A 67,483-nucleotide genomic window follows, 5' to 3' on the forward strand; every position below is an offset into this window, starting at 1 on the left:
ATATTTTTCTAAGATTTTAATTTCTGGTTTTTAGTGTATTTTCAAGTCGGTCATTTTCAAATTTGTTTAATTTTTTTACATTTTCGTTAATCCAGCAGTTAGATACCAAATTAATGGTAGGTCATTAACTTTCTATAACCTACGAAAAATATATGTAGACAGAGAGAGAGAGAGAGAGAGAGAGATCGAGATCGGTCTACTCATTACAGAATTATACGTGAACATAAATACCATATCGAAGCTATCATCTACTGAGGAGTTTCATGATCTAACTTCAAAGACTGTAACGAGATTCTGAACCTGAAACCAGGGAAGAAAGTATACTTTTTGAAACTGAAAATGAATAATCAAAATCGATACATCTACATTGAAGTTATGCGTAAACATGCACACAATAGAGTCGGTTAGTTATGATATTAACATTGTAACCATTAAGAATTTCATAGGCTCGCTCTGAAGATTATCAAGATCCGTATGAAGATTACATAGGACCACAAGGAAAGAATACTCTTTCAAACAAAAGGAAAGAATCTTCAATCAGAAAGAATCAGTGCACCTTTTGTCAAATTTATGCGCGATGAGAAACACGTTTATGGTATGAACACTGTCAGTCATTGACGAACTTCATGGTCTAGCTGCGAAGACTATCGTTAGATCCTTATGAAGCTTGCATGCGAGCAAGGATAGAATATTCTTTCAAACATTAAAAAGTCATTGAAATCAGTGAACTTTTGTCGAAATTGTGAGTAATCATATCCAAAATATTGACGATGAACACTCTCAGCCATTGAGGAGTTTTACAATCAATATCCAAAGACTATTGTTCGAACCTTATAAAGTTCATTGTGACTATAAGAAACAAAATGTTCTTACAAGCAAGAGACGATAATCAAAATCTTTGTAACTATGTTGAAGATATGTATAAACACAAACATATTAAAATCGGTTAATTGAGCACATACTGAACAGGCGGCTGGAAAGTAAGATAGAAGAGATGTTGAAGGAAGATCAATTTGGATTCCGGAAAAGAAAAAGCAGCAGAGATGCTATTGGGTTGATGAGAATTATATCGGAAAGAATTATTAATGTAAAGGAAGAGTTGTGTTTGGGCCCCATCGACTGGCGAAAAGCTTTCGACCGGGTTAATTGGACGAAACTTCTGAAAATACTTAAAGAAATCGGAACCAACTGGAAAGATCGACGACTTATTCAAAACCTGTACATAGGACAACGAGTGAAGTTGCGCTTGAATGAAGAAATAACCAATAGTGCGGAGATCGGAAGATTTATCAAACAAGGATGTAGTATGTCGCCCCAATTATTCAACACTTACAGTGAATGTTTAATGAAGGAAGCATTAATGGGTATTGGATATTTCAAATTTGAAAGGCAGATCATTAACAAGATCAGGTATGCAGATGATACGGTTATAATACCTAAAACCGAAGGAGGACTACAGAAGATGATTGACAAAATAGTTGATACTGGAAAACTATATGGAATGGAAATCAACATCGAAAAGTCGAAAGTCATGAGAATATCCCGTAGAAACACGCCATTACGGATAAGAGTAGAACAAAGAGAACTTGAAGAGGTCGATAATTTCAAATATATGGGAACTATTTTGAGGAGAGATTCTTACTGCACCAAAGAGATCAGGTCAAGAATTGCCATAGCTAACGAAGCATTCAACAAGAAAAGATCATTCTTAACTAGCAGGCTCAATATTGGACTTAAGAAGAAGTTGGTCATGTGCTATATATGGAGCATTGAATTGTATGGTTCAGAGACTTGGACATTACGGAAGTTAGAGAAGAAACATTTGGAGAGCTTCGAAATGTGGTGTTGGAGGAAACTGGAGAAGATAAAATGTACAGAGAAAACAACAAACGAAGATGTTTTGAAACGGATAAGAGAGAAGAGAACACTTGTAGCTAGCATCTTTCGTAAGAAGACCAATTGGATTAAACAAATCTTGCGAAGAAATTGTCTTATTCACACCATCATAGAAGGAAGGATGGAAGGGAAGGGAGGAATAGGAAGAATAAAAACATAGCTGATCAATAATTTGAGAAATTGAAGAAAATATTGGGAGTTATAAGAGGAAGCTGAAGATCGAGAAACGTGGAAGAAACATTTGCAGGCCCAAATCTAAAATTGAAAAAGAAATCCTCAAAGTCCAGGACATGCCGAAAGGCAGAATACTTAATAATACAGGGTGTCCGAGAAGTCCTTCCCTGATTACAGAAATTGATAACTCAGGCTAGAAATAAGATAGAAATATGAAACTGGTGTTGAATTGTTTACAAACTATAAAAGTTTTTGTCTGTGTTAGGTCTACCGAACACGTGTACCAGATCTTGAAACCCTGCAGCAACGAATAACCACAGTCGTTGAATCGATTCCTCCAGTGATGTTGGCTAATGTGTGGATGGAAATTGAATATCGCCTAGATGTGCTACGTGCTACCAAGGGTGCTCATGTGGAAGTGTACTGATGTGACCAAAACTTTTATAGTTTGTAAACAATTCAACACCAATTTCATATTTCTATCTTATTTCTAGCCTGAGTTATCAATTTCTGTAATCAGGTAAGGACTTCTCGGACACCCTGTAATAATAATAATAATAATAATAATAATAATAATAATAATAATAATAATAATAATAATAATAATAATAATAATAATAATAATAATAATAATAATAGAGGTTTACACATATTGAGGTGTTTCGAGGTCTAGCTCCAAAGACTATAATTACATCACATCCTGATGTAATTTATATGGGATCAGCAGGAAGATATGCTGTGTCAAACATAGCATGAATCAAAATCATCGCTCCTATTTTGAGGTTGTGCGTGAAGATACGTATATATATAAACGGGACGAACTGAGAACCTCCCGTTTTTGAAGTCTATTATCGGTTAATAAAAATAAAATCAAGTTAGGCTAGTGGCCAAAGTAAAAGGTAGATAAGATAATAAGTTTCATTTTTCTTCTCTTTTAAACTCTACTTTTCATCCAATATCTTATTAGAAACTCAATTGAGTTTGCTTTTAATTGGTTCTATTGCAATCAAATGATGTGCTGAGGACTACTTAGTTGAATGAGTTCAAGCGTGAGTTTTTGTTCTACCTTACATCTGGAATCTTGGGATTATGATGAGGATTTATGTGAGTATTATTTACTGGTTCTCTTTACAAAGTATAACAACTCTCATGTCAGCCTTATGGTTAGTGCTGACAGTAGAATTATAGGTCTTAAATAGAATGAAATACAGAAATCGAGAGAAGAAATGTCAGAAAAAAGTAGTGAAGTTCAAGTACCAATAGATTACGGTTGAAGCCAACGTGTGGAGTGTTACTGGAAAACTGAGTTGAGGAGAAAATGCATGTATCTATTATATCAACACGGAAGAAAGGCACAAAATTTCAATAGCAGGTTAATTAGGTTATGTTAGATTACGATAACACATTTATAAAATCCTGTATAAAGTTAAGATAATTCTATATAACACAAGCTTTTTTTTTTTAACTTGAGACAATCCTGTAACTTCTAAACTAATAGACAAATAATGCTAAAATTTTGTACAAAGCAAACATTATTTGAAAAAATACTTTGGCCTACTCTGGAATGAAAACAAATGAACTGTGTAGAAAACCAAACATAAAGTCATATTTTTCAAACAATACTACGTCAGATTACTTAGGTATTACATATATTTAAATGTACCTATTAAAAGAAAAGTTACAATATCACGTTTATTATTCATTTTTGTTAACTAAGGATGCTAAAGTATCACAAACCAGGCACGTAGCCAAGGGGGGGGTCCGGGGGGTCCGGACCCCCCCCCTTCGAGACCAGAAATGAAAAAAATAAGGAAGGATAAAATAAAATGAAATGACAAAAAGAAGGATCAGCGTTAAAAATTAAAAAGAAAACTACAGGAAGCTTTTGCTTACTCTTTCTTATGAGGAGATTTTGTATTACTTGCAATATGATGGCGAGGTAAGCGAGATATTCTGGAAGAGTCGCGGAATGTGAAACTTCAAGAAAAGTTATGGAATTCTCAGAATTTCCGCTACTAGTCAGGGAGATTTCAAGCTTTCGAAATCATAGTGCCGTTGTGTAACAGCGTGAACATTTTAAATCATAGTTTTTCGTCATCGCATCCTTGCAGTATCAAACATGCTGTTTCAAGGACAATTTTCTATTGCTTTTTCAACCTGTCATTTGGAACCGACAATAGTTGACGGAATAATAAAAACAAAAATTTATGTTGAAAGAAAGTTCTGTTAGCATTTGATTCAACAGAGAAAGGAACGCATATATTGTAAAACTAGTTGAACATACACATGCTTCACACAGGGGCTGTATTTGGAAGTCAACGCCTGTGGGAGTATCACCGTGGATTTCAGCGACGGCGAAAACTATGGATTTGATACTAATATCGGTCATTTTGGGCTATTTTTTATATGTCTCGGTATGCAACCTCCGCTGACTCCCGGCCCGCATACAATTGTAACTAAATTTGCAAGTCATCGCTAATGGAAGTGTCACCATTGATTTCAGCGACCGCGAAAACTATGGATTTGACACTAATATCCGTCATTTTGGATTACTTTTATATGTCTTGGTATCTCACCCCCCTTCGGTGACCCCCCGACCCGGAGCCGAATAGCGTGAATTTGGAAGTTAATGCAATCCGAGTTTCACCATTGATTTCAGCGACCGCGTAAATATGAATTCGACAAAATAGCTCAAGTGGTAGAGCGTTGGCTTCGTATTCGGGAGGTCGTGGCTTCGTATCCCGCTGCCTACCATCCTGACTGAGGTTTTCCAGGGTTTCTCTCAGTCCTACCAGGCAAATGCCGGCATGGCACCTACTAAACAGGCCCTGGCCGATACCTTCCCAAATCCTTTCCATTGTTAATGTTGTTGGATATCCAGTGTAAAATGACCTCTGAGCTGCATCTGGTGATGTTAAATAAATAAATAAATATCGGTCAGTTTCAACTACTTTTACATGTCCCGGTAAACGCCCCCCTGAGACCCCCCTGATTCGAATTTCGACAAAAACGATTAACTCTGGTCTGGAGCCTGGATCAAGGTATTCGTGACTAAAATTTGGTAACTCTCGGTCAATTTTTCTGGTTCCCAAGCCGGTTCCGGTAAACGCCCCCCTGAGACCCCCCTGTTTCGAAATTAAAAAAAAACACTTCGTCTTGACCTGGGGCCTAGGCCAAGGTACCCCTGACCAAAATTTGGTAACTCTCGGTCCACTCGTCTGGTCTCCAGGCCGCATACAGACAGACAAACACACAAACAAACTTTTTATTTTATTTATATTAGAAGATAGTTTACAAGACAGTATTGAGTATGTACTTTTTATAATAATTGAGGTCATAACGAAAGGAAAATTGTTATATTTGAATGAACAGGAGAAGGACGTAAATATTGTAAAATCTTTTTCAATACTATTTTTTATTATTTTGCTCGAAATTTCTTCATAGTTTATTAAAATACTTGCCAACATATCTTCATTTTATTGTCCTAACAAACCAATATATGTTGATAGTAAAGTAGTTTAGATTGATCGAGCTCCTGGGCCTTCATTATTTCATGTTACCCCCCCCCCCCGTTACGAAATCCTGGCTAAACGAACCAATATATGTTCCAGTAAAATAGTTTAGAATGATCGAGCCCCTTTTGTGATGACCACAGTATTTCATGTCACGGACCCCCCCCTTCACGAAATCCTCGCTACGTGCCTGTCACAAACATCGAAATTTTCGAAACACTACTGAGATGAATGGGGTAATGCACATCCAAAGTCCCCCAGCTCCCGCCAAGTGAACTTTGTGGTGGACAAACACCGTGTGCGTAGGTTTTCTCGGGGTTCTCCCGTTTCCTCCCACTTTCTTCATTCCACCATTTCATTCATTTCTCATTATCACCGTCTCCTTTAGCCTAACCGGCATAACCGTGGGACGTAAAACTCAAAGATTTCATTTTTTCACATCCAAAGTGTCTAAGTGTTGGATACAATTATCACGATAAAACGTATTTCGAATAAATTGAACGAAGTTGGAAAGGGTTAAAATTTGGACTTTCCTCGAAAGGCTTCTTTTCGAAAACTTTTTAAAGAGTTAAGATCGTCTGTAATGTAATGTCAATAGATGAATTTCTCCTTGCCGTTTACTGGTGGTTGATATCTCAACCCATTCCATAGATATGATACACATCGGCAAGGTATATAACACTGTTCAAAATGACATATTTGTAGAAAATGTTCAATATGATTGTTAAAGTTAAGAAAAGCACAATTAATTTAAATTAAATGATAATCTTATCCAATCCACACAGATTCTGGAAAGAAGAAAATTTATAATCGTTGATATTATTACTGACATTGTAACAAATACTGATTCAAATAATCGAACTTAAGTTATCCGTCATAAATATTTACATACTGAAGGAGTGTGTATGTTGGCGCAAGTCTAATTCTCTTGTAAGACGCAGGTTTCTTCGGCTAGCTGGAACATCTGAAATTCCATTTTATCTTGCCCAAATAATACTTAAGGTTAGAATGTGTATACTCTTAAATTCAGAAACTGTTCCAGTAGTACGATAATACTAACAAATAAGCAACTGAAAAAAATATACCTTAAGCTGGAAGCAAACATTTAAAAGAAAAGTAGCAGGATGATCTGCTGTACGAAGCTTCTTTGTATATATGTAAACAAAGTGTGTTGAAGAAATAGCAAGAATATGCTAGAATCCATATTTTGTATCCATACAGTTTATATTCCAAAACTTCAAAACAAGTTATCAGTTGCAAGTGTTATTTAGGTATGTAGGGTCTCATTTCGTTCATTTACTATTCCTTTTGGCAATACGTTCATTTTGGTATCTCGTTATCTTATATTTTCCGTGTACTTCGAATTTCAGGTCCAATACCACTGGCTAAGAACGTTAAGCCAGACAATAAACACTATAACTTAAAATTCAACTACAGAGGAAAAGCATTCATATTCTATTATACAGAATACAAAATACCAGTGCCTGGAACCTATCAATCGGATGAGGATACAGCAAACAAGCTTCAATCAATGTTGAGAGATCAATTGTATTTTGATGTAGAGAAATGTGAAAACTCTGAAAAGAAGAGCATATTATCACAGCTCAGTGCAGGTAAGTAACACTTCTATTTCATGTGACTCAGATCTATTGTTAAAAAATCAAATAGGCAAAGGTGGAATGGAAATAGATCTATTTCTGGAAATATTATACGAAGAGAGGATGTTTGTGAATAATTAATAAGTAACCAATAATTCAGATGGAAGCAAATATCTAAAGATTGAAATATATGTTTCCAATTGTTCGATAGTTTATGCCTTTTAATTGAAGTATGATACTCGCACACTTTTCTTATATTTATCAGTATACAAATTGTAACTGTGACGGTTTCCCTAGCCCCAACAAACACACTCAATGGCACATTCGGCATTTATAGGAGATGATCAATGTTCACTTTCTCCAGGCAATAAGTTTCTGTGATACTTATTGCGACATGGAATTTGACTTCTGCTATACTCCTCTTGAAAGAAAGTGGGCTTATTCATTTCGCAAACCCTTCTAGATATCAAAAGATTATTACATACCTGCATAAGAAAATATAATGGGACTTACGAGGGAAGTACGTGATGTCACTCAGAGATAATTGCACCAAACTTGGTGCAGGAGTAGGTAATGGAAATAGAAAAGAACGTGTGGAAGCATTCGTTTCGCTGGCGTTCGGTATCAGAAACAATGGCCCTACAGTTCTGAAGAAGTATGCCCTGTCAATCAGATATTTATGGCACGAAGTCTTTGCTCGCTGTTGTAGCCAATGCAAAATGAGTTAAATAAAGTAGAATGAAAACAGGAAAGATGAGCTGAACAGAAAATACGCTAATATCCGCCCTCAGTCCCACCAGGCGAATGTCGGAATACTAAATCTATCAACTGCCCTGTCCCTGCCGTTACCAATTGGGTTTACATGACAAAATAGCTTAATAAAATTATATTAAAAATAAAGAAAATATATACAGAAATTAATCATGGGCATCGCCAGAAGCTTTCTAGGAAAGCGGTCGAAACGAAGTTGCTGTATTTCTTCACACAATAAGATGCTGCCAGTAAGCAAGTACTAAATGTTTGAACCCACCAAATTAACTGATTTGATTTGCACCGATGTTTGATATCTACGACGTGGCGCCCACCAAAATTAAAGTATTGTGTGTTTCTGAGGCGACTTTAAATGTATATTTCGGGATTAGTGATGTTTAAAATGGGAACGAATGTAGGCGGCCGTAACAAAAATAACCGTTTGTATACATATAAGACTGTTCATTAACACAACTATGTTAACGCAAAGGATAAAGGAAATATTTGAATTTGGTCTACTCACCACTAGAAAGCAACAAAATGTATTGGACAGAAACAGCCTCGTAATAACTACGTTCAAGATTCTAAATACAACTCACACATGTTTCACAAACGTTGCAGTTTAACAATATGAACACAAGATGAACACGAGCGTTTCATTTCTGTTGCTTAGCACAGATGAGACAGAAAGTCTTCACTAGCTACACACATGCCACGTTCGTAAAGTTAGCTTCCAAATTGGTCTCAAGAAGATTAGAAATACCGTAGTTAACCTTAATATACCGTACAGTGAGTTATATGCTGTTTTTTTTTTTTAACATAATGAAACAGTTGTTAACAGAAGCATTAAAAATATAACAAGCATACATACTACCAGGGACTGTATTCAAAAAATAAATATGCTAAAAAAAGAACAACATACATTCAGTCTGAAACAGATGAGACTACTTTTTAGTAAAAAAAAGAAAAAGAAAAAAATTCAATTACTCTTTATAGAGATAAGATGAGTAATGGCAAAGGCAGTTGATGATTTAGTATCCCAGCATTCGTCCGGTGGGACTAACTACGGACATTGGCGTATTTTCTGTTCAGCTCATGTTTCTGTTTTCATCAGGGACGTGTAGTGTGTATTACCGCTGTTACCGGCGGTAACGGTAAAAATATTACAATTTTTCGTTGTTTTCATATATCTTCAAATTTCATTATCGACATCGGAAGATGTTTACATTTTCCTTTTCCTTTTCCTTTTCTTTCTTTTCTTTTTTTCTTTTTTTTTAAAGTTTAGATGGCCTATGCTTCATTTACATTGTGAACGAATGCAACATGCCAACACCAAATAGGAGCATACTGTTGTTGATACCGTAGATTTCAGAGGTAACGCGAACCCTGATAGCGTTCGTTCACTCCAGAAGCACCTTTTAGCGTGCCAGCCAGAAGCATCCTGCGCGCTCGTATTTGGACTTTCGGAATAGCCCTTATGTTACCGTTCAGCTGAGTGGAACAGGAAAAAATAGGAACGTTCCCTGTCAAAACAAGGAGAATCTAGAGCAGCGTTTCCCAACCGGTGCGCCGCGGCACACTAGTGTGCCGTGAATGTAGCTCTGGTGTGCCGCGAGGAAATCAACACAAAATTATTAATTCTATAGCAATCAAACTGCAAAACATAAGGAAAAATGTATATTTGTATTTAATATTACTATGAACCTCTACTATGAATCTACAATTTTAAGTTTCGTATCCTGTTATACTTTTCTGTATATTTTTAATGTTGAAAAAAGTATTTGTTATCATTCTTATGACCATTAATGCTTCTTTATTGTTGCAGACTATTTCGTAACTTGAAATTTTAAAATATAATTCAATCCTTTCGACAAAGCAATGTATGCATACAAAATACCTACATTTGTTTTAAAAGTAAAAGAGATTTGTTTGTTTGTTCGTTATTTAGTGGTCTTCCTTCTTAGTGAAAGGTTGGAAAGAGTTTTCGAAAAAGAAAACACATTTAAAAAACCTGAGTCCAATATTGCATTGCAATTGTTTTCTATTTTTAAATTATAATGAGAAATTAGCATAATGATTTACCACGGTCGAAAACCAGTAATTGAGCTTTCTTCTCTGTGAGAAGATCAGTAATCAAAAAAAAAAGTATTTTATATTTACAAATGATAAAATCTATGAGTGTGCCGCGAGAATTCATATTACACCCGTAGTGTGCCGCAAGTTGAAAAAGGTTGGGAAACGCTGATCTAGAGTATCATCAGCATGTTTATTCTACTCGCTCTCCTCTCGCTGTAGAGAATCGAGCGGGCGGTAATTCTTGTATACTGTTTCGTTTGCTTGCCCATTCTAAGGAGAGAAACTTGGCTGTAATTTCAGTATTCATAAGGTTATTTCATTGTCTTAATAGCATACAATTTCGGACAAATATAAGTAGCAGGTTTTTCATACTAATAGCATTTAACACGTGCTACTGTGGGACTGATGTTCCAGTGCATTATTTATATGCTAACCTATCATTTTTACACGACTTTTGTATGTTAATAAGTTATCTTTAAATTTGAATAATACAGCAACAATGAACAAGAATATATTCCATAGGATATTCTAACAAAAATTTAATATAGGTTTACTTTGATTCAAAATAAAGTGACTCATTGAATGTCAATTTGAGCTTACGGGCATGATTTTTTTTTTTTAAGTTGAGATTTTATTTCTGTTTAAACGGTATATAAATTTAGATGGTTGTCTCATGCCTGAAGGAGTAAAGATATTGTCAGTCCCTGAAGTGTCATTAAATATATAGAAATGCCTATCAATGAAACAAATTGTGCTATATGGGAACTGTTTCAAGAGCAAGGGGGTATAGTAATGATAATTAGAGTGAAGCAGAGATGTTGCCCGCGCTGCTTCCAATTCGAGTAATTATTATTATTTAGGATTTATGCTAATTAAGTTGAAAATATTTTGTTTTTAATTTAGTATAGAAAACTTTCGATGCAACAAATTTCCAACTCTAGCCGCTAGCCTACTAGTTGAATTTGCACTTTGATGCAGTTTGATGTGTTGAAAAAGAACTGTGCAATCGTCTTCACTATACTGTAGTTTGACTGTCTGACTAATTTTCAATACGGAAAACTTGTTGCTCAAATTTACGATGAAACTCCAATCATGGTTGGTGAAGTTGAGAACTGCAGCCTCTTGTTAATTATATTTTCATTCTTATGCCCATAGACTTAATTTGGTTTTAGAAAAGTCCGTTGATTATACAAAAGGGCACAGGCGTAAATAGCACCCCCGCAACCCTCGTGGAGGAGGGGGGCGCACGAGCTCCAGGGTCGCAAAATATATCGAAACTAGGGACACATAACTAAAGGTTGCGGGGGCACTGAAGCTTCAAGTTACGCTACTGGAAAAGGGTATAAGTTTTTTTTTGTTTTTTTTTTAATTGTGTCGGGACTTGCTTCTTCTTCCTCGAAGTCCTCAAAAAGAACAAATGCTCTGGATTATTTAGTCAACAAAAGTATCCCAACAGTCTCAAACACAGGGTATGGAACTATAGAAGTAGGGTAAATGATGTGCTGTATGTCTTTAAAGATGAATTGTTAGGAGTCTTTAAATCCATGATGGATAAAACGGACGAATAGGATTCTGAAACCAGAGTTTGTGTAGCAAAATTCTATCAAACCTTTCAAAGTTTTGACTTCATTTTTTTTTACTTGAACTGTTTTCTGTTATAGCATCAAGATAAGAAATCTTGTTCAATATCTTACAAAAGAAAGTTCATGCTGTAGGTTACTGCAGAAAGAAAACAGTTGAGTTTGAAGAATGTCTAAGATCATTGAGAGACAGTTTCAATAATATTTAGTAAAAAAATGAAAGAACCTGAAGAGTCACATTGTTCAAAAAGGTCAAGAGTAAATGAAATGGAATTTGGCCTCTTTGCCAATGCCTATAGTTTGAAATGATTGATACTCTGAAAGAAAAAAATGAGTCCTAGATTTTCTGTTATTGAGAAACAAGAGTTACTTGTAGTATCAGCAACCGGTAACAATCGTCAAAGTGTCACGCCACGTCACTGGTTTTCATTCTACTTTATTTAACTTCATCTGCATTGGCCGCAACACTTGCGAAAAAAATGCTTCCACACGTTCTTTTCTATTTCCATTACCTACTCCTACATCAAATTTGGTGCAGTTACAGTGACATCGCGCCCTTCCTTCCTTACTGCAAACTTGGACTAATCTGTTATCTTTCTCTGTGTCTTGCGCAAATCGTGTGTTCACTGACCAAATTTTACAATACTCTGGCTAGTGTTGTCCATAACAATCGAGACGATAAATACATTTTCAAATTCGGGACGAGAGTAGAAATTTGTCGCGTCTCGTGGGCAACACTGGTTCACCCAAATGTTAGATCTCAAACAATATTATACGGTTATATGATTCATAATACAAAAATTAATCTTATATATAAAAGAGAACGTACAAATCCTTTGTTAGCTCATCACGCTAATACGGCTGAACCAATTTCTTTCATTTTTGGGGGGTTATTAGGATTTGGACCCTAGATGGTTTTTATCATATCACTTTAATTTTTAATTACCAGTGTCTTGAGATAATTGACCATTCAAGTGTCCATAACGTACAAATCCTTTGTTAGCTCATCATAGCTAAATCTAACCGTATTTATATGCAACCCACATGACCGTGTCACTCGGCGGGTTAACATAAATGACAGGCGATATAATGTTAACATTTACTCCAATCTTCTATGGTTTTTATCATATAACTTGAAAGCGAAAAAGTAAAAATTATCTAAGTAACAAAGTTTATTGCGTTCCGGGGTGACCCCAGCGAAGCGGGGTGAACGCTGCTAGTAATTGATAAAATCAATGTAGAACATAATGAAGAGCACTTATCAACGTTTAATGATACACAACTCGTTACACAATGCACTTAACTAATAAACATTGTCTCAGAAAGTTAAATAATGAATTACGAAGAGAAACAGACAAAGCGAGGGAAGAGTTTTACAAAAGAAAATGCGAGGATATAGAAGAATTAGAAAGAGTTGGGAAATATGAGGAAATGTACAAGGAGGTGAAATCTATGGAATTTCGGAGGAAACAAGGGAGTATCATGATGGCAGTAGAAAATAAGAATGGGAAGGTAGTCAGCGAGAGAAATGAGGTCATAGGAAGGTGGAAAGAATACGTTGAAGACTTATATGAGAGTAGGGATAGACCGTGTAGCCTAAATGTTGAAGTGGAAAATGAAGTAGGCGAGGATGATAAAGGATCTAGTATTCTTCGGGATGAGTTTGAAAAGGCTATATCTGAGATTAGGAATGGAAAGGCAACAGGAATAGATAACATACCAATTGAATTCATAAAAAATATAGGAGACAAGGGAAAGAAAGAATTGTGGCGACTATGCAATGAAATATATGAAACAGGAGAATGGCCAAGAGACTTTCTGAAAACGATCATGATACCGATGGCTAAGAAATCGAACCCAAAGAGATGTGAGGATTATAGAACTATTAGTCTCATATCTCATGCAGCTAAAATTCTGCTCCGAATACTGAACAGAAGGTTATATGGAAGAACAAATAAAGATGTTGAGGAAGAGCAGTTCGGGTTCAGAAGAGGCAAGGGCACAAGAGATGCTATTGGATTATTAAGGGTGATCGGTGAAAGATTTATAGAAAAAGGGAAAGAGGTGTATGTTGTATTTATTGATCTAGAAAAGGCTTTTGACAATTCCCAAAAAGAATTGGGAATTGTTGTTGGGAGTTCTAACAAAGATAGGGTTGGAATGGAAAGATAGAAGACTCATAAGAAACTTATACATGAACCAACAAGTAAGTGTTAGAATAGGGGAAGAACTGACGGAAGAGAGTACAATTGGAAGGGGCGTTCGACAAGGATGCTGCCTCTCGCCAACACTATTTAATGTCTATCTAGAAGAGATAGTAAAAAAGAGCCTACATGATGATGATGGCATTTCGGTAGGAGGTAGAATGATTAGATGCATAAGATTTGCAGACGATATGGCCCTTGTTGCAGAATCTGAAAAGAAAATCAATAAAATGTTAGAAAAAATGAGAAGGGGCTTTGAAGAATATGGGATGAAAATAAATGTTAGAAAGACAAAAGCCATGGTGATTGGAACGAAGGGGTCTGTGTCAAATATAAAAGTAGGAGGGGAGAAAATAGAACAAGTGAATAGTTTTCGATACCTGGGTAGTGTTCTTAGTAATGACATGAAATGCGAACGTGAAATAAAAGCAAGGATAGGAATGGCGAAAGAAGCCTTTAAAAGAAAGAAAAGTCTGTTTTGTGGGACCTTGAACAAAGAGTTGAGAAAAAGACTCATAAAATGCTTCGTGTGGAGTGTTGTGCTGTATGGGGCGGAAACGTGGACATTGCGTAAGGGTGACGAAAATCGACTGGAAGCCTTCGAAATGTGGGTGTGGAGAAGAATGGAAAGAGTTAGTTGGGTCGAGCGGAAAACGAATGAGAGAGTGTTAGAAATGGTGGGTGAGAAAAGAACACTTTTAGATATTATTAGGAAGAGGAAGAGAAACTGGTTAGGACATTGCCTAAGAAGAGATTGTATCATGAGGGACGTCCTAGAGGGTATGGTGGCGGGAAAGAGAGGGAGGGGGCGAAAGAGACTACAATTAATGGATGATATTAAAACAGAAAGATCATACGCGAAAACGAAAAGGTTAGCGGAGGATCGTGGAGCATGGAAGCTTCTCAGCTGCGGCAAGTGACCTGCCAATAAAGGCAGAATACCTATGATGATGACATTGTTATATCACACTATTCGTGGGCTTCTCGTGACGCGGAAGAATTCTAATAACTTTTAGATAAAATTAGGGGGAAAATCGACGCAGAAATTTTTTACATAAATTTTCAAATCTAGACTAGACTTGAAAAGGTGTTCAGTGAATCAATATGAAACGAGAAAGTGTGCTTCAAGAACCGAGATGTGACGAGATTTCGATTTAAAAATTAAAATTACTAGATGAGACGGAAAATCATTATTTCTCATCTCATTTTATCTCGTGGCCAACACTGACTGGCTCTGTACTGATTCTGTAATGACCCAAGTTGCCAGTTTGTCTTCGTTTAATTCGCAACCAACTTATGCATATAGTGTATTTCCCAAGGGTTTTTTTTTAATGATATAAAATCAAAGAAATTCAATTTGGAAATTCTACATAGAGTTAATTTAAATTATATTCTATAAAATGAATTCGGTAACATAAACTTTTCTAGGACAGAATAATACTAATCGATAAACAAGTACATTATAACAGGCCAAACATTACAGTAATAAACAAAGAGAAGAGAGAGAGAGGTACATCTAATATACATCAGAATACCAAACACAACAAACCTGTAGAAAGCACACAGAGAAAATGTACAAATATATACACAGCTAGCCCAAAATATAGAAGACCAAAACTGTGAAAATAATATCAGTAGTAATATCGGATACCGGAGTGGTCCACAAGAAGTTGAAAAATGCACTCAAAACATTTGGAAGTGAAGAAATAGTCATAAAGAAGTACAGAAGAGTATAATATTGGACACATGCAGCATTGTAAGAAACTTCCCTCAAACCCCAAAAAACAGAGAGAAAAAATAATATATTTTTATGACCCGTATATTACTATATCGCCTGCTCAGATGAGTGAAGAAAATCCATAATATCAATAAGAATAATTTTAAATGTTTACAACTGTTTATAGTTTATATTTCCACAACAAAAATATCCAGCAATGACATGTGTTATATTTGACAACATTACTTGCAGAAGAGATTTTATCCCCGAAACTCTGCCTGCATTTAAAAAAAAAAAAAATTGTAACGGGCTTTTAAATATCGTTACGAAATTCTTAAGTACAATATTACAACCTTCGCAATTTCTCCTCTACATTTACATACAAATGATATATTATGCCTTAGAATCTATGTTTCCAGGGGTATTACTTGAGAAGAGCAGGGCGCGATCGCCTCCTACCTTCGAAGTTCGAGACACTTATAATATTTCATCCATTGTATACCAATGTAAGTAGTAATAAAAATAGTGACACTGTTATATCGGTGAAGAATCTTGCCCCTCCCCTCCCCCAAACCCTAGTAAAATCTGTAATGACGCTACATATGCTGGTAAAATGTGGATCTACATTTAAGGTCCAAACACGTCAGAAAACTAACATACTCTTTATAGTTCATCTAGTTTCTAAGAAATGTTCCAGATGACAAACAAGGAAAACATTTCTACATAGAATGGAATGTAAGGATGAGAGCTACTTCCGCAATCCTTCACAAATTTGTAATATTACATTTAAAGAAGTACTGTCAAATTAAGGATACTGCGATTATAGGCATAAATGCGATACTTGATAATTTCTACTTCTTCCATTTAATTAGAGTATGCAGATAGAGATGGTATATTTTCTTAAGATGCACAATCGATTCAAAAAAAAGTTTTCATTCTACGGCTATTATCTACTACTTTTTTTTTCTATAGCAGTCAACTTTGAAACCGAAAGCATATTGAATTTTTACCACTCCGTGTTTTAGTAGAGTAATACAGGTGGAGATTGTATCTTTACTTGAGATTCTAAATCGGCAACTTAAAAACTGCTAATCGCTATCTATTACCGATTTTCTTTTATGGTTATCAACGTTCAAACTGGAAGCAATTGATATCTTCCAGTTTTAAAAGAGTGTTAGCGTAGAAGACGGAGGCTATTCTTATGATGCTGCATTGATTCCAAGTAAATGCTTGTTGTACTGTTTTCATTCTATGACTGTCAAATTTGAAACCGGAAGAACTAGTAAATATCTATCATTTCATTTTTAGTATAGTGTTATAGGTAGAAATCATGTATTTACTTGAGGCGGTGAATTGACTGCAAAAATCCGTTTGTCGCTATCTATTACCATTTTTTTTCTATGGTGATCAACGTTGAGATCGGGAAAAGTTGATTTCTACCATTCACGATTTGAATTGAGGTCTAAAGGAGAAGATGAAACCTATTAACATTGAATCAATTCTAAAATAACATTTCTCAATATTTCTCACCGTTTTTCCTCTCATATCTGTCGAGAGACGGATGACACACATACCCGTATTATAAGAGCTTCCGATACTTAAGCATAGTATAGTTTGGAAGTCTAAAAATGTTTAAAACGATAGCAAAATCGTGTTATTTGATAGACGTTGTAGTTCCGGTTCCGATAAAGGCTTTCAGGCTATATTCCTAAGCTCCAAATTTAATCTGCTTACAATTGTATTGGGTACTCGTGTTTCACAGTAGGCAAAATTACATGTGGGAATGTAAATACAAAATGACACATGGGCGTGCTAGTAAAAACCGATCCACGGGCGCGCAAATAATAATTACACCTGGACATATACCTAGATAGATAAAAATTCACGAATGGATATGTAAATAAAATGAAATGAAATTTTTAAGTTTTACGTCCTACGTTTATGCCGGCTAGGCTAAAGGGGACGGTGATGATGAGAAATAAATGAAATGGTGGAATGAAGAAAGTGGGAGAAAACGGGAGAACCCCAAGGAAACCCACGCACTCGGTGTTTGTCCGCCACAAAGTTCACTTGGCGGGAGCTGGAATCGAACCCGAAATCCCAAGCACCAGAGGTGTGTTATGACATTATGTAAAATGTCACATGGAGTGTAAATAAAATATGGTACATAAACCTGTGAATAAAATTAAAACATTGACGTGTAAGTATAAACGGCAAATGGAAGTATACATAAAACTGACATATGAACGTATAAATAAAAATGATTGGGCGAGTAAACAAAAATGGCACATGGACGTGTAAATAAAAATGACATATGGATGTGTAAACTAAACCGGAAAATGAACGTGTAAATAAAATGACCCATGAATGTGTAAATAAAAATGACACATTGACGTGTAAATAAAACTGGCACATGGACATGTAAAAAGATGACACATGAACGTGTAAGTGAAAGTGACATATGAACGTGTATATAAAGAATGACAGACATGTTGAGCTTTCCGTTACCAAATTCCGGATCCGTGCTCAACTGTATATAACTATATTTATTATAAATCTCAAGATAAAAATATCTTCGATTCATTATCTTTTAGAATTGTATAATAGAAAAAATCGTTATGTACCTCAAGTTGTAAAACGAATATTTACGTAATATGTGCAGAAACGTGATCTCAACGCTCAATTGCATCATTATATACGGAGGTACGATAATACATCAATAAGCTTAGGCATGTGATAATAGACATAAAATTAAGCAAAGAAATATGTAATGAACATTGGTCGAAAGTGATACTTTTTTTTTTCTTTAGCCGTGAGAGGCGTTCATAAGCTGGTGATGGAGCTGATGTAATGCCAAATATCTCGCGAACACGGAAAGTTATACTTAACAGATCAAACAATCACACAAAAAGTCGATCCTGACAAATGCAATGAGGTACCTATGATAACTAAGCAGTCGTTGAGCAATGGGAATAAATGGGAATACTTACAGATAAGGAATATGCATGCGAATTCTCCATCTGTCTGTAGGGATTCTTGTAACGCGATGATTACTTTGCTACCAACGGTCGTATTTACGTTTGGCTGAGTCGATTTTCTGTGTAATATTTTGATCTGACAGCAATATATGTTCCCGTTCATGAGATATTCGGCATTGCATCAGCGCCTTCGCCGGTTTCTGAATGTCTTTTACTGTATAACGGTGCCGCTTTCGATCTATGTTCATTAGGTATCTTTTCTTTCATTTTATGTCTAGTATACGCCAATTCTTCCTTGATCCCTTCGCATGTGGTTTCCCTCATCTTCCCATTTATTAAAACACGGGACCACTGTCACACTAAAATGCCCCACATGCCTCGATAAGGCACGATTCGACCAACCGACTATATGTTGACCTACAATAACCCTTTCAAAATCTGAAACGTACTGATAACGTTGTCTCACTCAAGCGTGCTGCATTCTCCGTTGTCCTTCACAGTGTTCACTAAGCATCTGACGCTTCACACACCCCTTATGTTCACTGTCAGGCCTAAAAGCGCAATCTTATGGTGACAGCACAAATGCAGTCTGTTCTAGTGGGCGTTCTAGCCGTTATAGATCATTGCAACTGTAACTACACTTATATACTCACTGATGGTATACATGTGTACGAGATTATGTTCACATCGAATCATTCCTTCCAGATGCTTAACTTCTTTTTGTCAGTCAGTAATGAAGATCTATGAATCGAAAGCTACATCTGAAATTGCAAAAGGATTCAGACAAAAAACATGCATAACCAACGAGCAGAAAGGATGGGGTGTGAAGTATGGAAGGTTTACGAAGGGGGATGCCAGGTAAACAAGATTGGGAACCACTGACATAGGTATATATGTAGACAGTCAGTTCTGTTATCATTCATTATGTATAATCATGATGTGCTAATCAGTGCAGCATGTGTCAAAAACATTAGGTTGTGGAATTTCCCAGTACATTTTAAACATTACACTATTAGAACACATTTTCTGTAATGTGCTGAAAATCTCACTGAAATTGATAATATATTCCGATGTTGGGGAGACGCAAGAAATAAGATCGTAAGCAACTACTTGATAGCCGAAAGAACATATAGTTGAAAGAGAACAGTTTTGTTTTGGAGAATTTCAAGCTAAAACACGATTGAAAATATTCATGACGTATTTCAGTTACGATTAAAAGAAAAAAAAACTTTACACTGTAGTACAAATAAGATGACGTCAAATGTTATAAAAAGGTATCATAATTACTGAATTTATTTGTTTTTGATGCTATTGCACATTTACTTCTTTTTCTCTTTCCTCAATTTACATTATCTTTTTTTTTCAGTTAACTTGGACAATCATGCTTGTTTATTAGTATGTATAATAACTCATGGTTATGAGAAAGGTAAACTATGTGCTTACGATTGTTACTACAACGTTCAAGAATTGTGGAATTGTGTGGATAATAATAAATCACTCGTTGGAAAACCGAAGATCTTCTGTATTGAAGTAAGCATTAACGAAATATATATATATATATATATATATATATATATATATATATATATATATATATATATATATATATATATATATATATATATATATATATATATATATATATATATTTGTAATAAGTATTTAAAGAAACGTTTCTTGTTAAATTACACATTTGTCGTGCACAAACATAAGTTATGATTTCTGCTTTATGATATTTCTCTATAAGCTATCCTATAAAATGACTTGCACAGTTGGACATTTTAAGGCGTTAGGCTAAGAATCATTAAATGTCTTACGCTGTTGAAGTACTAAATGCATGGATGTTGTAAAGGGTATTGTGCTTCCACCATTAGTTTCATTATTAGACTCTACCAGCGATGATATTGTTATTGTCATTGGTGGCGGGTAGACCTCGACCAAATGTTACCTTGAAACGAGAGGGTACCATGTAAGCTTATCCCAGTAACTTGAATATTTAGTGCACACTGTATATATGAACATGCGAAGCAACTAAGATCAACTAAATTACTGATATCTTATAAGTATGTGATACTGTTAAAATTATTACTACAATATACATACATTTATATATACAACACAACGTATTACAACACAATACAGTACGATATTGTACAAGATACAGAAACCCAAATATGTCAACGCGAAAAGACAGTGTGGGAGTTATGTTATTCTTACTGCGGGAAACATAAGGGATTATAGGTAGTCCAAACTGGAGCACAGCGCCTAATGCACATACACACTAGGGTGGATCGAAAAAACACTTTTCTCGAAATTGATTTTGTGATAGGGCTATTTTTATCCATCTTTACCTCAATATCACGTAAATAAAATTTTAAGTCGATTGATGACATCATTCAGGTGACGACTTGGCTCTCATGTTTTTAGAAAAGGAATAATTTGTAGCTTTTCACATTTGTTTTTTTAATAAACATGTGATACTCGTTTAACGGTAGGAATATTTTTTCTTTGTTTTCTTGCTCTTTAGGCACGTAGAAAAAATTCAGTTCGATAGATCATATTGTTCAGGTGACGATTTGACTCTAAAAATACGTTAATATTTGAGAAAATCCGATAATATACCAAATATTCATGTCAATATTTTCCTTTTGTTTTACGGTTACAATTACAAAAGAGGCAGTGAAAGGCTTTTTAAAAGTATCAATGCCTGTATCACGCACGAGAAATCAAAAATAATCCACTGGGGGAGAGGAAGGGAGTGATGCAGTAAAGTTAAAGGTCGAATTGTACGCAAGGCTTATGCAATCATAATTCATTTTTGTGTTTGTTTCTCATTTGTCGTTTTAGTGTTTTTTGGCATTGAATTTTCTAGAAGGAAATATTTTTGCAATAGACATTTGTTCGAAAGCTTGGATGGGAAGAGCACCTGCCCAAGTACATATTCTGGACCTATTGGAAAATTGCTAGAATTCTGCAACACTCAAAATATTTTTAAAAATTCAGCCAATTGCAGTTGATTGGATCGACAAGTTCCAAGCTTTGGTCAATTTGAGCACCAATCAACATTTGCAGGGCAATCTTAACAGGACAGTGTTCTTCAGACCAAGAAAGGAAAACAAATGGAAAGATGTACAGAGCCCGGTGGTTTGCAACAGCGGCCCGAATCCTGCTCCTTTGCAACAGTGCTTAAATCATGTAATTGCGAGAACTTGTAATCACACCTACTAAAAGTTATTCCTGCAATGCTACAAAAGAGAAAGAAAACAACAATCAGTTTAAATATTATCCAGAAATACGCAATTTTCAGCAGTGTTGCGCATTTTATCAATGTTTATCATATCTCCGGAACGTAAACGGCAAAATGATTTGTTTGTCAATTGCAAACCACACAAGTAATTAGATATGATACTTATCAAAGCATGTTTTCGAAATAAAGCCTTTTAAAACATACATATTTTCAAGCCCTTGTAACTTCGTTACTATTCGATCAAAACACGTTATACCATGACATTAGTATCCAACGCTAAGGTACTTCCCATGTGCACTGTTTTGTCCATCTCCGTTGTGCTGTATGTGTGATAGAGGCACACAAACTTTGGATGTTTGTGATATTATAACATCCTTAGTTTGCAACGCTGAATAGTAAATGTAATATTTTAACTTTTCGTTTAATATGTTGATTTGAAATATGTAATAATCTGATATAGTACCATTGAAAAAAATATAACTTCGTACTGGGATAACAACACTGTTCACCGAGTGGTGAAGTTTAATACGTAAAACGATACCCCCTCCTTATAGTTGCTTCATGCAAAGTTTCACTTTTCTCCCTCTTCTGGTTTCTCCGTTATCACGAATATTCTGCATAAATTGCCCACCCTATATATATATATATATATATATATATATATATATATATATATATATATATATATATATATATATATATATATATATATATACAGGGTGATGCAATAAGAACGTACGAGGCCTATATCGCAGCTAATACTGCACGTAGAGACTTCAAACAAAAAATTGCATTACCAAATCGTACGTATAGAATGCAATAAAAATAGTAGTTAGACCAGTGGCGTCTCGTGAATACCTCCAACGGGGGGCAACTTCAAAATTTGAAATGGAAAGTGGTATAACTATTGGAATCGTTCGAAAGGACATTAAATGTCATGCAACTTTTAGACGACAAACTTTGTCACATCCTTTCCCATTTAGCCGCTAGAGGCGTTGTTGCAGACTTGTATCTGACTACCCGTAGCAGGCCTTTATCCCAGCTAATAATGCACATAGAGCCGTCAAACACACAATTGAACTATCAAATCGTATGTGTAGACGTCAATAAAGATAGTAGCGACACCAGTGGCGTATCGTGAATTACTCCAACGGGGTCATCTGCAAAATTTGACATGAAAACAGGGGTTGGTTGTGCCTCCATTGAAACAAGCGCACAATGGGAGAAACGTCGAGAGGAAACACGTTAGCATATTTAGGAAACTTGTTAGCTGAATTTGAATACTTCCAACAATATGAAGTATTATATGGATAAGGAAGATCGAAAGCAGATATGTAATTTTGTAATTCTTTTACACATTTAGTTTTCTATATCATATTATCTGTTGGCATCTAATTTAGGGTTCCCAGACATTTTAGCCTAGATAATCTAGGATTTACATAATCTTCCCTCCCAGGAATTGTTCAAAACTCCAAATGTTCTGGGTTTTCTACAAAGTTTAAGTTAATATTATTTGTCCGATATCTAAACAATACCGCTTTTATTAGTCATCGATACTTAACCAACAGGTATAATATTTTTTTTCTGTCGCTCATTTTTGGTGAGCGTTGACCTATTATTTGATTCATTCCGATATTTCAGCAAAGATCACATGCATAAATATTACGATATTTTATAGTTTTATAATGTTACTATATTATATATTTTTATAGTGTTGGAAATTAGTTTAACTTTCTATGATTATGTGATACAGGCTTTGGGTGATGGATACCAAATACTATTAAGATACTAACGGACACAATATTGTCCACCAAAAGTAATGTGTCCTAGGATTGAGCCAGGAGCTCTTGACCATAGGGTTTTATTCCATCGTACCCTTTTAAAATTATTTAAATTGTAATCTTAACAGTAATTAATGAAATTATTATAAATATAGAATAATTTAATATTTAATAATATTTAATTGTATGTACTCAATCCCAACAAAGTAAATCCCCAGGTTCAATAGTATATATATATCCAGTCCCCTAATTGTGAAAACATCTACTGTCATTCGAACACCAATTATTTGATAGATCCAACTTGTTTTTTATAAGTCTACCTAATGTTCAACACTTGTAAATAGTTAACATTTATATATGTTGAATATAAATATATGTTCAAACCCTATTATAATATAATGTTCCCAATACCTACAAACTTGGAACATCAATAAGACAGTATCGGAACACATCTCAAATACAGGATTTCCAACGTAACTGTCTTTAATCTCATGAACGTAAATCAACTATTGCAGAGAAGATATGTGGATAGTTCAAGTGCATCTTCTATTTGGTACTAAATCTTATATGACAACAAATAAAGTAAACCACGAAATTGCGGGAAAGCACACCAATCCAATTGTTATTTTAATGCGCTCTTTTCGATAGCGCTGGACCTGCTGTGACGTCAGAGCATGTTTGCAACAGAAACAAAGATCGTTTTACTTCTAGTGTGTGAAACAATTGAAGTTCGCAAGCTTTCTTAATTATGTTTGCTATGATACGGAATTAACTTCAAGAGACTAAGATGATCTAATGCCCATTAATGCCTATGATTCAAAAATTATTACGTTACGTTCACAACGTCGTATACATAAATATGTCTCTCTACTTTAGGCATATAAACTCTATAATCATAATAAATATTTATTATCATGTTGATACAACTATCGTACATCAAATGTGTGTGTTTTTCTTAAATTTCAACATTTGCCTACTTCGTTCTCCTATTACCTGATGAGTATGAAATTCGATGGTTCTTGCCATCCAATAACGGTACACTTAACAAACGTTATTATTGGTATAATATTACTATGTATGAGCTTTACTATGCAACACATGGAGATGTAATATGAATAGAGTATAAAGTATAAGCTCAGTAATAACAATAACAATGATTTTAAGTGGATGTGATTTAGAAGTGAAATATGCATAATGAAACTCATTTTGGAAATTATAAACATTATTAATCTCAAGAGACAAACATTGAGATACCGATACCCATACTTTTAATTTAGAATTAGTTTGCAATTAGGAATAAATTTCATTTGCTTCGAAACAACGTATAATTTTCTTACATCCAGACATAGAACAATTTCTCTGTAATGCTAATTTATTATTTTCCAATTCTGCATGTTGCAGTGGAATTAAACTGGCAGACTGTTTAACCCTTTCTCCGCATTCCTAATGTCACAAGTAGTGACATTCTGTTTACAATATCTTTTCGATTACACGTCATCAAACCAATGAAGGGAGAATTAATTAACCTGCGATTTTGATGTAAACCAAGGGACAAATATCGTGAAGAGAGATTCCGTATCTATTACTTAACACGTAAAGATGTCTGTGTTATTCATTATTTTTTGGTTGTCATGCATTATTTCTCTAAGCTAGAGGGCAGCGCGTTCGTCGCCGCAGAAACGAATCTTTGAGAGGTCGTCATGTCATTGGCATTAGAAGAAACTTTTATTGTATCTAGTGTTAACCCTCTGATCGTTGATTGAATTCTTTCGTTTCTCTCATTGAATAAAAGTCGTGAGACTTCTGGTTTGTCATAACCTTTGTCACATATTCATCATCTACTTATCATCGCCATGCAGAGTAGAACATTGATGGAGGTTCATTACCACGACTATCAAAGGCACTGTTGTAGATAGTTTATATCCCATGCTTTCTTTCACTCTTTTCTTATCCCATTCTACATCACAAGCTGCTTTTCTATCGATGTATTGGATATCATTTCACAAAGCAACCTACGTCCTGATTTCAGTATCATTGTTTCGAATGTTTGTAATTTGAAATCCTGAAATGGATTTGTTAACTCAAATTCTCACTCTATCATTTATAATAATCTTAGCTACAGAGCTAATATCCCCATTCTGTACAGTACTATGCATAAAGAGATACTTTGTAATATTACTTAAGCTACTATCTGTAAGATTGAATCAGAGACCAGAGAAGAAGAACATAATTGACTCATGAATATCGCCGTCCTATTGGTTTCAACTTCTGATATGTATGAATATTCAGGATATGAGCATATTGTGTGAAAGGAAGTTACTTACTCTTCAAGTTGCACAGGGTTATTACTTTCTCTGGTTTCGGACTTTAATCGGACTAATATGTAAACTATAAGCAATAAACTAAACCTTAAGAAGAGTTAGGAACCACTATTTCAGCGTCTTATGCTCAAGATATTTGTACAGGCTTTTTTCGCTAATATTCTCCAGTCCTTGCATACGTGTAACTGGAATATATATAATTTGGTGTGACCTGCAAAATAGTAGAAACTCCCTTAACCCTTTAGAGAAACTTGTAAATGAAGAAAGAACAATTGACAAGAATTATCCTAATACAAGTTGAGTTTCACATAGCGTGTGTAGCAGACATATTTAAAATTTCCTTCCAATTTAGTAAACCCAATTCTCTAGGCAAAATCATATGCAAATATAGGCAAGAATAAATCAGGAGCGTCATTTCAGACCGCTTGAGGGGGGCAATAGCACCACCAGAAGACTTTAACGTTTTTTACAAGTAGTAGTACTAATACTAGTACTAGTAGTATATTAGTAGACAATCGATTAAAGTATATGTATTCCTGAAACTCTTGGGGGCAATTGCCCTCTCCTGCTACCCTCCCTAAATGACGCGCCTATGATAAATACTACTATATTATGAAATTTCAAATATTCTGGGAATTCGTGCAACAAACAGTTTTTATTACAAACAAAAAATATACAGTATATAACAGCAAGTGAAATCTCTCAAAGAAATAATAATTATATAAATAAAAATTACGATTAAAGATGAACTCAGAATTTTGCTGTTGAATAAACTTCCAATGATGATTTTTTCACGAGAGTCATTTAACATTAAGTAACTATTTATGAAACCACCACTCAAAATTGCAAGTGAAAGCAGATTCTCAAAACAGCATGGCTACTTTTCTCTCTTTTTTCTTCCAAATTTCTGGCTTTAACTTACCTAGGGAGAACGAAAGTACAAAGGAGTCACCTCCCATAAATAGAGGGTGAGATTATTCAATGACAAGGAATCTTCATCAATTTTTATTTCTAAAAAAAATCCAAAACAGATTCGAATAGATAACCCTTTCATTAAATTAATCTCTCTCTTATTTATCTTGAAAAATTGTTAACACGCAACACAATGAAGTACCGGTACATAAGTTAAACAGATTCCTGCCAAAAATTCCCAGTTTACTAGCGAACTCTTTCAATCTTGTTGACCTGTTTCACAAAATGAGAATAACTCTTCCATTTGCCAAAATTTCTTCTTCAATAGCCAAATTAAATTCAATAAAAGGTTTTACTTATAATGGAATTCCACTTATGAACAACCAAACTTCAGAGGTCCCATACTCTTACGTTCAGGTTCTTCCAGTGGATACTACTTACATTTCAACCACGCAAATACAATTTTAATGCGAGAATTCGCCGAGCAATCCGGGAAGCCAAGCTAGTGGTATTACGTCATCCAACCATTCTCGAAACCTGCCTTGAACGTCAATTTTTGACTTAGTTACAAGACTCACTCTCAGGATTGCTTCCTCTTGTCTTGAAAATCATTGTAAGGGGGTTTCATTTACAATACGAGTTTTACAATTTTAATAATAATTAATCGTAACAATATGCAATTTTCTAATTTAAATGAGAAATATACTCATAAATTTTTATAGTTCGATAAATAGATGTATAATAAGTGCTTCAAGTTGACGAAGAGGATAAACATGGTTCCTGCCTAGGAGTAAAAATATATAATTTCTTTAAAAGAAGTGCGTGTCATAGAGATTCAAAATTAGGCTTAAACAATACACTCATTAAATAAGAATAAACAAGTATAATGATGTAATTAGTATATTATTCAGTTGTTACATAATCACAGTGCGTATTGATTTGGTACTAATATTACGTACAGGGTAAAAGTGGGGGGAAGTGGGTTGACTCCGTCCCCTCGCTTCCAAAAAATATTCGTGGCGTCCACCCATTTTCAAAAAAAGATACAGTGACCAAAGATAGACACAAGGGCGGCGTGACATCATGCGTCCCCCTACCTTTTTAGATAAACCTTTATCCCTGATTACACATATAATAAAATGACATTGTTAAAATTGAAATTTTTAGTCATACTTTGCTACTACATAAAATGTCTGACTAAAGGTATAATATACCAAGTTCAGAACAGCTAAGGGAGAATAAGTGTTTCTTTTTTTTTTTAATTATCTCTATCTTCACAGGCTTGCAAAGGAAATAAACCAAATCCTTGTGTGAAGTTAAGTACTGTAGTAGACAGCGGGATACCAAAAGATTCTTATATTGTTCCAAAGTATCTTGACATACTCACAATGTATTCGAATTGTGAAGGTAAGTATGAAACAATTGTTAAGGTAATGTGTTACGCATTAAGTTTAATTTGTATCAGTAAATATTGTTGTAACCAGGATTGAAAATGTGAATATAGAAAAGAAAGGAGGAAATTATTAAAATCAACCCCCAATCAGACTCTATGGACCTTATGCAAAGTCGTTCTGATGCGTGACTAGTGTCATACTAATGAGTTCGACTAACATATATTTCTAGTAGTAGGCAGGCCTTTAGTATGACTCTAATCACACATCAAAACGACTCTGCATAAAGTGCTGTGGCTTTTAATGATCGTCCCTCTAGTTATGGAATTCCAATTTCAACCCTGATTATAATTTAATTAAGTTTTATCTCAATTTACATTACGAGCATTACTGGCTTCAATCTGTAGCACGTACTTTTCAAAACAATATAATTGCTCTGCTTTTTCTCTTCTGACAAACCAAAAGTAAAAAGAATCCGACGCAGTGTTGAAATTAGACTTTTGTACAAGGGAACAACATAAATTTAAGGGGGCTCTGTTCTAGTTGCAATAGAGCAGCAGGAATCTGTTGTAACAAAACTCGCGACTTGTTATTCTCTGGTCGTCGTAATAACCAACCTGTTGCCATTTTCCCCTAACTAACGTTGTAAAGCGTTTGTGTGCGGCTGTATCTAATTTCCAAGATTTTATTTAACTTTGACTTTATATTAGAATGCGGTTTGGAAATTAGAAAATTAGGTTGCAAAAGAAGGATCTAATATCCTTTTTTTAAAATAGTTGCTTTCAAGACTCATTAATTTTCGAAAAAAAATTCGTATGCAGTTCATATCGTATGCAGTATTCACATTCTGCAATTAGCAGTAAATTTCCTACAGTCGTGGATAAGTACGTGTTCTATACATGACTCTCTAGGTTCGCTATGTGGGTGCTTTCTACGATCGCCTGTTTAGTCCGTAAGTTGCCGGATTTACTTAGCACAACATTTTCTTTCGAAGTATTTCGTCTTATTTTGTTACATAGAGATAATCAATTCTGTGAGAACTATATGTAACACTAACATACTCAAACTATATAATAAACGTACTCAAATCTATTTTGAGACAGTTTCCGGGTAAATCTAGAAAATGTCCCTACACACTGCAAGTGTATATTTATCTTCGTTTTCTTTTCACCTTACTACAAGTTACGATTTTGTTGAAATAATTATCTTCATTTGTCATTTTCTAAGATACTGTATTTGAAATTGTAAAAGTTATTATTATATTGAATAACTCTGTGAAAATTTTATTTCAAACGAACAGAAAATAACGAAACTGCAAATAAAAGGTCATTTATAGCATCCTGTTACTCGTGTTTTAAGATGCTGGTAAGAGTATGTGGCTTTTACCTCTTTCCTTGTGTTGTACTTAATTTGCCACTGTCATTACACTTTACTTCATATACCACTTCCTGTCATTTTGCTATACTTAATTATTATTATTATTATTATTATTATTATTATTTTTTTTTTTTTTTTTTTTTTGGCGACTGACGTTTCTGTTTAAGGACATCTGGTGCCAAGTTCAGTTCCCAGACCTCTCAGGTTTCTTCTTATGTAGTTTTCTGAAGTAGAAAATATTTCAGGTAGATTCTGCCACGGAATCGAATATGAGCGGTTACTGCTTTCATCTTGAGAGACGTGAGCACTTTACAACGCACGTCCATGAACTTGGTAGAACCACTTTCTACGAATCTAAAAGTATAGTGCTAATTATTGCCTGATTTCTTGAAGTAGTACTGTCTCGAGACGAACATTTTTGAACTCGGAGAAAGTGGTTGGGTCAACTTCACTGGCGTGGAGAATTTTCTCCCGTGACGTAGGATGAAGTCCTCCATTTCAATGTTAAGAAAAACATTAAAACATGATAACTATCGTAAAAATCAGACTTTAATGAAATATAGCGCATAGTTTCTGAGGCTTTTCAGGCTCAAATACTTATATTCAAAATCAAAGACAACAGGAGAGTGAACTATAACTCATATTGAAAAAAAAAAAAAAAAAAAAACATTCCGCGATTTCCTACGCAACACTTATTCCACTTTGATACAATATGATGTATATACTTATTGAGACTCTTACATAACCTCCAATACTTTGAATTGAAGTCATTCGAAAGCATAATGCTTAAGTTAAAGAAAAGATCAGATCTACAGATAGATATGAATAAGCAAAGTTAACATGATGCTGTATAAGTAGTCTTGTTTAATTATCATCTATTTCAATTTCGTATATTTTTAATCAAGTTATAAAAACAAACTTGAAAATAAAAGGTAAAATGTATCATTTTTGTGTAGAGAGCTAGTTTTTATACAACGAATCAGCCAGGTGATAAGAGCGTTTTGACAAATCAGAATATGGAAGCTCTACTATAAACATATCTGCCCGAGAGCTGTAATCAAAAACTACTTTCTGTTCGTTTCTGCACTTTTTCTGTTTTTAGCCCTCATACTGTTAAGTTTAATTTGGTATTAGTTACTTCTTATAATCACACTAGGGTTATGTATATTCCTTGTAATAGAAAATATTTCAAAATTTAAGAAAATCTATAAATAGTACCATGCTTTTATAATTACAACAGATTAATTGAATATGCATTAATTTCTATGGAAAAAATAAATACGGTTTTTAAATATTTCGATTATCGAACAGCGTTACAGAATGGAATAATTTCGTAATGTATGTGTCCACAGTGTGTGTGTCCACTATATAGCCCTCCAAACAGTGATTCTCAACCGGTGTCTCATGACATTCTGGTGTGTTGCGTAGTCCTACTCGGTGTGTCTCGAAATTTTAGAATTTAGTGGAAGAATTTCTTAGAATCCATTCTCAAACAGTGTAACAAAGGTGCCTCCAACGGCAGCAACAGTGTCCAGTATTACATAGTCACTACTTTATTGAAATTCAGCCGTACTCTATTAGTAGTTTGTATTGGTAACTTCTGGGCCAAAACTCCAGCCAACCCATTTGGGACATATTTTTGGCCAGCACAGGAGGGTAACTTAAAGCATTTACAGAGGGCCCATAAAACCTTATAACTAACTATACTAAGTTATATAGCGCAAGAGCATAGGCTTTATAATTACAACCATAAAACCTTATATCTAAGAACTATTATTACATTACATCCACAAGCTTATATCTACATTGAAAAAAGAGAAAATAAATCTTATCCTATTGAAAATCAATTTAAATTTGAGGGCATAATAACCATAAAGAACTTATATCTAACTAAAATTAATCTTACATCTACAACTCTTCTATCTTATAATGCCCCCATGGGAGGGTGTTTATTCCATCTTCTAAAACACATCTCATCATCAACATAACTTAATGCTAGTTTGTTTAATTCTACACTGTACAAATCGTGCTTATAACTTCTGATTAAATTCATCCTTTTATAATATTTTTTGATTAAACAGTCTTTATAATCGTTAAATGAAAGCTCTTTACTTATTTTACTTAACTCCTTTTGCTTTTTTACAACATTTATCTTTTTCGAACTTGATTGAATACAGTTTTGGCTTAAACCAACAAATTCTTCTATGATCGTTCCTTTAAGTTCATCTTTCATTTTATCCAGTACTTCCTTATTTATTTGTGGTATCTCGTATTTGTTATTTTTGAATAATCACTTGTATCGAAGTAATTAATAAAACATTTAAAGTCTTCGTACATATTTTTAGTTTGAATTTGATAAATGTAACTATCTGTATCTGTATAACAAATTTCTATTTTGTCTTGATACTTAGGTTTCATTACATTATAATGAAAATCGTACATTAAATGTTTTGATAAAACTAAAATTGACATACCCAGATAAATCGGTTTGTTAAATCGAACTTTAACTTTATTCATGTGAACAGCTGCTAAATTTTCCGTAAAAACTGTAGTGCTTTTATAGTTTGGTTTTGTTATAAGCTTCTCAATTTTTTTCTCATCACTTACAAGTTTAATGTTAACTCTGTTTCTAATATTTTCCATAGTTTTTCAAAAAAACTGAATTGTTTATTAGCTTATAAAAATCTTTCTCAAAATCATTTCTTGCTCTTGTTCTCACCTGTGTGTTTAAATCTATGTAATTCTTTAACCAATCTGATTGCTCAAACTCTATTACTCGAGAATTTTCTTAAGTTTTAATCCAAGTGGTAAACATTGTTTTGAGTTTCGATAGTGAATTACATATTTTTCTTTATCGTATAAAGTTGTTAACAGTTTTGATTGTTTTGAACCAGGTGGGCACATGTTTGAGGAGCTAATTGATAGTTTTTGTGATAGTCATGCAATTCTTTTGGATATTCAAGATCAACTTCTAGAATGTAACCTTTTTCACAAATATCAGGAACATTTGCAAAATCTGTTTGTTTTATTTCTTCATTTAGCCAATTAAATCCCTTAAATGGTAAGTATTGGCTCATTGCCCTTCCATACAAGTTGTTAGCATCCAAGTACATTAAGTAAGAATCTTATTTATTTTCATTATAATTTTCCATAAATTTGTTGTTTGCTTTTACGCATCTTTTACTACATTGTGAAATTCCTCCTCTTAAGCCTTCCTCTATCACTAATACCACATCATAATCTGTTAATAATTATAATTCTGTATTTGTCATCTTTAACATTGCATCCCAAGCTAAACGTGGTGCTGTCATATACCAAGCAGGATCAAGACCATAAGCTTTAAGACATGTTTCCCTAAAATTCTCGAATATATCTGCTAACAATAATACATCTGTTTTTAGATATTGAGCATGGTTTTGTCTGAGATTCTTAATGTTAAATGTTTCCCATACTTTCTCTGCATATTCATAATCTTCATCACTTATATGTGTGTTAGTAAGGTTATTGAAGAATGCTTCTTTCGGTGGAAGTTTTCTTTCTCTAAACCTATTCCAATCGTTAATATGGAAAACGCATTTTCTTGTTACAAGTTTGAATTCCTTTTCGTCAGGATAGAAGTGTTGTATGCGAGTCACTTGCTCTCTCGTTAGGTTTGATGATAATTTGTCTAAACTACATGCCATGAATCTAAACGAATCTATGAATTTTAATTTGATAGTTCCAATCTTTTTACTGAATGAAATGAATCGTTTTTCGTTATTAGGTATTAAATCAATTGTTTCTTTATTGTATCCAAGTTCTTTAATGAATAAATGCGAGTCGTATTCTATTAAGTTATGTATAATAACTGGCACAAACTTTGGAACTTTAATTTTTAAATTGCAATTATTACATAAAGGAGCTATAAGCTCTCCTGTTATATAATCATGTTTAACTTTTTAATTCTTTTCAGTGTACTTTTCTTTACAGTAATAACAAAATTCGGATTTATTAAACTCTCCTCTCTGTTTCTTTGTTAAAGGCAATTCATTATTTTGCTTATAAATGATATCATTTTGCCTTCTTTCTGCAATTTATTTATGAACATTTTATCTGCATTTTTACCTATAAACAAAACAGGTTTGGTTTAAGTTCAATCACTTTCTATAATCTAATAACAAAATCCAGAAGGTGTGTGTTGTTGATATTTTTTGTATATAGTTTATTTTCTGGGTAACATTCTTCACAACCCATAACGTTATGTAATAAGCATTTAAAATCGGCCTAGGTTACAAATGGCATTCTCATTTTATATTGATAGTTTTTAAATTTAACATATGTGCCTTCTTTAGGCATTATTATTTTAACTGCTTTATTTGATGAACAGTCTTGTTCGTGTTTATCTAACGCAATTTGTGAATAAAAATATAATAAACATCGATCACATAAATATTTTCGAGCTCTCTTTTTTGTCATTTGAGAACTAACTAATTTACTCAAGTCTTTAATCCAACAATAATGTGTTTTAACTTTCTCTTCTTCAAGCTGTTTTATATGTAATAAATTTGCATGTTTTTTCTTTTTTGTTCTGCGTGTGATGTAATATATAGATTGAATAGTCTTTATCATATGCATAGATATTTATGGAAATATTAAGTAATTTTTCGACTTTTGGGATATCGCTTAATTTTAAAGGAAAATGAATATCTTTTAGTTTAGATTCTAAGTTTGACAATAGTTCGTTATTTTTTGGTACTCGTTCAGGATGTGACTTTGTTGGATACAAGGCTCTTTATAATGAGTATAAAAGCTTTTTTCATCTTCATTCTTTACATTAATTACTCCCTTTTTGTATTGAATCTGTTTAGGTAATTCTATGTATGATGATCCTCCGTATGGCACATATTTAACGATTGCTAGTTCTAAAAACTTAATGTTTATAAGAGCCCAGCCAGAACCTCTAGCTTCAAACTCATCCATTCTGGTTCTTAATACTTGTTTCATATTAGTTAGTGCTTCTTTTAAATTGGTTGATTGGTATATTTCTCGGTTTTCAGTATTAAGATAATATTCTTGAATTTCTTTTCCGTTCTTATATTTACAACTTAAACATAGATTAATTTTCAATGAGCCATGTTTTTGTAAGCTGAGTTGTATTCTGTTTAATATAGCTTTGGCTGTTGTTTTAATATAATGTTGTAATGGATCCTGTGGTTTACATTGTGTTGTGAATCTCCGTGTTTCTAATCTTGATTTAAATTATGAATCTCGGAGCTTTATATCAATTGGTACTGATTCAGGTTTCACTCTTGGTTCTTCAATTACTTCTTCTTTAAATGGAAACAGTTTTAAATCTCTCTTCCTACCTAATATTTTAGGTTTTGGTTTTCCAAAGATGTCTTCTTGAAATTGGAATATGTTCTGTATCTTTTGGCTTTCTTTTTATCTTTCAAGATCATCTTTTTTATTAAATAAATAAGCTCAGCTTTCCGTAGTCGAGAGTAACCTTTAATACTCCTTTCTCTGCAGAGATGTTTTAATTGTTTAACAGTATATCTATTATAATTCATCTTATTCAAGTTTTAAATGGGTACTTCGTTTATTATAACAAGAAAATATTTTAAAATTCATTTTCGTAATATTTTTATTTTTCATTTTCCTAAGATAATTGTTAACATTTGTACATTCCAGCCATTGTCTACATATATTAACGTGTTGTATGAGTATACGACTTTCATGGGAATATCCCATCAAAATCATTAGTGATATAATAAAAGTTAATTCATTTTCATTCAATTAGCGCTAGTATAAAACCAACTAGCGCGTTACCTGCTTTCATATAAATTTCTTGGTATTTCTACTTCTGTGAATACTTCCCAGAAAACTTTGTTTTTAAATTCTATCATGAATGATTCAGATAGTTTATTAATTCTATAATCACAGTATTCTGCTATTAATCTTCAATCTACTTTGTCAGCATATTCCCTAATGATAGCTTCTGATAACTCTTGATAATATAATAAAACATAAAAGTCAAATCTATCGTCATAATCTCGTATAAAATCATCTGAAAGCCTTTGATATTTTGATATTAAGTCAAAGTTAATTTTATCATCGTATCTTCTCATCTAATCTTAAGATAAATTACCTGTACAAATTATATTCACTGTTCTTCAGTTAGTTTCTAGCATATAAGGATGAGCTCCTCTGTGGCTATGCGGTTAGCGTACGCGCCTTTGGCGTGGAGGACCCGGGTTCGATTCCCGGCGGGAGCTCATGTGGTTCGGATTCCACGTTAATCAGCAGGTCCACGTCTCATATAGCCTCGCTGCTGAACGGGACGTTAAACCCAAACTCAACTCAACTAGCATATAAGGAGAAAGATACATAGCATTAGATTCTAATATAAAATATTCTAGTTATGTATTGTTTTATATAATTCCTTTCTTGAATGAATGATCTAACACACACACCTAAGGACATACTAAAACGGATCTTGCCTTTAAAATCTAAATGATCACAGATATTATCGAAAACAGGTTTCAAACGAGGCACTAAGTCTAGATTAAGCTGATCACAAACCTCTCCCATATTTATTATATAGAAAATTTTTGTTTTACATTTCATTTTCGTAACATTTCTCTTCTTCATTACATGGAAAATCTTTGTTACATAATTTTATTTTTCTAAGATGCTGCCTGCACATATTAAATGCTGTTTCTTTCTCATTATAACTAAGACCCGAGATTTCCACGGGTCTGATTTAATCTCTTTTTCTTTTATCTTCTTCATCTATGTGTGTTCTAATTGCATAATCAGTTATCTGTATATCCAAGCATAATCGCGACATCTTTGCCTTTAAACCATAGATTACTATTTGAATCTGTTATAAACGTTAGCTCTTGATCTTCAAAGTTAAATAACAAAGGACTAAATAATAAATTACTAATAATAGCTTCAGAGGTCATTTTATTGAGTGGTTATCTCTTGGTATTTGGGTCATTTTTTGGTGTCTGAGGTATTGTTAAAGTTTAAATAAGAAGTTCTATGTATAAGCAAAATTTAGTTACTAAAGCTTTGATAGTCGTAACCATGAAAGCACATATGTACACAAGTTTTAGTTCTAATCTTTCTAATGTATTATCGTACACCCTTGATATCTTTCGAAACCATTCTAAATATTCAAGTGTTGTCTTAAGGTGATTGCCTTGCGTTGTAATATACTCTAATAGTTCTTTTTTGATTCTATTGCAAGGTTGATTGAGTTTGGGTCGTCTAGCTGTATCTTTACTTGCATCTTTGGATATCGTTCTCTGAGTTCATGTAGTCTTGCTTGTAAGTTTTGTTCTTGTATCCTAATAATTATATTCTGTATCAATGTAGTTTGTCTCACATGTTTCATTGTCGAACTCGTAGTTCTTTTATATAAGTATAAATGAATGTTTTTTGAGTTTGTTCTTTGTATCTGGTACTACTTTTGATTCGACTGCTTGTAATAATGATTCTCGTTTGAAAAGATTGTTACTGAGAATTGTATTGCTTTGTGAAAGATCTCTGATTACTGTTCTTTGTTCATTAGTTGTTTCTATAAGGTTTGTTATTTGTTCATCTTTAAATTTTAATTGTTTTTGGAAGGTATTAACTATTTCTAAGATCTCGTTTGGCTCGTCCTGTTTGCATTCACCTGTACATCTGATCGAAGGTAATACCTCTTCTACTACCCAGCCTTGGAACTTCTCTGCTTTTTCCATATTTGACCTTAATGCTAAAGAATATATACAAGGTTCATTAACAAATATTGTATGTGGTTGTAAGTTATATGACAATTCGCTATTGTAAGATGGGCCCTATTCATCTAATGTCTTACACTATTTTGTTCTAACGTGTCTTTCAATTGCTTTCTTTGTATCTTTGTATTCAAGTATATTAGCAACATATTTGCTTTTGAACCACGGACTGTCTTTTGAATCTATTATAATCATTAGCTCTTGGTTTTCAAAATTAAATAATAACACTATGCAACACTTTTAATTTTTTTGTCCTTCGGTTGCTATTGTTGATTCCTTAGTTATATTCATTGAACATTTACGAAAATGTGCATAATTCTCATGAAACTTCGCTTTTGTAAGTTTAACATCGATTTGTTTGCAAAAACAAATAACGCTATGAAATGTATTAAACTTTGCATTTAAATTAATTAAAGAAGTTTGATAGTAAGTTCCTCAACACTCCTATTATAACATCAAAAGAGTAAGCTGCTTAAATACATAACTTGAATACATAGATATCAGGGGCGCCCAAAGAAAGTTTTAGGGGCCATCTCTATGGTTGCTATATTACGTCTGATATGTCTGGTATTTAATATACATGGTTTGCTATATTACATATACATTAACTCCCGGGCCCCACTCTGCCCCCTTCGTGCGACCATGACAGATATCCATGTCCATCTGTGTATACCCCTTGAAATGTGTCTTTTCCTACATTTTCGTTGATGCGTATCATCATTTTCATGCCTCCCGATGTAATTCCTCATCATGCTCGTCATACTGTCCTCGATAACCGCGTTTGAAAGTCATAACGTCTTGGTGATATCGCTCGCCGTTCTCCTCTGTACCCATATTTTCCTTAAAACAGTCCAGATGAGAGGGAAGAACATGTAACTTAAGTGACATCCTACGCACGTTTCGCCATAGTTTGTTACCATGTTCGTAAGTTCCACATAATTTTCAGCTCTGTAATACACTAAGAAACATTGAACGACTGCCACATAACTGCTTCAGGCTTCCTTTTCAATCTCAGTTATCAACGTGGAGAACTCAGTGGACTGAATTATTAACATCACATGTACACTCCAGCCTCCATCTTAACACGAGATAGCTGCTTAAACATGTCTTGTAAAAACTTGAATGGGTCAGAATCTCTATGCAAAGCTTTCACAGATTGCTTGATAATGCCAAGTTTAATGTGTAGAGGTAGTAACAATACAATTCTAGGGTCAACAAGTGGCTCGTATTTTACGTTATGTATCCTAACAGTGTACTCCTGCCGTTGTAGCCAGTACTTCTTCCGGTAGTGGGCCTAGCTGTCACTACTGTCCCACAAACAAAGACAACACGAGAATTTCGTGAAACTACCCTGCAAACCCTGAGTAAGGCAATAATTTTGAAGTTCCCTATTACCTGCAATCCATATTTTGTATATTCTAAATTGTCCAATAAGGTCTTGAAGCTGTTAAAGTCTCTCTGTTAAAAAATAGAGAGGTACTTATTCCCATTGTGCAGATGCACAGCCTTGAGACTTCTAGACGAGCTGTCTATAAACAAAAGCCACTCTTTCAGAATGCAGGGTATCTGTAAAGCACAAACACTTATAAGCACAATCCAGACTTCATTTTAAAAAAGAAAACTTTGTGCTGTCTCCTTTGAGCTGTTGCATTTACTGATTCATCAACTATGTTCCACTATTTTACCCACCATTTTTACTCAGACTTCGAATAAGATGATTAAAATCTGTTTGGTTAGGATAGTAGAGTTGTTTATTAGTAGTTCATACCTGCAATATTTAATAAAAAAGGCATACTGTGACACAATTGCACCATAACAGGATATTCCAGGGTTATAAATATACAAGGTGATTCGAAAGTAGATATATAGTACCGTACTGATCAGCTCATTGCATTTTATATCGTTTCTTATTGTTATCCATCAGGTAGACTTATTATTTGTTATAATGTTACAACATAAGCTCGGAAGAGTAGAAGCAAATACACCCATAAACTAGATTGTTATACTTGATCAATGCAGGAGTGTATACCTACTTTTGGACCACCCTGTATATACACGTACTTTTAAATTCTTACAAATAGCCTTAAAACACCCTGCCCGATGCATGTTGATTCCATCGCGAATCTCTCAGTGTTGGCAGATTCTTCAATCAAATTTAAATGCAACTTAACGCATCAAACGTTTTAATACGCACATATAAATTCATTAATATAGGACAAATTCCATATTTTCGATGTTACTATTTACAGAAGCGAAGTTTCATGGAAAAATACACCCTTTCTAGTTACTTTCAAGATAACAATACAGGAAATCACTATTATAAGAAAGGACAAAATGAGCGTTGCATAGTGTAATGGACAAGAATTATTCATAATAACTTTTGTAGCCATTTTTTAAGAATTTTTTTTTGTTATTGTTATCGATCTCTGTTTTTATATTTATTCGAACAAAAGCGGGGACGAAACGCCCCCTATGACTAATCCAGTGACATAATTACATTATTAGTTACAATCCTTCTCTCGAAACTATACTAACAAATATTCAATCTAGAGATTTTCAAAAATAAGATTCAAAGTATGTAACACCAAAAGGCTAAAGATTGTTCCAAATTTTCTAACCTATTATTGTAGATTGTAGATATCTTTCGAAACAATTCGGAATATTTAAGTGTTGTCTTAAGATGATTGCCTTCTGCTGTAACATATTCTGATAGTTCTTCTTTGATTCTATTGTAAAGGTTGATTGAGTTTGGGTCATCTAGCTGTATCTTTACTTGCATCTTTGAATATTGTTTTCTGAGTTCATCTAGTCTTGTTTGTAAGTTTGGTCTTGTATCCTAATCATGTAATAATTGTATTCTGTATCTGGAGTTTGTGTATGTGTCTGGTGTACTATTTTTAGGTCGATTGGTTTGTATAATATTGTATATGTTAGTATATTTACTGCTGTTGTTAGTTTGGATGTTTGGTCGTCTTTCTTGATTAATTATTCGTCTTTGATTTGTAGTTGTCGTTGGAAGCTGTTAACTAGCTCTAAGATCTCATTTGGTTTGTCTAGTTGATAATGTCCCGTACGTCTGATTGAAGATAATACTTCTTCTACAATCCTATCGCGGAATTTTTCTGCTTCGGGCTTTTTAGATTTTAAAATTAGGGAATACAGTCCAGGCTCGTTGATGAAGATTATATGTGATTGTAAGTTATAAGGATGCCCGCTATATCACAGTGGTCTTAATTCTTCAAATGTTTTACGATGTTTTTCTCTAATGCCTAATTGCTTGTTCAGTGTTTGTATATTCAAGTATGGTAGCAATATATCTACCTTTAAACTATGGACTGCCTTTTTCTTCGTAATAGTAAAGGAGTATCTTTTCAAGTTGATCTTCAGTAACGTTCTTTTTGATAATGAATAACCTATGTATCTTTCCAGGATTTCTGTATATGGTGCTGCTATTTCTTTTAAGCCCTTGTTTTTAAGACGTAACACTTTCATCTGTTTTTCTATATCTTGCATTTGTGTTTGGAGTAATTCGTTGTTGTTGCGATATTGTTGAAAGACTTGAGTGAAATAGTCTTCTATAATATTACTACATTTATCGTAAAAATCAAATGACAATCATGAAGCTATGTTAAGAAGTATTCTTTTGTACATTATGTTCTAGAAATTATATTATTTGCGTTACTAACTGCAAGTCTTATTTCGTATGTTGCATTTTTAAAGTTACTGGAATTCCATGAACTGAGCTTTTTAGAGTAATAATTTATTAGTTCTTTTGATTCTTTATTTTGACGCCAATTATCAAACCTCTTACCACCATCTTGACACAACTTAATAGCATTGAAGTATCCTGTATTCTTATCTATAATCAATCTGAAATCACCAAACTTTCCATACTAATTGTCATCTTTGATCTGTTCGTAAGAAATATCGTTTAAACCAAGAGAATTATCCATAGTCCCCATATCTATTGTATAGAAAATAATTTTTTAAGTTTATTTTTATTTGATGGTATTTCTCTTTACCACCTGTTACTTTTTTGATAATTTCTACACCCGGAATTCCGTCTCTGGAAATATACGCTATGAGTTCTTGGGATTGGTTATTTTCCATCCAATGTTTAAATTCTTTTCCTAATCTTTTATGGCTATTATTCCATAAAAGACAACATTTGCACTTACAATATTACTTTTATCTATCCAGCTATTATGCGAATCATCAAACCCTAACCATTTAATGTATACTTTGTTACATTTCTTTCTCAACAACTTTTCCACCAAGTATTCATCTTTATGTTTCGTTTTCAATAGTTCTGGTTCGTAAAATCTACCTTGCACATCCTCTTCTAAATCTTTAATTCTATACGTAGGTGGATAGGATGGAATAACTTCGCTAATAACAAATACTTCTGTTGACCAATTAGGTGTATATCCTTTTTCAAATAACCCTTTCGATTTACCTATAGGACAATAATCGCCAATCTTATACTTTGGCTTAACATGCTTATATTCTTTCTTATACGCTTTACCTAATATTGTTTGCTCATTCTTTTTATTAATATCTACAGGGTTTAAACCAATTGTTGTATGCACTCGATTATTATACTGGCTAACTAGTGTTGGTAATATCTCTATCCATTTATATTTTCCTTGTATTGTAAATTTCTTTCACGTGTTTTGTTTAAGAATTTTATTTAATCTCTCAACAACGGAAGCTTTCTTACCACTATAGGTTGAGTAATGATTAGTCTTATTTTCCTCCATCAACTTCTTAAATTCTTTGTTGTAAAACTCTTTGCCTTGATCTGTTTGTAAATTATTAGGTTTTCTCACCTTGAATATTGATTGAAATGATTCTGTAACTTTTTCCCCACTTTTATCTTTAACGGGAACAGCAAATGCATATTTCGAGAACACATCTATAATCGTTAACAAATACTTGTACCCTTTATTTAATTTAGAAACATCTTTTAATACTCCACTATCCATTTCTACAAGATCATCTTGCCATAAATCATCTATACCTTTAACAATAACACTTAATCTAGGATAATTGTTTCTTGATGGTTTATGAATTTCTTCTATAATGTCTTCTTTAACACCTTTACCTTCATATAGTCAATCTTTCTTTTTAATGAATTGAGATTTAGTAACACCACATACAGAACAAACACCTTTCTCGATCTATATTCCATTCTTTGTTCGCTCTATTCTAATAGTATCTTCTTTTATCTGTTGATTTCTTACACTTAACACAATACATGATATTTATTATATAGAAATTTAAAAATTTATCATTGCCTAATTTTAGAAACCTAACATTATCATCATCACTTGATTTGTTTTCATCTTCATCTACTCTTTCTATATGCATAATAAGCAGTAACAGTTTCCCATGTTTCAGATCAGAATCTTTGGATTGCCTAATTGCTAATTGGTCATTTATATTAAAGTGTAATGGAAAACTTTCAACTAACGTGTCATTTAAAAATATGTCTATAAGATATGAATTGAGACTTAATTCTATATGCATTATCCTACTTCTATAAACAAATTTGTAGGCGACAGCTAAATTATATACAAAAAAGACTGGTTTCTCAACATCTTCTACCAATCGACATGGTAATTCTACAGTTTCTTTTCGTGTAAGTAAATTAAACTCTTCTTTTGCTGATTCAAGCTGTTTTAATGTTCCAGTATCTTCTTTATCGATAGCATTAGATACATTAACCAATCTTTTATTCTTAAAATCAACCCAGGATGTGCAATATGACGTAAAAACTTCTCCTATTTTACATTCTCTAAGCTCTTCTTTCCTAACAAACGTTTGTAATTACATCTTACTGCTTTCCCTACTTTTAATATTACCAAAACTACCCATATTTATTCTACAGCAAATGTTTTTCTTACGAAAGCTCTCTTTCTATTTACATTACAACAAACAATAATTGTCCTTCTTCCATAGCATAATTTTTATTTGGTTTAATAGTAATTATATCGTTCTTGTTAAAACTAAAAGGTAATTCTGCAATCAAAGTATCGCCGAAATATGTATCTAAAAAGTATCTATCAAAGCTTAATTCCATATGCATTATTTTACCATTATAGAGAAATAAATAGCCATTAGAGAGATTAAATATTCTAAAGTTTGGCTCCTTAACATTTGTAGCTCTCAATCGACATAATATATGTATAGTTTCTTTCAGCTTAATGAATTTTTCATTGTCTTTCTTCAAAATTTGAAAGTCTTCTTTTGTAACAAACATATTAGCATCAATTGCATCTTTCGTGATGTATGAGTCTTGTAACGTTTTAATACATCTTAAAATCATTTTCTATCGTTGCCTAGTTGTCTAATGATTTAAGTTGTCTTACGTTAACAACATTATTTAAATTCTCTAGTAGTTTTAATTTATCTTCACTAATATTAATATCACTTATCCTTCTTTTAAAATTACCAAATATATCCCTATTTATTATATAAAAATTTATATCTATTTAACAGCGAGAACAGTTATACGAGTTCTACCAAAATCAATCAAGTCACCATTCTCATCTCGAATTGAAACTTTGGAATTATTAAATTTGTTGTGATGTATTGGGAAAAATATCTTTTCTCTGGGCTCATATATAATTAATTCTCTAAATTCTTCATGTGCTCTAATGTTACTGTTAAATCTGTTTCGTTATGTGTTGTATCATTATGTTTTAAAATCATGCCTTCTGTGAAATCACAGTGAATATTTATCGTATCAAATGGATGAAACTTTGGTGGCTTACCACCGACATGTTCTATGTTGCTAGCTAACTTCTCACTAAAACCTAATACAGTATCTTTACAGTCTACCTAATACAGTCTTAATGGTATCTAAGATTATGTCACAATGCACGTTAAATATTTTAACTCTATTTTTACTTCCATCCTCGGTAATTTTAATATCTTTAAAACCATCGGTGGTGTATGGAAGATTTGATTTAATATATTCTTCTAATTCTTTTAAATTATATTGACCAGGTTGAACTATGAGTTGTTTTGAAAGTACGGTTAAGTTACTACAAACTTTTAATTTATTATTTCTTTCTGTAATGTTTGGAGTAAAGTATGTTGTTTAAAATCCTGCAAGAGCTATTTCTAAGTTGTTTTCAAATGGATAGTGCAAAGACATGTTTAATACAGATGAATAACCATTTAAATTAAATACTTTCATTTATTATATAATAAATAATAAAATTAATAATTGGGATATTAAAGTAAGGTCAACAGAACAAACAACGAAGAAAAAGAGGAATGGTGTATGGTTACCTGATGATATAAGATGTTTAATAGTTGGGCCTAGTGGTTGTGGTAAAACAACATTAATGATTGATAATTTTTACTAGTACCAGATTGGCTTAAATATGCAAATGTTTATATCTATTCTAAAAGTATAGAATGTGATATTAAAGATATAGTAGCAGTGATAACAGGAAACAACGAAGAAATTATTCCACTAGATGAATGTAAGAACGATTCTGTGGTAGTGTTTGATGATTTCATTTTGGAAGAACAAAATCATGTAAGAGAATATTTTACTCGAGGTCGTCATAAGAGTTTAAACTGTTTCTATTTCGGACAAACATATTCTAAAGTACCAAAACAATTAACAAGACGATGTGAATCTAAAGCACATATATGATAAATTTGTTGGATCTGATATATCGTTTTAAAAATTACAGTCTGCAATAAGTGTTAGGAAGAAGAGCAGGGTTTCTTAACAATAGATATGACTAGGAAAATGAATAATGATAAATACAGAAATGAAATTAAACAGTTTTTAAAAGTATAGAGAATTAAAGGAAAAGAACACGAAACAAATTTTAAGATATATCAGAGAAAAATATCATATAACATTTAAAGAAATAGGGGGCTATATTACAGCCTCCCTTAAGCCCGCTATGCCATAGCGGGTTGTATAGCTTACATCTACATACAATATTCATCAATGAACCTGGTCTGTACACTCTAATTATGAAGTTGAAAAAATTAGAAGTAGTAAACCTTATACAAACGCAAACGAACATACTTGAACGTAATTGAACGTACCTAAACGTGATTGAACGTAGGTGAACATAGATAAACGTGTATGTTGTGTTACCTTATGTTACGTTATGTTGTGTTTTTTTAATTTTTCTTTATATATTAAATGGATGTTAATAAAGCTAAGAAATATATAAAGTTAAGAGAAGAACTTGTTAAAATATTTAATGAAATTAAACAGGTTAATCGAAATAAATATGAGAAATATAAAGAACAAGATCAACCTGTTATCGATGCAGTAGTAAACCTTATATATCAAAAGTAGCAGAAGAAAATAAAAATATAATTCAAGAGTTAGTTCCAGGTGTACATAAAATTGCGAAAGTAGATTTAAGCTTATTAGTGACACCCCCTATGTATGAGAGTTCAATAAGTGAAAGTGATACACCTATATCAGAAGAAATAAAACATATGAAAAAGCAAATTAAGTATAAAGTAGAAGGAAAAGAGTCTTTAGCAACTACTCATTTTGGTAAGATTGCCTCAAGATATTATGCAAGTAGAGATGATAAAAGTTTTGAAATACAACCATACGATGAAGATGGGAAAATCACACATATGATAGGGGATAGGGAAGTTAAAATTCACGGTGATGATTTAGTTATTAATAATCGACATTACATAGGAAAAGAAGGTTTATGGGAATTACTAACAAAACATAATTCAGAAAACTATAACGATGATGACCTACAAAATATACGAAAATAGTCATTGATTCTAATGTAGCATTTCATAACAATGATCCAAATACAAGAAAAATACAAGAAAACAACGATCTAGTAGAAGAGAAATATATAAAGATTTTATCAAACCTATTTGGGATAGATATATAAAACCAACTTTAGCTCCAACACCAACAAGAATGAAAACAGGAGAGGGAATCAATGTATATAATGAATTACCAAAAGAATATATATGGATGGATGATGTGAGGAAGTTAATCGATCCATTAATAGTTATTGACGGAGAGGAAAAATCTGGAAATGATAACTTTCATAATGATAGAGTAGGTATTATGGATATGATTAATTCTAACCTCTCACAATTTATTCCTAATGATCCAAAGGGTATAGGTTATTTGATAAAAATATTTAATAAGTTCCCACCAAAATTTTGGAATAATGAGAAGTATGGAAAAGGGCTAATGAATAGGATTTTAAACGTGAAGGGAATGCCAGAGTTACATATACCAGGCTATGAAATTTGCGGGCCTTACACGAAGCTACAAGAAAGGTTAGAAAGAGGAGAAAAGGTACTAACCCACTACGTGAAGCTTGTAGAGAACATGATATTTACTACAGAGATAAGAAAGATACAACTTCTAGACATATTGCGGACAAAGAATTAGAAAATAAAGAATGGGAAAGAGCTTTTGCTAAAGATGCAAACTTGATAACAGAACTGTTACCAGCTTTAGTAACTGCTTTGGCTATAAATACAGAAGTAAGGTTTGGTTTAGGTTAATAAGTATTATGTTTAATTTTTATGGATTTTCCATAAAAGAAGTTTTTTTGTTTTATAATAAATATGTAAGTATGAAGTTAAGTAGTTCTATGTTTACAGTGCCTAACGAAGAATTTAAGGAATTAAATATTGATCACATTTTAACAAAGAAACTGTTAAGAAGATAATCTAAGAAGATTAAAGAATGTAGAGAAATGCATTTGTCTCTTTCTGTACCTCAAGTTAAGAAAATAAACAAAGAAATAACTAAAGACAATACTCATTATGGTGGTTTTATATTTACTCTTCCAACAATTTTAGCTATAGTAGATGCTCTAGGTTTTGCTGCTATAGCCAAAACGGCAGATGATGAAATAAAGAATAAAAAGGAATTAGAAGAACAAAAGAGATATAAATTAGCAATTGAAGAGAAACAAGGTGGTGAGCTTCCAAAAAACGTAAAGCCCAAACGAGCAAAGAAAAAGAAGAAATTAAACCTTTAAATAACTTGGATTTAACTCATCTCCTTAAACACCTTAAGATAAGAAACTTTAGAAGTGTATTTATGAGTGATGAATTACGTAAAAATCCAAAGAACGAGTGTGGTATTGTTAATTTTTAACATGTCTAAAAATATAGGAACCCATTGGATTTGTTATTGGAAAGAAGGAAATAGAAAGTATGTTTATTCATTCGGAGGTAATCCACCAAAAACACTCATAAAATATCTTGGCCATAATATAGAGTACAATAGCAATCACATACAATATTTTAATGAGGTAATATGTGGGCATTTATGTATTATAGTGTTAAAAATGTTTACAGATGGATACAGTTTTCCAGAAATTATTCGTGAACTAAATAGAAATAAAGATATTTGGAGAAAGTATATTTAAGTTGTATCGGGAATTATTTTTTTACAATAAATATGGATAAAAGTCATATGAGTTACAATCCTTTAAGCCAAATCAAAAGACAATAGAAAATTAAAATAAACCAAACAGATCTATTGAGTTTGATATAGATGTTGGAGATAGGATTGTTCATCCTTATTATGCTGATATTTATGCAACTTTTGGAATTAGAGGCAGAGACGCTGATGGAGAATATACTACAGGTCAAAATATTGGACTTATTAATAACTTCTTTCCACATTTGTTTTTTCAAATACAAGTTAGAAAACATGGGCAGATATTAGATATTATAGATTATCCTGGTTAAACTTCGATAGCTGTAAATACAGGTACGATTTCAAAACAAGAAGCAAATCATTATGATTAATGTGGATGGGAAAGAATTACCTGGACAAGAAAAAATAAAGACAAAGATATTATGTGAAAAGGAGGATTGAAATAAACATTTAAAAGAAGTGGTTCTGATGAAAATGCACTTGCTATTTGGAAAACAGAAAAGCAGCATGGGACATATGAGAATGATCAACCACATCCAGGTAAAGTTAAGATTACAAATATGGAGTTGAGAACGACTGTTGTTAATTATGAACCTAACTATGCTACCTTGCTAAGATCTAACATGTTAAAAGAGGGTAAGATTCCTAATTCCTTCAACGCATATCAATGCTTATAGAAATCAGTGAGTGGTAAATACTTAGAGTTTGATTTAACCACACAATTTAACTCGAGTGAATTTGATATGCCTAATTTCGTGATTACATTTTTCCAGAGTGATAGGAATGATAATCAAGAAAGAGATTCAAGCTATTTTGATCATTGTAAAGTCCAGAATATCCATTTTCGTAATTCTAGAAATGAATCTGTTCCTTTAGAGTCTTTGAACTTGGATTTTGAAAAACAAATATATCAAAGCTTACAAAATGCATACGATATATAAGAGAGTTACAACTGGAAACATTGAGATGTGTTATTATCCTAAAGAGTTTTTAGAAAATAGACCAATGTTTGTAATTTATAAAAGCAAGCATAAATCAGTAACTGTACGTGATAGAACTAATTTGAAATTGACTGTTAATTTTGAAAGCGATGTACCAGATAAAACGATTTTTGATCTCGTTATGATTGGTAAGAAGAACTTTGAACACGATGTATAAAAAGAAAAAAATGATTGAGAAGATATATATCAATTATATGTATTTATATTGTCTGTAAGTGTTTTTGGGATAATATCATAAAAACTTACTTAATAAAATTAATATTTCAGATAGCATTCCACGAAAAAATCTAACTGTGTTAATTGAAGGTACTATATTACATCTTAAGACATTACTAACAAAAAACAAAAGGAAGTTCAAGAGAATAAAATGTGCCTATATTACTCTTATTACGTTATCAATTCTACTTTAAGCTTCTACAGGGTTTATTAATATATTTATTCCTGTTACAGTGTATTCGATTATTACATCTGCATTTCCCTCTATTTCAGCCGTTTTCACTGCCTCTCAACACGATTTAATATAGCTTCAAAGAAAGAATATTATAAAAATATTGTTGAATATTGTTTAAAGATGAGCTTAATGTAATTAAAGAAATGAATCGAGAATTAACAGATGAAAATGTAAGAGCTATTGTTAATAGAATCAATGATATAGTTAACGAAATTCGAGTCTATTAGAAACAAACATTTCATAAACATTAACTAGAGAGAAGTAAAAGATTTTATGGAACCTCAACACCATAATGAAATAATGTTAAAACCGATTTTTAAGGATTTTTCTATATAATAAATATGGCCAAACACATTGATTTTTTAAACAAGATTGGAAGTATTGAGCAAAAGCCAGTTATCAGTTTGAAAGAGTTAAATTGAAATACAGAATATAAGATTATACAGATGGAAAAAATAAAGACTAAATTTGGCAAGAGTGTTTTAGTTGAATGTGAAGACTTTAAGACATTTCTACCGCCTAGATTTACGAAGCACATGACATAAAATGCTGGAAGATATAGCTAAAGATGGTTTAAGTATTAAGTATACTGGGCTAAAAGATAATTATCCAACTGTTGAGTTCTGTATGTAAATTTTGAAATCTTTTTGTGGATTTTTCTATAAACCGAGGAAATGACTACTTTCACCAACGAAAAAAACGCCAAAAATGAAATCGAAAAAATTATCTTAGAAAAAAGTGAGTAGTTAGTATGGAACCTCAAGAGAAATTTATTCCTACTCCTTCATTCAATGTGATTGTAGAAGACGTACAAAATCAAATGCAAGTAATTTTCGAAATCATTCGATGGTTATTCAAGCTGAGCTACGATCAATGGATTGAGTTTAAGAATTCATTGTTTCCCATAGAGAACAAAATAAGCAGAAAATTTCAATAACAATATCCAAACTTGTAATTTTAAGTATGGTATAAATATAGTTAATTCATTATAAGTGTCTTAATGGTTATAGTCATAAAACTGAGATTTAGACATACACAACGCATAAGGATAAGCAGTACTTTTGGAAGCTATTTGAATTTTAAATATCCATTTATAAATAAGAGAGATATTTGAATTTTTGTAATAATATGTTTAGTTTTATGCAGCCTAGAAGACCTTCAAAAGATAATAAATTTATTTCTCTATTGAATTTTATCGTTTGAATTTTCAAAATCGATGAATACTTGGCGGTTATAACAAATTCAAAATTTCGGGAATTTTTTACGGGTTTATTTTTGAGCTTTCGGGAAAATGTTATACTTTTAAAAAGTCTTAGAATTGTATGTATATTATGCTATTTTTTACTTTTCAAAACAGGTAAAAATTAATAGTTATTAAAATTTTAAATCGTATTCTTAAAGATGGGCAACTCGCTACACATTAGGAAAATAATACCTTTAATTCTAGATATCCGTTCGTATTTTCAAAATTGATCTATAAATAAGGAAGATATGGGCATTTTCTTTTCTGCCCCTGTAATTTTAGAAGTTATGCAATCGTACATCACTTGTCCCTGTAAATATGCAATCCTCAATGCATGCATGGCTTATCCAAAAATGCAATCATATTGTCAAAATATTCAATAGGAACTGAGATACAGATAATCTTAATACTACTATCTTCTGAATTTACCGCTTCTATAAATACCTTGTGCTTACGTTGTCTCCCTAAAAGATCGTATTTCGGGAAGAGAACTAAGAGATATTTCATCACCGATTCAATGACGTCATGTGTTACGTTGTCTAAGGAGGATAGACTACGTCATCAATGCAGCGCCATCTGGTGGACTGAAGAAGAGTGCTTCTATATGTATGTATCTTTGAGAGACCGGATTGCAAGGAACTATATATGTATGCTCTTCATAAAGCAGAGCTGAATTGCATGTATATGTGTGTGTGCGGTAAGATGAAAGAATATATATATATATATATAATTGGCTGTGCATCTCTTCAATACTCATATACAATCTAAAATTCATCTCTTTATCATTCAGCCATCTGTTTACCGATTTGAATCAAACAAAAACTGTCTGTTCAATCAAAAGAAGCACCATAAGAAGATAAATTTGGTTACTAGTTACACACTCAATATATATAGTGTAGAAGTAACCAAACTAGCTTGAAGTTATGTAGATGATAAAAGATGTGTTTTAAAAGATGGAATAAACACCCTCCGATAGGGGCATTATAAGATAGAAGAGTTGTAGATGTAAGATTAATTTTAGTTAGATATAAGTTCTTTACGATTATTATGCCATCAAATTTAAATAGATTTTCATTAGGATAAGGTTTATCTTCTGTTTTTTCAGTGTAGATATAAGCTTGTAGATGTAATGAAGTTATAGTTCTTACAAAGATTTTATGTATGTAACTATAAAGCCTATGCTCTTGCGCTATATAACTTAGTATAGTTAGTTATAAGGTTTTTTGGGTCTTCTGTAAATGCTTTACGTTACCCTTCTATGCTGGTCAAAGATATGTCCGAAATGCGTTGGCCAGGAGTTTTGGCCCAGAAGGTACCAATACATACTACTTCTATTATTTATCAATGTCGTAGGCAAAGGTATTTAAGGATTTTAAACCCTTTGAGCAAGGTATTATTACATAATAAGCATTTACTATATTATTCTGCCGATGCTGTGCCATCAGTTGTAGCCCAGAATTATCTCTAAAATACTCATTAAATAAATGCAACAAGTTGGAGATGAAACTAATGCACAACACGGTACTAAACTGCAAAGTTATGATTGAATTTAAATAAAATTCAAATGTTTGTATTTAGAAAATGAGTATTTGGTTGAAAGATAAAAGAAAGAGAAACGTTTTAACTAACAGACAAAGGAATATGCACAAGCCTGTTATTCCAACGAGGCTGGCGTCGTCTGGTCATCTGGAACGATGAATGTCTTTCTCTAGAGGAACTCTGGAAATGCTTTAATCAATCAACATCTGGATCTTTATCCTGTTGATCTGCTAGGGGCGTCGAGTTCTCTCTTAACGATGTGCCTTCAACGATGTACTTCTTCACCTTCATGCCACTACTCAGATATCAAACTCAAATGTGTCTGCGGTGATCAACCAGCAGAATGGTGTTCTTAGGACTTGGAGTCGGTCGTCCTCTAATGTTGCGGTGTGCTTGTCTCCGACGAATACCCCTTGTCGATCTGTCCTCCGTTGTTTTGTTTGGTTGTAAAGTCCTGAGTCTGGCATTCAAAGAACGGTGAAATATCAAGCTATGCGGAACGGAATGCGGAAAGTCAAGAAGGAAAGTAGTCGTGTTTATTAACAACTTCAAAAGCGAGAATTAACAAATACATGATTACAGAAGCTGTCTGGAAATGTAAAATATTAATAAAAGGTTTTTTATTTCGTTGGATTTTGTAGAGTTCATGATACTGTCAAAAATAATCGTAAAAATAATGAAATAGAATTTAACAAATTAAATCAATAGTTAGCAGTCATCTCACACTCACATCACTGTTAATACACAGATACTTCACAAAAAAAAATCCCTCAGACACTAAATATCCCTCGTTGAGTGAGTGTAGAAAAAACGGGAATACCCGTTTGGCCTGTGAGATAATGATATATATATTGCTGGAAGGTCCGTAGGCGAAACGGGAGTAGGCCAAACGGGAATGAACCGCGGTTAGAAATGATAAGCCCAGGATCATCAAAATGAGACGGAAAAATTACAAGATCAGTCGGTTTCCTGTACACCTGTATGTAAAAAAAAACGATAATCAATTCCCATGCATTTAGTTTAAAAAATGTAAAATAACAACAAAATTACAAAAAAATGTCTGAATAGATGCTATCAATAGAGACAAATAGTAGATACGAATTACACGTAAATATACTACTGGAAGTACTCCCAATAGATCTTTTCATATTTAGATTAGACTAGCAATACAATTAAAACACAAACGATACTAAACAACGTCCCTGGTACAAGCAAAAGTAAAAGTAATACTTTTATTATTATACATTAAAATAGCATAATTGCTACTCGTACTCATTTCTCCTAACTTAAATCCTAGATTACAGCTAACCTGTAATACAAAGAGAAATGATTGCAACGAGCATAGAAAACACTCTTATTATTATCATACGCTAACTCAAGGTTAATCGTGGTACCAACTAAAGAAAACGAGAAAAGAGAAAAACCTAAACCAAATATCCTACTTTGGTTGCAGCCTAAATATACAGAGACGTTCAATGATAAAGCGACCAATGAAACAAAGTAATAAAAAGAAAACTCAGCAAACCTTAAGATGTCAGGAGTATGTCCTATTGACCAAGTTCTGTTAAGAAAATGCTGAAACAACAAATCTAAAGGATATATAATCTCTAATTTAATAATCTCTGAAACGCAAAATATATTACGGTTTAAACGTAGCTCCTCCTTCCAATGTCTAATCAAAGAATAGTAAAAGATGATTCTAAATAGTTTAAAAGAAGAAATAACACTTTCCGTTACACTATACAAGAATGAGAGGACGATTTGCGTTTCCACAAATCGTATCTTGCCCATTAGGGTAGGGTACGACGGACTGGAACACACAGACTCTCACTACTCGTCCATGCTACCTAATGAACAAAGTTATTGGAGACCAGGACCTATGTTAGTCCCTAATCTAATTGTTTTAATTCTCTTCTGTGTTACTTTCTTCCTTTTTTCACAATCACACAAGTATATTTATTTTCATGTTTTTCTGACGGAGTCTTTGTAATCTTCTAAGATTAAGGCCACCATTAGTTTGATGTTGCCCGTGTTTCTTGATTTGACATGTCTCCTCATAATTTGATTGTATTTTTGTTGCCCAAAATTCTGTCGTTTGTTTATCTTCCGGTTTTCAGATTCTTGTCTGTTGTTTCCATCTTATTCTGTTTGATTTTATCCTCCTCTTTCTCTTTATTTTCTTGTGGAAGGAACTTTTTCAATCTGGATACAGTGTTGGAATCCTCCACAAGCTTACCACGTGAGAAATACTACTGCACCACATAACTATTCTCATTATTCTTTTTAGTTATTATACCAGTGCCTCTGTATACTTGACTGAAAAACTTCCATTTTCCTGGTTTCGGATTTACATCCAAAATTAAAACTGTCTTCCCAATTGAAAATTGAGGCTGAGACGTCTTTGCGTCGGCTGATTAATTCTGACTTGCAAATTTTTTTGCAAAGATTCATATACGCTTCACTCCGCGCCTCTTAAATCTTCGTCAATCGATCTTAACTAGATTGAAACTGAACAGGTACAGACATTATGTCATCCACTAGCAATAATGGATTAAAGCCCATTAAAAGATAAGCAGGGGAAAAGTTCATCCCAGAATGGACGCAGAATTATAAGAAACCTTGATGGATTGCACATAACCAGGCCACTTTTCTTGCTTATCATACACATACGCCTTGAGAAGCGTAGAAATTATTTGTATAGCTTTATCAACAACAACAATTCTAAAGTGAGCCATAGTATTTGCAAATTTCAAAGTAAGCCCCAGCTGTTGAGTCAGTTCCTTAAACAAAGCAGACTTGTAACTTGAAGATCGGTCCAATCTGAGAAATTTAGTGTGCCATAACTTAAAAAAAAACGTACGTTACTAAAGTATCCGCCACAGATTCTACATCTAATTTCTCCAAATGTGGTCACCAAAAATCTAGTATCATCAATTATCAAAAAAGACCACGATGCTTATTTTTGTTTAGTACAGTCGACACGTAAATGACCGAAGTGATAGACGTAAATGGTACAGGACTGTTCTTACAAATTTGTAGTGTATGGGGCTTTTTCTCATACACCGGATGCACAAGTTGACTCTTATACACGATTTCACTTCAAAGTACACATATCTCGTTAAATCATGAAAGTAATATTGACGCCTAATATTCCCATAAACTTTGATTGCACTCATATCTGGAGAAACAAGGTGCTGTTGAGTAACATGTTAACATAAACACACCAAACACAAACCAAATATAAATTTACTTCTCCAATTTTCTGTCTGCGCATAAGTATGCCATTTTTAAAGGAGAAATGATTGGCTGCCTCTTGAATCTTGGGCTTCAAGTCAGTACATAATCCACCAGTTTCTAGTACTCGTATAATTTGAGATAGATAAATATCTTTCCTCTGACCTGCATTGTCTTCCTTCGTTGGTTCATTTACAGGATTTTTTGACAATGCATTTGCCATTTTAGTGGATACTCTTTCCCTGTGCAAAATGACAAAATCATAGTCTTGGAAGAAATTGTTCAAACGAGCCAGCTTTCTTGTAAGATTCTTCAATGTTTGTAAGTAGCTTAAACTAGCATTATCGGTGATAACGGTATTTTTTACTCCCAAGTACTACCATTAGGAATAATAAAAGCTGTATTAGGTTTAGAACTCTCAGTCAATTCAATATTTAAAAAACTCAGAATTTAAATCAAGAACACATTTGCAACCCGCCAAATTCGTAAATGTTTGCTTCATGGGGAAACAGGGGAAAACAGACTTGATTTGACTTGAAGTACTGTGGCTGTTCACAATATGACTTGCTTGGAGTCTGAGATACCCCCAAAAATTATAAAAGTCAGCATTTTCTATTGAACGCCTGAACAGTAAACTCAGTTTAACTGTATATTTTACTTTTATACATTGTGTTTTATTCATAGAACTCTCAGAAAGACACAGCATATGACATTGGCCCTAAAAAAGGCGTTACCTCTAGCTCATTTTCAAATGCGAATATATGTATAATTAATCCTTTTTATAATATACATGACTGCGCATAGATCTGTTAGAGTGTGACATTGATATTAACATTTACTAGATATTGCCTAGACAAGGATAATGGTCCAGGAGAATGTACACTCTTAAATACATGTGGAAGAGGAGGAAAACGAACAAATTGAAAGTGATGCAAGTGAAGATCAATTGAAACAGAGTGGTCACTTAGTCGCTACTGACGAATCTTAGCTTGAGGAAATACATCACAAGAATGATGATGTCGAAGAAGGTCAAAGTTGTTGTCAGCGTAGTTTTACATTGGATATCTGTAGATAGCAAAAAAGCAGAAAATAGCAAAAAAGCGAGAAGAAAATACATTAACTGTCTTCATGAAAATTCTCGTATTCAACCTCATATTTCTAAACGTGGCCATTCCCAATGTAAAATCTTCTTCTCTAAAAGAAAGTTATGGGCAACAATTCGATTTTACCAGGCTTATGAGCGAACTTTGCCTTTTATTCTTCAAATGATTATTTACCAATAATGTTTTAAAACGTCAAATCTATTTAAAAGGGACTGAATTGTCATAGTCTGCTTCCAAAGAATTCTATAAGCTTTGTAATCTGTTAACCCTTATTCCCATTACCAGAAGTCCTACTGCCGAACGCTCTTTCTCTGTACTTCTACGAATTCATGTGTTCTGCAGAAATACTCAAAATAAAGGGAGACTGTCTGGCCTATCCTTGATTTCCATGAAGAAATGGTGGTGAATCTGCAACAAACTGAAAATGATTATGAATTTTATAGCCGGCTGAATGAAGGCCTGACCCGACTTTCAAACCCGACTTTTCTATCATAGTTCTCCAAGATTTTCGGCGCTCATAATGCTTAAAGAACGTAGATTCCGGCATTTATGCATAGATTTCTTTTTATCGTGCATAGATTCATCCATAAGATTGTGATAGGAATAAACAGAACTATTTGTATATATGTCAAATATATTCAACAACAGATACTATAAGGTTGGAAGTTGGGAGCTACCGGTTAAAAGTCAAAAGGAATAGCCATTATGATAAAAGAGTCGGATTTTATTCCATCACCTCACTCAGAATTGTCTAGGAAATTAAAATTAAATATGTAAATGTACGTTAAGATTATGACCGGTAGGCTAAAGGACACGGGTGATTAATGAAGGTAAATTTTTGTAACATATTTCGTGGAATGAAAAAGTAGGAAGAAAAGGCAGAACCCAGAGAAAACTCACGGAAATGATGTTTCCACCATAAACTACATGGTGTGGTATCAAACCGGGGATCTGCCTCCAGAGTGAGCGCTCCACCATTGTGCAACCATGATTGCAGATCAAAGAAGCCAGAAGTAAGAAGAGTAGTAATCTGGCAATAATCCTTTAGCTGAATTTGTGCCGTCTTTTCGGATAGTTTTTGTGGGCTGAAAAGCAACACGTGCTTTAATATGAGCAAAAATACTGCTGAAATATGTGTCTACTATTTGAAATAATAACTGAAATAGACAGTCCTAGTATAGAAAACCATTTCATTTATCTAAAGATTTAAATGTTTTATTGTATCTTTCACATCTACTACTTTAATATGTCAATTTCGATTAACGCCAAATCCACATTTCAGTGAATGCTGATGCGAGTAAAGTCACAATAAACATTTAACACGAATTTTTCTTCTTTCATGCAGGATTTGCATCAATTGCAAACATTTTCGATAATCTAATTGAAGAAGTCGAACAACGAATAAAATGTGAAGATCGAGAGGAAGACATTCTACACGTGCTGACGTCAGTATGTCACAGAGTGTGTAAACCTTCCTACGGTGGCTTCAAAAAAGCACCATGTATTCAGAGCACACTTACGAAATTTTTCAGGATCCTAGGAAAACAGGCGGAATGCTGTTAAGAATAAAATTATATGTAACATTTCACTCTATGACGTAACATTTAAGTTTGGTAGAAGAAAAGCTGTTAAAATCACTTCGGGTATGTTTAATTTCGTTTTACCATTGTTACCATTGTACTGTGTTCACGGTTTGCTCATATTTATCAGGTATATAATGAAAGGGGTTAAGTATAGAGTTGCCCCTCCGATTTTAATAAAAATTAGGAAAATTTACAGAAGAAATTAGGTAAGAAATAATGATTTGGAGTGCTTGTGTGATGTTTAATTATGTAAGTTTCGCAGTTAACTCATATTTAATAGGAGAAAAGATATGTAGAAGTGGGTACTATTTACAAGACGCGGAAGGTTTCGATGATTCAGCAACACGGTAGTCGTATAGGATGGCCAATCTGTGGGTTGAATGTGATGTTTCCACATTGAGTTTTACAGAATTATATAAGAATTAAATGAACAAAATCTATTAATTTTTTTATGAGAACCACGGATCACTGAATTTAAGTGATAATTGAAGCTTCTATGAGAACCGGTTCCAGCCACTCCTCTATTCTAACTAGTCTTACCGGGTAACCTAACCTAACCTAAACTAAACTAAACTAACCAAACCTAACAATGTTTAATGTTTGAATTTCTTTTTGTTAGGTATGAAACTGGAGGGGAACTCCAAACTTAAGCCAATGAAGCTTGGTACGGGATTGGTAGTTAAATGAGCTTAGCAAATAATAAAGCCAAATTAGTTTAAGTATTCTAATTAAATAACTTATAGTTTAAGTATCAACACCGCAGAAATAAAAGATTGTTAGCGGACGCTTTACATCTAGTGCAGTTACGATTAATTCACGTATAATTAACCTTTACCATACCAAGTCAAATCACAAGCGACTAAAATTTAAGTTGCCTTTTGTTTAGTGATTTATTCATTTGGTAATTGTTCAGTGAGTTTCCTAGGTCTCCTCAAACTCAAGCACTAAATGACAATTATAAAAGATAGATGGGAAGTGTATGTTGCAATCATCTATAGCACAGTGGCACAAATAGAGTTCGTTATTTGAATGTTAACATATTAATTTGGCCTTGTCAAAAGTGTTTTCTCCTACAATCAAATTATTATGTAATTATATCTATTTGCCGCTTCTTTTTTATTTATCTACATATCTATGTGTTTTTTTTTCGTACAAAATTACTTCAGTTGTAACTATTGTGTTAAGGTAGAGACAATCGGAAAACTGGTATAATTTTACATTCCAATTGTTATGCCATTATTCATGCCAGTGAGAAAGATGTCTCTAACTTTCCAAAATAACCTGTTTCCGTAAATTTAAACTTATCCTGATTTTAAATTTTTATATTAACTTTTTAACGTTTAGCAGGAACTAGAATCGATTGCCTCTTGAATTCATATTTTTTGATGACTGAATTTCTTGTAGAAGCATTATTTCTTCTTTGGAAACACTGTTGAAGTCCAGAAAAGAAATCACTATTATACTATATAAGGTAAGTCTTGTCTTGTCCCCCTGTGTTAGAGATAAGTAAAGCTAAATTAATTTAGCGAAAGTAGCAGCTGCAACTATCTTCTCTTTGTTAAATCTAAAAAATTAAAAAGAATGATGCGTTGTAGTGGTATATGGTAGAAAACCTTATTATAAAATTGCATATAGCATTAGAGAATACGGACGAACAAAACTGTCAATCAGGATTGCAAGCTCGCTTACCAATAATTTCAATTAAATATGAAAACTAAGTATTGTCAAATAATACATTCAGTTATCATTCTACTAACAACAAAGTGAAACTACATGGCATTCCAAAACTCCAGCAATAACAGGATTATATATGAAATATAGTTTATTAATAAAAAAGACTGTAAAATACGTTTTACTATACCTTTAATATCACATAGATCTATGTCAAAAAGTAAGAAGTTACTACTTTGTGAATAATAAAGAGATAACGTGATTCCTGCTTATAGTCAGTATATCACAAAGTTCATGTATTTTAAAAGCTACTTTCTCATTCCCTTTCACTTGTTCATGTGTTTTTATGCTGTTTTCTCATTTATACTTTGTATTTAATTGTTTTATTTTTACTTTTTACTGTTAACAAAGATGTAATTCATTAGCAAATTATGTTCAATAATTATAGTATTTTAGTTTATAAGTTGAACGCAACTCATTTTCAAATTGGAGTTAGTTCCTGTAATAAGTGATAGTTAAATAAATAGATTAATCAATCAATCACCAAGTACTTTTTCTATTACGTTTTGCAAACATATTATCTATAATCCCCCCATAATTGAACATGCTAGAAACCATAACCCATTAAAATACCTATTATAAATTGTATTTAAGTATAGTTGTAAAATTAATTCATTTTGAGATTTCAAGTGAATTGATGAGTTTCATTTGATGCTGCAGGTCTATCACATTGTCTGTTTCTAACAAGGAAATAAAATACACACAGCATTCTTTGTACTCAAGGCATTCGTATAACTATAAAATCAATTTTACGGTGTGAGATATTGTCGAGTCAGAAAAATGAAATTTGTCTTGGTTAAGACTCTAAATAGTAAACAAAACGTGAGAATAAAACAGAAGAAGAGGATAAGATGAATGGATTGAGTTTAGCGTTCTGTCAGCAGCAAGATTATATGAAATATGGAACTACAACTTAATGTGTGATTCAAACCACATGAATTCCTGTCAAATTCCTGCCAAACCACATGAATTCCTGCGAAAAGGCGTACGTAAATCATATAGCTATGAGGGAACTTTAAGGGAAGTAAAGAGTAATAGGACACGAAACAGGGACAAAAAAATGACTAATTGTTGCAATTGTATGGGCATCAATTTAGAAGAGTCGGTCAATCTAACATGCTATACAAAATATAGATTTACGTATATACCTTACATATGCTTGTCTATTCATGTCACTTCTAAAAAATCTACATATGTAGTGTCACGCCTATAAAACATCAAAAATTTATACCAAATATGAACGACGCGAATGACTACATAGCAGCTTTGCCCTTCGGGTCTTAAACTAGTAGAAACTTTTCTTTGCTTGAAACTTAATATATTTGGAAAAGCTTGTTGCTCAATTGTAGGTACGTAGTTAGTTGGCGCAAATGTATATAAAGTATTCAGTGTATTAGGTATGTTGCGACGAACAGTGTCAACTGTATACAACCTACGGTTATGGCAAAACAACATTGTTGGAGAGTAATATCTATCACTATATTTTATCAGTTTGTTAGTTTATGGCTTATAAACATAATGAAACAGTCAGTTCTCGGTTGTAGTTCCAGAAATCACGTGTATCTAATAGCTTGAATTTTGAGCATTATTTCGGTATGTCAAGTAACAAGCTCCTAATGTTATGTATTTATTTGAGATGAAACTTTTAAGCCAGAAATTTATACCGGTCACATATTGACCGTAGTATGAAACAGGCAATGCAAGGCAGAAAAGAAAACGGGAAGATCTATTTAATTCAAAGTACATTGAAAAGGTCAGTATGAAATTGAGGACGAGGATAGATGTTTCCCTTGTAAAAGCGCACGACGAACGAAATCGTGGAAAGTACAATATATATATATATTTTAGAAAAGCCTTTCTTAGGTATGGCGGCTTGTGACTAAATATAACATGGCTTGCGCAGCTGAAAATAAAGTGATCATTTTTTCTTGAAGGCTTCCAACTAGGGTTTATATGAGTTTCTGATGGTTCGTATAACTAATAGGATATTACCATGTATTGGGTTGTTGAAAAATTAATGCAATATTTCAGATATTTTCACATGTTTCTGGCCAAAAAACATACTGTCTGTACTGCACATGCTTTTATACCCCGAAGAATGCACTCTATGTCTGTAAGAGAATGTTACATCAAATTTTTATGGAATCTCAAAATTACACACAACTCAGTAACGTATGAGTTGAACCTTTAGTTTGATGGAGTCTTAGGTAATGATGGAAAATACGATTATGTCTAAAGTGCCTAACAGCGTATTAGAAAAAAGTAGCGGAAAACAAACTGAAAACATTTTTTTATTACTACACAAAATTCTTGAAAAAATTGTTAACTTTATTGAAAGGTGTTATAGTAAGACATGGTTGAGTGTGTCAATAGAGTCAATAGCAGACATTACCTTCTATCAAGATCCTGGCTTTTCTAAATCTGAAGAAGCCAGAATGTGTTTATGTTGAATGAATATTGATTGGCGTGTATACGTGAATAACTGTGTTTTGGTATCAGAGTTACTAAGTTCCTGTATACGTGCTATCCATGAGCAAAATTATCAATCTATTTCTGCTCTCCAGCACTTTAACCTCAACTTTTATACATTTTCGAAAAATAGAGAAAAGAAACTTGTTCGCTGATCCATAGTCTTCTAACTTTGTAACCCTACGTAATTACGTTAAGGTTAGTAGACTAGAATCTAAAATATATAAGACATATAGCCAAGTATTCTGTACAGTAAGGGACACTTCTGGATGCTACACTCCGCCGTGCAGTTAGGTCACCCAATATACGCCTTCTTAACCCATAATCGTGTCAGGTAGAGACACACACTCTCTCTCTTCCTTTCTTCTCTTCCATACTAAAATTAGCTAACAGCATGAGAGCAATTCTAATTTCAAACTACACATGAATTAGTTTCGATGAAATGTAATAAGAAAACCGAGACGAAACAAGATTCATAAGTTGATGTAGGGAGAAACTGAAACACACACAATGAGAAATTGAAACCAGTGTATGTCTATTACACTGAGATTCGGAAATGAGGTAGACAGATAGAGAGAGAAGAGGAGAAAAGAAGGAAACCAAAATGGAGAACAGATAAAAATGTGGAATTCAAACGTAGTATGAAAAGAGCCTAACATTGTAAAGTTTCGTTTCCAAAAATCCAACAGTAATATAGAAATAACGTTTGCTTTTACATTTTTTTTCAGAACTATTTGAATATATAGAAGATGACATTCATTAAGTCCCTTTCATACAGGATAGGATACGCAATTTCCAATAGAACTGTAGATCTAGACACACCTAGGATAATGTATAAAGTTTAACACACATGTGTAGCTTCAGCGTAGTTCGATTGCAAATTTGGCAGTGTTCATTGGACGTACTGATCCAAAATAAATTCTAATAAACCCAGTAGGTAGCGTTAATCATATCCTCCATTTCAGACTACTAACGCAAAATGAACAAAAGAAAATCGAAACGAAAAGAAAAAGAAAGAAGAAAGAGAAAATTGAATAAGCTCTACTTTACGGATAAATTTCTATCAGATATATCCTATATTAAAAGTCCAAACTGTATCGTAATGAAAAGTTACAAATGTTCGAAAGGAAACTTTTATGTTCCTTATGTTTCAAATTTCAACGTGAATAAAACACATTGAACTATAGGATGGAAACAAATTTTGTGTCAAACTAGTATAAATAAAATTTTGTTTTCAAATAACCAAAGAGGTTCCACTTTCTAGTCTTTTCCGAAGATATATCTGTTCCGAACATCCAGCATCGATTTCTTCTTTTCCGGGTATAACGTAATTTGCACAGATAGAATGAACAGGAGGGTAGAGCTCAAACGGATCATGGTGTCAGTCGGATGATGTTGGTTAGGTTATAGATCACCACTGGGTCGAGGATTCAAACCCGTAGTGACCCGGTAACTCGACTGAGATTCGGTAACCCAGAGGATGCAAAACATATTTTTATTATTCCCTTGCGTTTAAACAGTATTTCTCTCATTGATGACCATTACTGGAGATGTTACGCCCAGAGCACGAAAAACACGACACCGAAGTTCCCACTTAATTAGATTTTCCAGACCAGATACATCGGACTCTTGCTCCGTTTTAACTTTGGAACACGAGCATGCAAATGAAGTGTGTGTGTGTGTGTGTGTGTGTGAGAGAGAGAGAGAGAGAGAGAGAGAGAGAGAGAGAGAGGAGAGGAGAAGTGAAAGATACAAAAACAGGATAGGGAAACGTCAAGGAAGAGAGAGAGGGGGACGAATATAAATATGAAACATACTTATCATTGCAGTGTATGATGTAGAATGCACATACTGTTTATTGGAACTATCGCCAGTGTCTTGCCTTGTAAGTTTTCCAATAGAAGATGAATCCCTGTTTGCAGCCATTATTTTATGCGAAAAAATTCATAGTACCTGATGGGGAATCGAACCAAGATTTTCCATTTAGAAATCTAGCACTTTACAACTACACCACCCATTGCTTAACCCAAACTGTGTTTTACAAATTGTGTAGTGTTTCTTTCTGCGAATGATAACATGAAAAGTGTAGACCCCCTGTACTGCAGATCAATGATGTGTTTGGAATGTCCAGGTAATTCCCTTGCCCTTTCCCAACCAACATTCGTAAATCGTCTCTATCATGATACAGGTGTTTGCTTCCACATTCTTACGTACGGCTAGTCCAGTATGATAAGTCGATTCTTCACAATCACTTTGTAAAAACAATCAACTTTGGCGTGAACATGATTTGAACCTATGTTGGATAGCTGTATTATTCATAAGGCCATTACCTTATCCATACACTACGATACTATCTGCAGATTCAACCCAGATATTACTTACCCTACTTAAAAGCCAGCCCTGGTCTTTGGAACGAGTTGACTTCTTCTTGTAAGGTTATTTACACCAAAGTGTATAACGAAATTCATTTATTCGACGGGCTAGAGAGAAACTAGTGCCCACTTAAGAAGGAAATAACATAATCCAGAAATAACCACAGAAATAAGAAACACATTATGCAGTAATTTCAGCATGCACGTTCAAAAGTACGTGAATAATAATAATAATAAAGGAATAACAGAATTACAATATCAATTACGTAAACAATACCTTAAAAAAGAAGAATAAATAAATGACACGCTGTGATTCGAAAAGGGCAGAGTAATGGCAGTTTTCTGCTCTCACACTTTGTCATCAATTTCTCAGACAAAGACAAGAAAATAAACTAATAGTCATGTTAGAAAATCATAGCAGACACTATTTCTGTAGGGATTGTAGGGATTGGCACGAGCGAGTTCGAGTGAGGATTCACTCAAACTTGACTCGACTCGACTCGAAACACACATCTTTGAGCTCGACTCGAGAACTCTACTCGAAAAATTTCCTCCAACTCCACTCGAATTTGACTCGAGTTTTGATTCGAGTTGAGTCAAAACGAGGAAAATCGAGCCAAATGTGTGAAGTTTCAAGCACTTTCTTCAAGTATCCTACATAAACAATATAATTGTTATCAATGATGCTACTTATTATTATTATTATTATTATTATTATTATTATTATTATTATTATTATTATTATTATTATTATTATTATTATTATTATTATTATTATTATTATTATTATAACACTATGTATAAACATGAAAGATAAGTATATCTGAATACTAGACAGTAGTTGACTGCTGCCCTCGGTAATCGTGAATTCTAGGAGGCGAGGACATCGTTCACGAGGTTCTGGATTTGAGTTCCGAAGAAGCAAGCATCCGGGCTCAAACTAAAAATCGTTACAAATTAGAGGGCGCCGGCCATACTTGTTCAAAACTGCTTGACCTGGGTTTAGGGTTCTCAACGGCTCGAACAGATCGGCTCACAGCTCGTTCCCAATCGAACTGATCCAATAGCTCACCTACCCAAGCCGACTTGACCCGAACCAAACCGAGCTGATGGCTTACCCCAACCAAGCTTGCTCGAGCCTATGGCTGACATGAGCCGAGTAGATGCCTTATCTCAACCGAGTCGGCTCAATCGGTTCGCTCAGTTGAACCGACCATCACTAATAATAGTAACAATTAGGTAAACAATACCTCTCAATAAAGAAAAAAGTAAATGTCATTTGGATTCGAGCCCGGGTCACAGAAATGGCAGTTCTCTGCTTTCACACTTTACCATCAATTCCTCATACAGCGACAAGAAAATAAAAAAGTAGTTATGGTAGATAAACATAGCACACACTATTTCTACACGTGTTGATGCAATTTAAAGAATGCGAAAATAATGCCTGCCGGCTTTTCTTCTTTAAAAATTAGAAGTTACGGTGAGGAAGAACTGCAGTAATGTAAATCGGGGCCAGTTAAAAACGATGTAGTAGCCACATCTTGAAGAATGTTTCGTGATATTTTCCTCCGTGACGAAGGTCTATATAACTTTTTTCTTAATTAAAGAAGGAAACCTAGAGTAAGTCATTGTGAAACTCATAAGGAACGTCTCCTTATACGGGTATTAGTACGAGTATTTTGTATATGTCTTACACGCAATGCTTTTAACTAGCTAATAGTTTAGATGGAAGATGAAGTGATGCGGCAGGTAAGTGGTTAGCGCATTGAACTTTTTTTCGGCGGACCTGGGTTCAAATCTCGGTCAGGTTCTAACTTTTTCAAATGTTTCAATTTCAATTTCAGTACATACTCAGTGTGACAAGCAATATCTTCTCTCCTCCAGAAAGAAAAAGATGTTGGAATGAGGAGAATTGGAGAAGGTCTCTCAATGAAGGCAATAATTTAGAAACTTATTTCCAGCAGTTGTTGTAAATTTGATATTTTCAGCTATTTTCAAGCATTTTCTTATTCATGCGTGGTCAGTATTTTTATTTCTCTAAACATACAGCATATAAAGAAATAATACATTACATACACAGCAATATTAAGATAAATATATGGTGTTCTGTGGAAAACATGATCCGAACCTAGAAATTAATCTTAGAATGGAAAACTGTTTCGTTAGTCATCTACTTTACAATTTTCCATGTATAAACACCTGAATCAGGGCTACCAACTGCTGTCAGCGCCGAGAAAAGTTACGTGTAAGTTGGGTTGCATCTGTCTAGTCGTTCTCACAACTGCAAATTACCTGGACCACAAGTAGTGGAATTTTAGTACTTAGGGGGAAGATACTTTTGTGGTTGGGTGTACAAGGTCTATTTCATAATCATTGCACAACATTACAAGCCTCTGGAATGCATGATTCAATAATAGTGAGAGTTACAACTGTTACAAGAAAAGAAAAATATACGTATCTTTAATTTAACGTCCCACAATTATGCCTCGTAGGATAAAAGATGGAGGATATTAATAGAAGTGAAAAATTACGAAAGAATTGGTGGCATAAGAACCTGGAAGGAAATAGGAAAATCCAGAAAACAACCGCGGACACAATGTTGTCCATCACAAAGTCATGGCCCGCGATCGAATCAGAAACACTTCGCAACAGAAGTGAGAGCCCTATCTCTAGATTGTACTCCATAAACCAATTACAGCTGAAGTCTTGTGAAGGTCTTCGTAACTTTCTATTTTACACCATTTGCAAATAGCGAGTAGTAGTGACGTCTTCATGCACTTTGGATGCATCGACGATTCGTCATTAAAAGCTCATACGTTAAAGTGTTAATTTAAGCGGCAAAACCTTTAACACTCGCTCGATAAAGACTGGGTCAATGTTGATCCATCAGTGCTTCATTAACTTGGACAAAAATTCTTGCAGGTGATATCTTTCAAATTTTGTCGGCTTTTACAATGACTGCTTCCCATACCTCTACAACAACAAAAAATCCGGGTATTTTATATATATATATTATCAAGGGTGTGTGGGGGAGAAAAAATGAAAGGAAAC

The 67,483-nt window shown here is 33.4% G+C and overlaps 1 long non-coding RNA gene across 1 annotated transcript; it reads left to right on the forward strand.

Moving 5' to 3' along the window:
* Window positions 1–28,030: 28,030 nt before the first annotated feature.
* LOC145667407 (uncharacterized) lies at window positions 28,031–59,995 on the forward strand. The gene is made up of 2 exons (XR_014127880.1): window positions 28,031–28,153; window positions 57,623–59,995. It is a non-coding gene; the product is annotated as an uncharacterized LOC145667407 (long non-coding RNA).
* Window positions 59,996–67,483: the final 7,488 nt, after the last annotated feature.

The sequence above is a fragment of the Thermobia domestica genome, chromosome 1, assembly GCF_964235325.1.
Source record: "Thermobia domestica chromosome 1, izTheDome1.hap1.1, whole genome shotgun sequence".
Classification (NCBI taxonomy): Eukaryota; Metazoa; Arthropoda; class Insecta; order Zygentoma; family Lepismatidae; genus Thermobia; species Thermobia domestica.